The 72,089-nt window shown below is 39.2% G+C and overlaps 2 protein-coding genes across 6 annotated transcripts; both read right to left on the reverse strand.

The window, feature by feature from the left end:
- Positions 1-208: 208 nt before the first annotated feature.
- On the reverse strand, positions 209-12,875 carry LOC307145381 (NLR family CARD domain-containing protein 3-like). Its single transcript, XM_079848460.1, has 11 exons — positions 12,776-12,875; positions 12,459-12,576; positions 8,755-8,899; positions 8,437-8,547; positions 6,413-6,517; positions 6,258-6,321; positions 5,954-6,158; positions 4,071-5,865; positions 3,824-3,997; positions 3,568-3,735; positions 209-1,495 (listed from the first exon to the last, which is right to left on the reverse strand). The coding sequence occupies exons 3-11, from the start codon at positions 8,859-8,861 to the stop codon at positions 1,318-1,320; spliced, it is 2,907 nt and encodes a 968-aa protein (XP_079704586.1). The 5' UTR covers positions 8,862-8,899; positions 12,459-12,576; positions 12,776-12,875; the 3' UTR covers positions 209-1,317.
- Positions 12,876-13,301: 426 nt separating this feature from the next.
- cpeb2 (cytoplasmic polyadenylation element binding protein 2) lies at positions 13,302-52,108 on the reverse strand. 5 transcript variants are annotated; one of them, XR_013818947.1, is made up of 12 exons: positions 50,729-52,108; positions 44,250-44,519; positions 37,577-37,667; positions 30,993-31,043; positions 25,372-25,395; positions 24,657-24,830; positions 23,284-23,373; positions 22,993-23,111; positions 19,716-19,830; positions 19,390-19,571; positions 15,425-17,865; positions 15,369-15,387 (listed from the first exon to the last, which is right to left on the reverse strand). XR_013818947.1 is itself a non-coding variant. In XM_079848469.1 (11 exons), the coding sequence occupies exons 1-11, from the start codon at positions 51,557-51,559 to the stop codon at positions 17,638-17,640; spliced, it is 2,175 nt and encodes a 724-aa protein (XP_079704595.1). In that variant the 5' UTR covers positions 51,560-52,108; the 3' UTR covers positions 13,302-17,637. The 5 variants fall into 5 exon arrangements, 4 of the variants coding, with proteins under 4 accessions (XP_079704595.1, XP_079704597.1, XP_079704596.1 ...); XM_079848469.1 differs by having other exon boundaries at positions 13,302-17,865; XM_079848471.1 differs by lacking the exon at positions 30,993-31,043 and having other exon boundaries at positions 13,302-17,865.
- Between the last annotated feature and the right edge of the window lie 19,981 nt (positions 52,109-72,089).

Below are 72,089 nucleotides of genomic sequence, written 5' to 3' on the forward strand. Positions count from 1 at the left end.
GTGAAACGTTCCAACCCAAAGCACTCCACAGATACAGCCTCACTGCCCGTTTGGCATCCTCACTTGTGAATTGGTTGTATGACATAAATGAACAATTTGGCATATCAAAAACGTTTGACCACTGTCTCAGTGACTATGCAATGCAATTTTTAGGGATGATTAGCATTCTATGATGGTTTCATGATTTTTTTTTTTTTTTTTTTTCTTTAAAAAGATGTAAAATCGAGTTGGGCATAATTTTAAACAACTGACCCAAGATATCAAATTTACAAAACCTTATGGTTATTATATGTTCTAAAGATATTCAAAAGAAGCATAAGTGCAATTTTGAGATGCTGTTTGCATTATAGGGTTACAGACTCTCCCTTACGAGAGTACCGATTTTAAAGGTTTGCTTCACCACTGGAAAAATGGGCTTTCAATAAAACTTGACTAGAAAACACCTGACTAGAGAAAACATGTTGCCATCCAAGGCCACTCCCACCATTCTGTTATGGATACGCTTGAAGAGTCAAATATCACCTCACTTTAGTAGGAAATACTTCATAGCAAACTTTTAGTCATTATGGTGTCGACTTGTTTTGTTCTCTGGTGCAAAAATTCAAAGAGTAAACATTCAGCGGGGGTGAAGACAGAAAATCTGTGTTTGTAGTCAACATTGGCAACATTGTTTACATGCACAACTTTTGTTTTAATCGGACTGAATTCATTTCGATTGACGAATCTGAATGTAGTGTTTACATGAACGCTAAACAAGTGATTGGGTTAATGTGCGTGTATATATGTCACAAGCTTCAAATCAGAACAAATTTTTCGACATGCGCACACTGCACAAATATACAGAGTTTCCTGCTGTTTGCGCACAATAACCATTCTCCTACATTGGTTCTTTATTTGTTTTAAACAGCAGACTTAATATTTATCCATTTCTGGTCATAATTTGGAGACAATGAACATATGAACCGTTGTTCCATACGTGCTGCTTATATTTATCATGCAGTAAAAATCGTCGTCTGTGGATGAGAATCCGAAACAAGAACTGGTGGGACATTGTCCTGCTCCACTTCACAGACGCTGAGGGAAAGGAGAATTTTATAATGACGGGACACTCATTTATATGAAACTTTATTCAACAGGAAGAATCGCCGTTGCATACAGGAAAAAAAAGCTGTTTCCATAGTGCTCCATTTTTACCACAATACTGTTTATACAAATGAACAAATACAACAGTTGACGACATACCTTCTGTTCCTGGCTCCTAAACAGTACAAAAACTTAAAAGAAAAGAAATTTTACAGAGATAATATTATAACACACCTACCTCAACTCTTCGATGTTACAGTTCGGGTTTGCAAGTAAACCAGAAAACAGCCCGACTCCCAAGTCCCAAAGTTTGTTATCACTCAGATCCAGTTTCTTAAGTTGGCATGGTTTTGAACTCAGAGCAGATGTGAGGAAAGCACAGGCCTCCTTTGTGATCCCACAGCTTGAAAGTCTGCAAGTGACATTGAAAAGCTCTTGAAAGATGCAAACATTAGTCAGGGGTCATCAACTCTTTCTACTAGTTCTTGTGGTTTTTAGCAATTTGGGTAGCCAAATAGTTAAGTGCTGCTTTGTGCCATGTTACCACTGGGTTGTAGTAATTCTGCATCATTTAGTGCACAAACAATTCGCTCCGTGCACAAAATGGCGACCGTTGACGTTTCGAACTTGAGTGTGTGGGCCAGTACTTCCGGTGAAAACTTCCGGTGATCTGACAGCGAGAGCGGGAGACTGCGAGAGCGAGAGACAACAGCGACCGAGGTCCATTACCACAGCGATATTTTTCACAATGAGTGTTTTTAGGATTCAAGAGAGGTGACTTGCCTTTCAGAGGGTGACAGCCTCAGCACTTCATCGCTGTGTGCCGTTATGTACCATGTCGTCACGTTATAACAGAGAAGTCAGCTTTCATGCATTCCCCGTTGACGCTGCGGTACGGGCTGAGTGGATACAGAAGATCCGGAGGGATGACTTCAACCCGACCAAATTTTTAAATGGATATCTTTTTCAGTGTATTTCACCTGTGCGTTTCTATGCTTTCTATTACTGCATTTATTTTGTGCAAGTGAGATGAAGACCATCTGTTTAATAAATCATTATCTGTCTGGTGTTTATGCAGCACATACAGTATTGTACTAAGTCTAAAATATACACAAACTTGCCCATATTAAATTGTTTGTGGTACCTATAGTTAAAAATGTAAATGTAAAATATGTGATAATATTGATCGAGCAATTGATGTAAGTAAGTAAAAAATATATGCGCAGAGAAAATAGTATTTATGGAGATAAATTGTAGGCAGCCTATCACAGGGCAAACATGTGAATGTTCACGGTGCATTTTATGCAAACAACTCTAATCGGAGTTATAACTCTATATTTACAGTAGTCATAATTGTTATTGCGTATATGTATGCAGCATGAGTCAAATACAATCTTCTGTTCGTGAACAGTTGTATTTCATTCATTAATCTGACTACGTACGTCATGTACGTACGTATTAATCTTCACGAAGAGTATTTGACTCATGCTGCATACACAATAACAATTATGCACAATTATGCCTACTGTAAATATAGAGTTATAACTACGATTAGAGTTGTTTGCATAAAATGCACCGTGAACATTCACATGTTTGCCCTGTGATAGGCTGCCTACAATTTATCTCCATAAATACTATTTTCTCTGCGCATATATTTTTACTTACTTGCATCAATTGCTCGATCAATATTATCATCACATATTTTACATTTACATTTTTAACTATAGGTACCACAAAAAAATTAATATCAGTTTGTGTATATTTTAGACTTAGTACAATACTGTATGTGCTGCATAAACACCAGACAGATAATGATTTATTAAACAGATGGTCTTCATCTCACTTGCACAAAATAAATGCAGTAATAGAAAGCATAGAAACGCACAGGTGAAATACACTGAAAAAGATATGCATTTAAAAATTTGGTCGGGTTGAAGTCATCCCTCCGGATCTTCTGTATCCACTCAGCCCGTACCGCAGCGTCAACGGGGAATGCATGAAAGCTGACTTCTCTGTTATAACGTGACGACATGGTACATAACGGCACACAGCGATGAAGTGCTGAGGCTGTCACCCTCTGAAAGGCAAGTCACCTCTCTTGAATCCTAAAAACACTCATTGTGAAAAATATCGCTGTGGTAATGGAACTCGGTCGCTGTTGTCTCTCGCTCTCGCAGTCTCCCGCTCTCGCTGTCAGATCACCGGAAGTTTTCACCGGAAGTACTGGCCCACACACTCAAGTTCGAAACGTCAACGGTCGCCATTTTGTGCACGGAGCGAATTGGTCTGCACTGCATGGTTTGGTTGGAAAGAGAAAATTTGTTACATTTTCCAACCCATTCAAAGACAAGTTTACTTCACGAAAGGATTACGGAAAGAGTGAATTTGGCCAAAGGATTTCGACCCCTGAACTAAGTTGTTAACTGCCATATCAATATTCATCAAAACGTCACTGAAAAAAATGTATAAATAAATAAAAAAGACCTGAGAGTCTCCAGCCCACAGTCAGGCAATAAACCCACAAGCCAGGTTGCGGCCTCATTTCCGATGTTATTGCAGCTCAGGTCCAGCTCCTTAAGATGTGATGGGTTTGACTTAAGAGCAGCAACAAGGGCTGAACAGCTGTCTCTTCTGAGTCCACAAAACTCCAATCTAGAAAAAAAATACAGGTTAGAGGGACAGCCATATACCAATTGTATTGATTTTTAATACTGTTAATAGAATAGAGGCATAAAAGTACTTTAGTGTCTCTAGTTTGCAATGTGGACTCCTCAGCCCAGAGCAGAGACTTTTCACCCCTCTGTCTTCAAGGTCATTGAAACTCAGGTCCAGTTCTCTCAGAACACTGGGATTGGACTCGAGAACAGAAGCCAGAGCTGGACAGCTTTTCTTCGTCAGTTTACACGAGGACAATCTAAGAATTATGAAATACATTTCTTAAAACGTGTTCAATACTGAACCTTTATTTAAAAGTCGATGACACTTACATGGCAGTCTGGCAGACTTTGACAACGGGATGAAGCTTCAAAAGACAATCATCTGATTTGAAGAATTTTCTCAAGTCAAAAATCTCCAGTCCCTCGTCACTGGTGAGCAGCACAAAGACCAGAGCCGACCACTGCGCATTTGAAAGCACCTCCATTGAAAGTCTTCCAGAGTGAAGGAAGGTTTGGATTTCCTTGACAAGAGAATGGTCGTTCAGTTCATTAAGGCAGTGGAATAGATTGATGGACCTCTCTGAGCTAAGACTTGTCCCGAGCTTATCCTTTATGTACTTGACTGTGTCCTCACTGCTGTGTTCGGTGTGTCCAATTTGTACTGAAAGGTGTCGAAACAAGGTCTCATTGCGCTCCTGTGAAAGGCCGAGGAGGAAGCGGAGGAAAAGGTCAAAGTGCCCATTCCTCGACTCTAGAGCCTGATTTACAGCACTCTTGTGTAGGTCAAACAGAGATGAATCCATGCAGAGCTTTCCGAAGTCTGTGTCTTGGAATGGTATATTGAATTCATCGCTGCTGGGCTTTTGAGTTGTAAACCATTGAAGGTGAACAAACAAAGCTGCAAGATACTCTTGGAAACTCAGATGCACGAAACAATAGACTTTCCTTTGGTATAAGCCAAACTCCTCTCTGAAGATCTGCGTGCACAGTCCTGAGTATAGTGAGGCATCCTTGACATCAATGCCACACTCTGCCAGGTCTTCTTCATAAAATATCACAAATCCTTTCCTCAATTGCTGGAAGGCCAATTTTCCAAGGGACAGAATGTTGTCTCTGGTCAAGTGTGGATCCGAGAGATCCCTGTACTTATCCTTCATCTGTAATGTCTGGAAAATCAGGAAGTGTGTGTACATTTCAGTCAGAGACTTGGGAATGTGGGAAATCTCTTTGTCACCGAACATTTTCTCTAGAACAGTGGCTGAAATCCAGCAGAACACTGGGATGTGACACATAATGTACAGACTTCTTGATGATTTGATGTGTGTGATGATTTGGTTGGCCAGACTCTGATCAGGTATTCTTTTCCTGAAATACTCTGCCTTCTGAGGATCATTGAACCCTCGGACTTCTGTGACCTGGTCGACACACTCGGGAGGGATCTGACTGGTTGCTGCTGGTCGAGAGGTGATCCAGATGAGAGCAGAAGGAAGCAGATTCCCCTTGATGAGGTTGGTCAACAGCACGTCCACTGAGACGGCTTCAGTTATATCAGAGCACCTTACGTTAGCCCTAAAATCAAGAGGTAGTCGACACTCATCCAAACCATCAAAGATGAATATGACTTTGTATTTCTCAAAGTTTGAAAGTTTGAATCCCTCAATTTCTCTGAAGAACAAATGAACAAGTTTCTCCAAAGTGTACTCTTCTTTGCCAATCAAATTAAGCTCCCGAAAAAGCAATGGGAACACGAAATGAACATCCTGATTGGCTTTTCCTTCCGCCCAGTCCAGAACAAACTTCTGCACAGAGACTGTTTTTCCGATTCCAGCAACTCCTTTAGTCAGCACAGTTCTGAGGGGTTTGTTTTGCCCAGGTAGGACTTTAAAGATGTCATTACATTTGATCTGTGTTTCCTGTGTCTCTGGTTTCCAGGATGTTGTCTCAATCTGCCTCACCTCATGCTCATTGTTGACCTCTCCACTCCCTCCTTCTGTGATGTAGAGCTCTGTGTAGATCTTCTTGAGTAGGGATGGATTTCCTTGCTTAGCAATACCTTCAAATACACACTGGCTCCTGTTCTTCAAACTGGATTTAAGCTTTTTCTGATATGCGTCAATCTGATGAACTAAATACAATAAGGAAGATAACAATCAAATTGTTTCTTTGTCTGTATTTAATGGATAACTATGTCCTACTCATATACACATACTAACATTTAAGTAGCTTGTCAAAGAGGCTTTGCTCCTTCATAGACTTCAATATGTGCAATGTGATTTTGACTGCTGCTTCTTTGGCTTCAAGACCATCTTCTTCTCCTTCTGGTTGACTCTCTGTACACTCAGTGAGATCAGAGTCCAAAACGCTGTTGATTTTTCTGAGCTCCTTCTTTACAAAAGTGATCACATTGCGTTGAAGTTGCTAAGGCAAAACGCACAAAAATATATTCAGACAATATTTTATACAATAATATACTGTTCTTTTGAATGTGAATGATGTAAATAATGAAAAAAGGCTAACCCTCAAAATAGCAGCCATTTGTGTCTTTCGGGGTGACTGAGTGTGCAATTCCACTGGCTGCTCTCTGCGAACAAAACAATGTATTCAACTTTTTGATTCAGAAAAATTATGATTGAATATTTATGACAAAAGAATACAAACAAGACCAGACATACAATACAGAATCAGCCATATGGAAATTAGTTGGTGGATCCATTGACCAGTTACTCTGAACGGACACACGGGTGTTGGCGGTCGAACCAATCCAGTCTGCTGGGAGACTTTGGCAGAACAAAACACAGTGATTTAATGGCTGAAAAACCTTTTTCATAAGTAAAGAGAAGAACGTCATCATACGTACATGGTGTGAAGGGAGCTCAAATGGTGGAGCATAGTGCAAACAACACTATGACTGAAAGTCGTTCTATTTAAAAGCATCTTGCAAATTCTTATTTTTCTGTCATTGAGTAATTATTACATGTTCTCTTGATCCGTGTTTCTTGGTTTTGATACATAGACTTGTGTATTTTCTGTTCCCCTTGTTCCAGTGTTTAACTTACTGTGTTTAATTCCTGTTTGCCTTTATTTCCGTAGCTGCCTTTTTTTGTTTCCATAGGGCGAATTCCAAACTGCTTTTTTGCACCCTTGAAGGGCATTTCAGGAAGGGGACGTCATTTGTAGTGCCGTTCCTAATGTAAGTGAACAACTGAATCCCTTCACAAAGGGCCCTTACACAAGTTTGTGAGCGAAAGAAATGTGCTATGGTCACTACAAGGAAGTAATTTAATCGTTTATGGTCATGTGACCCAGGGTGTCAAGTCCTGGCGGTTCATTTTAAATCTAGATATGGCGGGAGAGTTGGAGTTAATGTATAAACACAATAATTCACAGAATAAGTTGTTTTGTTGTGATACTGGCTATAATAACCCACTTCGTCATGCATTTCATATTAAGTTTAAAAAAAGTTTCATTGGTAAAAAACATTGTTTAATGCTTAGTGTGTTTAATGCTTAACTTATAATTTAAGAGCTGATCGGTAACACACACATGTAAAGCATATTTTAAAAGCTCCATTATAAATGTACATTTATTTGTATCATATTAAAAGCAATACTAAGATCTTCCTGTTATCACTGCCTAGCTTTGTAGTGGTAACATTCGAGGTGAAACTAATGAGGAAATGATGTGGTCTTTTATGAATTGCTCCCTTTGCCATGTGCGTTCCAAACGTCTTAATTTTGGCTACGTTCACACTGTCAGTCCAAATCCAATTATTTATGATTGTGATTTATTTGATTGGAATCTTATCTAAAATTATTGACTGTCCACACTGTATCGCAACCATTCAGATCCAATGTGTGTGTCCCATGCTGATGTGAGCGGCTTTATTCTGTTCTGTCATCTCCATTATATTGTCATTTTCTGCTCATCCGGCACTTTGCAACAACACAACCTTGTTTCTGCAGCGACTTTCAGCATACTTCCTATAACATTTACGTTTTACATGTGTGAGAAAGTCATATAAACCACGCAAAATCCAATCAGAGGGATCAGACTGAAACGCATTTCATGTGATTTTTAGCTGTTCACACTTGATAAATCTGATCGGATTTCCGATTTCCGATTGGAATTTGCCCATAGTTACCCTCATTAGTTTCCATAGTGATTAATTGTTCACACCTGTTCCTTGTTAGCCCCTTCCGTGTATGTATACCCATGTGTTTCAGTAGTTGTCTTTGCAACTTGTCTTGTTCCTTTAAAAATGTTCTTATTACTGGTTTGGATTATCTTTCATTTCTTTTGTTTGTGTTTTTGAATAAACTTTGCCGCACTTGGATCCACGCCTCTCCTTTTTCCTGTGCACAGTAACAGTAATATTTACATTATGTAAATATTACTCAGTGACAAAAATAAGAAAAATTTGAATTTGCAACAATAATGTAGGTTTAAAATCGAGTTACTATTAGAAAATATTACACTTCATCTGAACTGGATCTTCAAAATTTTCACCTACAACTAAAAATGAGCATCGACAATGGTGCTTTTGAATAACCATCTATATTTTCTGCTCTAAGTACAGACATTCAGCAAACTAAACTAGGAAAGAAATATTTTGAATGTTGGCTCATGATGAGAAAGTTGTCAGTCAAATCAGCAAGGCATGGCGCCGCTATAGTCTCACTGAGTAAATGTGTTTTACCTTGGATCTTCCTGCTGGAATTTAATTGGAGGATCCATTGACGCACCACTCTTCATAGAAACACAGCTAAGCACTGGAGATGCAACTCTCTTCTGCTGATGAACCTCAACACTAGAAAACACAAGTCAATACCAGGAACTGAATAAGGCTCATTTTAATAACTGTTCTAATCAAAATACTTTAGTATAAAGCAATCAAATTGACAAATTATATTAAAGACATGCTGAGAAGATGGAAAACATTATTCTTTTTCTTTCTAGTTGAAAATGCAGTAATAAGCAAGTACAAAAAAAAAAAAAAAAAAAAAAAACCCCTTACCTTTCGGATTCTTTGAACATGTGAGGTTCAGTAGGAGAGAAGCTGCCGTCAGCTTTGTCCTCATGGCTGGTTGTGACATTATCTTTGATTTCACTAGACTCACTCATGCTGCCGTTTTTCAGCCCACCTTACTCTGTCCTAAAGTCTACAGTGGCACAAGACACCCAAAGTGCTTTCTGTCAGTTGAGCATCAATTGCGCACTTCCTATATTTGCTTGCCTGAACCAGTATGTGTATGATTGCCACCAGTGTTCAAATTTTTAAATGTGTACGAGTTTTTGAAAAAAAATAAAAAAAATAAATTGGCTTCTATGTAGTGCATAAAGTACATAATAATAATACTACAATAATAAAATTACATTAGAACTTCCTAATCATGTCTAGTGCAGATGACTAGAATGACCAGGGGCCTGTACCATGAAGGTAGCTGAACAAACTCGGGGTTACAGGATAAGTTTTGAGTTGACAAAACCAAACCGATGCAATCAGGCTTTATTGGTACCATGATGCAGCTCATCAACTTTCTCTGTCAACTCAGGCTTTGATCCTCAAGCTATGATTACTCCACGCGCGCGTGCACATAAAAGAGTGACGTCGACACTGAACAACCAATCGCGGGTCGCGATTTTTCCGCGGATGAGCAAGAGATAATCATTCATAATTACGATGAATTTAAATATGTATTTCAAGCTCGAAACAATACGGTCTCTGCTGCCAAAGCAAGAGAAGACTGTTGGAGAAAGATTGCTGATTGTTAATGTGTAAGTTAAACAAATACGTTCTATATTTATGTAAAATGATGTATGTATGTGTAGCCTATACGTGTAATATAGCCTATAGCCTATTTTCATAATATATAAAAATGTGCATGTAGCCTACCGGTACTAAGAAAAATTAATATTCATTGATTTTTAGATGCAACCCCAACTCCAAATGTTCTTGGCAGCAGATAAAGACAAAATATAAAAAATATAATTCAAAGTGGTGAGTATTTACCACAACCTTTTATTATTTTTGTGAACATTTTATCACAAACACTTGTTTGCAGAAAACAGAAATAAAGAATTAAATTCAGAAAACCAGAATACACTGTGGCAGAGTAGTTGGCTCTGAGTAGGCAATAAGGGACGGCCGATTATGGATGGGATTACAGGTGCTGTACAATCTGACCCTGGTGCTGGCTCCTCTAAGCAAGTAACACTGGGTACGTGTGCAATACATTACTTCTTTTTTAAGTTTTAAATATGGCTGACTGTATGTTCTGCAGTAGAGGGAAATACAGTGTCGCTGTTGAAGCCAGCACACATACACACAGTCTCCAACACCGAGGTCAGTATGCAGCAGACAGAACACCAAACATAACCTGCTTTACAACAGTTATGCTTTACATTGGCCTATTTTTATTTATTAGGGTGGAGGAAATGATGAAGACACTCTGTCTGTGTGTTCTCAGACAGTTGCTGATGTGAATGCACTGGGCTTTTTATTATGGAAAACATTTGAATGTGTGGCATAAAGGGACTGGCCCTTACACATCTCTTTTATTGTAGGATTTTTCACAACCTGCCCCAGAAACTGAGGCCTCTACCTCAATGGGCTTCAGAAGAAATGTGTAAGGATTTAAAACCCTTGACATAAATTACAGTCAGTCCTGTGTTTGTAGGAAGTCAAGGAACTTTTTGTGATTTTGATGAGCCTCCAGAAAACTTGTAATGATCATGTTTGTGGTGGAATTATGTTTCAGGTGGAAACAGACTCATCCAGGGCCCTGTACAAAAGGAGACTCGAACTAGACTGCACACTAAAGGAGCTGACTGTGAGCTGAGGAGGCTCCAAACAAAATCAAACAGCTGGATAAAACTGATCTCAGTATGTATATATATATTAGTATAACTTATTTAACCAAGTAACACTTTAGTATGAATATTTATTAATGCAACTTTCTCTTGCTCTCTTTCTCCCTCCCATCCCACAAAACCAATAAAACTTTTATTAAGTGTAATATTGTATGGTGATTGCATCTACATCTGCACCAGCTGGGTGGTCAAGTGTGATCGGGTCAGTGTCATCGGGGAGAAGCTGGTTTTGTGGTGTTTCTCGCTCCTTTCTACTGGTGGCTATATTGTGCAGAATGGCACATGCAGCCACTATCTGTGATGCCCGCTCTGGTGACTCTTAAGCGCCGAACACAGTTGAAACTTGCCTTTAGGAGGCCAAAGGTCATCTCTATCTTCACTCTGGTTTTACTGACGGCAACATTGAAGCGGTGCTGTGGCCCTGTCTGAGGGTCATGAATCATGATAGGGGGTTATTGTGTAGGTTTTTCTAGCTCAGTTCAAATTAACAGTGTTTTGTACTGAACCAAATTTAACTTGCTTTCCTCAAAGTGCTGACACAACACAGACTCACGGAAAATTCGTGAGACAAGCACTGGAGCCAGGCCATTTGGCATCCAAACTTGATCATATATGTTCATGACCACAAGTCATCTGCAGACGAAATGTTTAGTAAATCATTGTTATATCTGTTAATGTTACTATTAATTTAAAGATTCATCTCACAGAAAATAATCATCTCACATATTCACATCATCTCTGAACATTATGGCTGTGATAGGACTTCCTATTAACATAATCTGCCTCATGTTCCCCTAGCAGTGGAGATTGGAGCAATAGACTGCATACATGCAATGACTTGGGAATCCTATCAAAAGATTAACAGAAGAAGAATAAAAAAAAAAATTCAAAATAATTCTTAACATGTATTATATTGTATACACTTGTGAAATTTGCTAAAAATATATATATATATATCAATATATCTTACTGGCAATTTTATAAAAGCCCTCTTTTATGGACATGCATGTCAATAAATGTCCGGGGAGCACTATTAATGAAACTTTTCATGTACTCCTGCAGAGCGAGGACCACCTTACGAATGGTTTGACAAACCGTGTTTTCCCATAGCTTCTGTGCGTCACCCACCGTGCAAGAATGTACCACTTGCAAAAAAAAAAAAAAAAAAAAAAACGCAACGCAATATTTGCGGAACAGTAAGTGCATGAATTCGACGTGTTAAATTCTTTATGCGGCTCAAGAGGTTCTCAAAGATAAGACATTCCTTCCGCGGAAAATCTGTATCTTTCATACAAGTAACTTTTAGGAAAGGCAAGGGGATTTTGTCTGGCTAAAAATTCTTTCTCTACGAAGTGCTCGTCAAACAATTTGCGCTGAGATGTCCACCGGATTTGGAAGAAAAGGTGAAGTCATTGCAACAGACACTTGGAATAAGTTACGTCACCTATATGTTTCTTTGCTCTCAGCTGATTGGTCAAACTTCAGTCTGAGATCTCGAATCCAGAACATAACCTGCCCCGGAGCAGGTTAGCCGTGCAGCGTAAGATACCATGGCAACGAACACAGATTAAAGCCGAGCTACTTTCATAGTACCTAAAACCCAGGGTTGGCGGAAACTAAACTGAAACATAGCTGGCTAGCCACCTAATCCGGCTTCATGGTACAGGCCCCAGACGTGTTTAATTCTCATTCTGGAATAAATGTTTTATTTATTTATTTGTTTTTCCAAATTATGAGACATAGAGAGGGTGATAGAGATTTTTTCTCTCTCCTTTTTCCTTCTTCCATTCAATTTGAACACTGAAGGAAACTGAATTTCACATGGCATTTTTAAAGAAGTAAATAAACCTGAATTTGATCTTCACGGTGATGGTCATCTTGGTTCGTATTCACTTGGCCATTCGACAGCTTCTGAAACGCCTTTTACAGAATTCCACATGACCGATTTGAATGGCCTTTACACCATCTTTAACACAAACACACAATTTCACAGAGTTCCCACAACTTTTCGACGAATGAATAACATGCCCTGTCATATTTTTACTCTTTTTAAGACGGGAAAAGCTTAATGCAAAACTATTATCTTCGCCATCGGGGAATCTGTTATATTATTTTACAGGTTCGGAGGGGAATTACAACTAAGTTATCTGCACAAGTGTAATTACCTTGTTTGTGTTTGTGCGTCGGATTAGCTGCGGATATACAGGCCTATACCTGTGAAAAAACGCTTTGACTGAAGTTTCGGTTTCTGTTCTCATTCTGAATGACATTATATGATTAATGGGCGGAGCCAGGCACAGTAACGTCAAATATATCAGGTCATTCATCAGAAGTTATGTTGTGAACTTGTCTTGGCCTATATACATGATATATATTGTATTGCAGGTAATTTTCAACTTACCAAGGCGGATAATATATTTTTAATTAATGAATTTACCATTGTTAAAAACAAAAACAAAAGAATCTCCCGGGTTGGACACAGTGTTTTGTCCTCCAGGGGGCGCCTAAGGGCTCGTGAATTCAATTCCTCTCGTGAGCTGCGTGTGGAAATCTTTACAAAACGACTTTATAAAAAGTGCTTTGTACAATAATCACAACCACTGCCATATTTCTTCCTAAATGTCAAACAACATGGCAAAAACCAGACCAAACCACAAATATTTCAGCCAAAGAATGCAGCTGAGACGTGGCTTGTGTCTGAACAGAATGGGTCTTTATTCAGGAAATCAAAGAAAAAGATTGTAATCAACACCCCATTTAAATACAAAACAAATCAAAAAATAAGGAACAACATGATATTCAGTTTGCATATCAAAGAGCCATTCAGTAATAATTACAGTCTGAACACTTCATAAACCACTTGTGTGAATCTATACACAAACTTGATTTAGAAACTAGAACATTAACATTATTACAAAGATTTTAGCTTTAAAAATAATCCAAATTGAAATAATATCTTAGCAGTTAGCATCATAAAATTATATATTCATATCTTTCCACATAAAAATACAAAATAATATTAATGACATATAATATGAAAAATTATCCCAAATATTTCGCTACTATTAGAGTAAAATAAAAAAACAAGAAACAAAAACAAACCAACAAACAAAAAAGAAATAGAAATATGCATGAAAAAGTTTCTCCTTTTGTTAGCAAAACACTATCCAAAATAACTACAATCATTTACATCAGTACAAAGATATCTGGATTTAAAAATAGTTGCAATGAAAAAAAGGGGTTTCATCTTTTCTGACAGTAAAAAATGACACTGTGAATCAGAAATTTGCAAAATATGCAATGAAAAAAATAAATCTGCATTTAAAAAGGTATACACTGCAATTCTCACTTTTTTTATACAAACATTAGAAACAGTATTGCACGTCACAACACAGATTCGAGGTTAGTAAGCCTTTCAAAATGTGTTATATTCAAGTTTCTGAGTATCAGTGAGGGGAGGGCTGATACCCCTCCATCTAACCAGGGAGAGTCTCAAGTGTTTTCCATGAACATAGTAGAACCCTCAATGCTTCCTTCCTTCAAATAAACTACACCACCAACTTAAATAGTAATCAAATCCATGTGTGCTAAGCAATAATACATAAATAGATTCATACACACACACGCACACACACACACAACTGCACGGATGAGGATGATGATTCAAGAAACAGCCTTTTGCGTGTGAACCTAACCATAAATACGTGGGCAAATCAAGTGACAGTCAGAGGTCTACAGAAATAGAAAAATACAATTTAAATCAAATAGTTATCTGTCTACAAAAATAGTCAAATAAATATGATTTTTTCAAAACGACAACAACGAAAACCCACACATTCACGTACGAAGCAACAGTGTTGAACACGGAAAAAGGACTGCGGGTTTAAGTTCCCAGAAACACCTTCGCTACTCACTCAGAGCGGATGACCATAATCTGGGTCCAGCGTTTTACACAAATACATCAAATAAGTTACTATGCAAAAATAAAGATATTTAAATTATCCAATAGACTTAAAATAGGTCGCAATTCTTCTAGAATGAAATAGTACACACATATACAAAAACAAAAAAAAGTGACGTGATTCAAAATAAAATAAAGACTGTTTTGCGTTCGACTCCAAACATCAGGGAAAGAGGGATTGGTTCTCTCAGAGGAGAAAGGAGAGGAGAGAAATCGAAAAAGGTAGTGCATCACGTGTCCTCCAGAGTCTGGGACACGCCAACAAATAAATATACACATATATACGCAATAAATAAAACACACTGTTGACACTTGAAAGGTTAAATCACATACACGACAGTACGACGAGGGCACTGAATTCTTCACCAAACCCGCCAACACAAGGATATATAGAGTGCAAAAAAGAACGACAGAAAGAACAGTACAGAAAGAACAGTACAGTACCAAACGGACGGCCGGTCCACTGCTTCTGTAGAGATTGTCCACAAGACTGACCCGATCGAACGCAGAGAATCACCTGATCGCTACACAAATACAATCGCCGTAACGTCTCTCTCCTCTCTTTTCTCCATGTCTGTTCTTCTAACCGATAGCTTTTGTATGGAAGCTTTTTCCGCCACGTAATAAACTATTTAAAAGATAATTGTGATGACTTATCTCACAATTCTGACTTAATTTTTTGCAATTGCAACTAGGCTATATCTTGCAATTCCGACTTTATATCTTGCAATTCCGACTTTATTTCTTGCAATTCTAGGAATTTTTTTCTTTTTTTTTTAATAATTCATAATTAGTTTATCCGGTGGCAACGGTGCCCTGGGAGGGTCGATTCTCAAGGAAGTTGAAGAAAAACTGCATTTAAACAAAACAGACCAGAACGAGCGCTAGCTACAGCGACAATGGGGGTCTACATAGACGAGAGATCGTGCCAAGAGTTAGAAAGTACCCTCATTTGTACAATTCTAGCTTGAAAGAATACAAAGATATTTACATGGGTTGTAACTCTAGCATGATAGATTGCGCAAAACTGCATGAGAAAGAGAGCGCACATGCAGGGCTCGTTGACAGAACTGTCACCGTCCCAATCGGACCAGTGCTGTGTCGTTAGCCTTGCTAATTTAAACATTCAAGCGCAAGAAGACATGAAAGATAACTCGCGCACACTGTGTGAGAAGTTTTGTCTGCACATCCGAAGCACGCTCTCAGAAAGCCACGTGAATACTGAATTAAGCTCTCTTTCACATCTTCTTGCGCTTGAACGGACAATTTCACCGAAAAAAAATCAAAATGTCCGTCTTGGGAGTATCCTAGTAAATTTCGACTTTATATCTCGCAATTGCGAGTTTATGTCGCGCAATTCAGAAAAAAAAAAAGTCAGAATTGCACAATGTAAAAAAAAGGTCAGATTTGTGAGATAACAAGTCGCAATTACCTATTTTATTCTGTAGCGGAAACAAGCTTCCATACTTTTTGTCCAGAGAATAAACTAGGAAACGCGGAGATAGGCTCCGCCCACACACAGACAACGAACGACCACAGGTACAATTCCTTCGCCAGTTCCTACCAACTACATCAGAGCTACCACAGAAAAAAGCTCTTGTCCTGCGCTCCAGCGACTACTGCAATACGAGGGGTGGAATTCAGGGGTGTTCAGGAAGGGCAAAGGTTAAATGTCGATCCTCTAGATCGTAGAGTTTAAATCGAACTGAAACCTCAATTCATAACTAGACTCACACTGCACGAAGACAAGACACGAAAACCACAGGACAGCACACCGTCTCTTGACTAATTATCGAGTTACAAAATGGCAGAACTCACTACTCTAAAAACTAACGTCAGTTCTCTCGTAATAAGTTCGTAAAGGAATCATCACAACAACGCATGCAAAGGTTTACGAAGAATTTTACACTGTTTTTTTTTTCCTTTCGTTATTAGTATTGATTATCTAAGAGTCTGACCTTTTTTTTTCCGCCTCATGCTACATAAATTCCTCTGTTTATCGTTAATATGCATCTTTTTTTTTCTTTCTTATATGTGCTGGTAACCTTTACACTGCATGCAAATGATGTACAGCCACAAACATGCACGAAAGATTTCACATTCTGTGTTTTCATGGCGCCGATCGGCCATGTCGTGCGAGAGGGAACGGACTGCATTTCTGTGTGCGACATCGCCAGTGACGTCACAATGGCATTTCATAGAACACCGACACTATCTATTCGTTACATCCTATATAGCAGCAAAGCTTCTTCTATAGCTTGTGATTAAATTGCAAGAGTAGAGCAACAACAAGCCAGATTAATATTCTGAGGTATTGTCTTTTCTTTTTTCTTTTTTTGCCAGTGGAAAATGGAAAGTCTCAGTAATTCATTATTGAATCATTCCTATTCCTGCTAAGAGCACATTGGAGTGAAAACAATGGGGAGGGGGGAAATATTACTCCTTTTTTTGTATTCGGCGGCAAACGTCTCGTTTTCAGGCCGCGCGTTTTGCTACCTTTGGTTCGAGATCCAGGGCAGGCATTAGAGATTACGTCATCAAGAGACAATTGCGCACTTTGCCCACTAGGGGGGGATTTAGCAGCAGACTGACACGCGACGGACAGAACGAATGAACAGAACGGACAGGCTGCCCCCCCAAGCGAAAAACATTCTCGTTTCTACTTTTTTTTTTAAATCTCACATATAAAAATAATTTGAAAAAACTACAAAAAATCAATCTCTTTTTTTTTTTCTTAATCTCCTTTTTAAAAAACACGAAGGTACCACAAAAAAACTCTGTTCCGAGCCTGAGATGTGCAGGGAGGGAGGGAGGAGAAAGAAGTGGTTTGGTGAAATAAACTGAGGCTTGTAGTGTTTCTGGCTGCTACAAAAGATAAAGATATATTTATATATTTATAGACATATATATATATTCTCTATATACTGTATACGGTTAATTACTCTACTGACAGCTTGGGTTCGGGGGTCAAATAAGCATCTTTTTTTTTTTTCTCCCCGTAGCAGACGCGATGTTTCCGCTTCGTCTTGCATGCTGCCGTTCCCGGCTCTCCAGGAACTCCCATCTTTAGTTCCAGCGGAAGTGGATCTGGCGGGGACGGTCGGCCCCCTCTTTGACCAGCGGCTTGTGAAACTCGCGTCCGGCGCGGGAGTGTATGTTCGCCCAGCAGAACTCGCAGTAATACTGAAGGCAGGTGACGTTGGCGCAAAAGAACGGGGCGAACTTCCCTCCGCAACGCGCTCCCTGGCACTCGTCACACAGCTGGTCGTCCAGCACGTACGGCTTCACCTCCACCTGTGTGAAAAACACGGTTGATTTCTCCTCTGATGAAGTGCAACAGCTGATGTAGTCATCAATAAACAGTGCTGTGATATAGTTAGTCTGGACTGTGAAATAATGATACGTTTATAGCCTTGAATTTCTCAAGATCAGTATATCATTCAAATGTTGTAATACTTTGAGGAAATAGGGAATTATGATTTCTAAAAATATGATTACATGTAGTTAATGCTGTATACCACAAGGCAATCCCTTGTGAAAATGAAGTGCTCTTAATTGTATCGATTGTGCATTTGTAGTGTGCTTCAAATCTTAAAAGTTGCAGAATAATGATATTGAATACACTTACATTACTATGTCTCCCTGTGGTGAAACTCCAGCTTTTAATGTAGTTTATATGTCTATGTGGGGTTTTTAATGTGCTTTAAGACAAACCATGTGCAAATTCATAAGTCGACACCATTGCTGAGTATTTCCTCCTTAAAACTGCAGTGAACCAAAGACAGTCTCAAAAACACACTTTGAAATCGCTGGTGTTTCTGACGTCACAAACTACCTAACCAATCAGATCAACGTGTGATCGTCAACCAGTGGATCTCTGAGCTGAGTGAGTGAGTGGAGGCGGGGCTCATTTGCATATTCATAAAACCACGCATACTAAATGAGGCAAGGGTGTCGAGTTACATTCAAGATATTTTAAGGCATGATGAATTCTTTTTTAAATGTCATTTTGGTGATCAAAGATGAGTTTTAAGGGATACAATTATTAACTACAGGGGGACTTTAAAACACTAAAGTAAACTTTTGTGCACATTATAATGTCAAATTAAGTACATGCTAAATAGTGCTTTAAAGAAGTACATTTACTTTGCTGTGCTGACTAACATACTAAAGCATAATGTAAAGTACTTGATTATAATTTTACCTGTAGTGTGTTATTTGATATTACATTTAAATTTAATTTATTTGAAAAATTTACTTAATTCATTCCAAATGTGTAACTACAAAAACATGACATACAAGTTTCAATAGAAATTACATTAAAGTATATTTTAGTTAACCATAAATACTGGTCAGTGCATTCAGCAGTTCACTTTAACCATATTTCAAACATAAATTACATATAAAGGACTGAAGTCCTGATTATGGGTCAAAATAAGCTCTAAACTGTACTTAATATGAAATTAAATTATAATGCATTTTCATTTATTGTGTCAGAAAACATTACATTCAGTTCACACTTAAGTATATTATTTCTGTAAAAAGTACTGTTTTAAAAATAAGCTGAAGTGCACTTCTTTTTCACATAAGATGCACTCATTTTGACCATGTATAAGAACTGGAAGAAATACCAATTGCACTGTGGTTTGTTGTTCTTTGTTATAATGCACCTTTTGCCAAATCTAGCACTTGGGTATTCTATGTATACAGAACATGAAAGCACAGAATGAATACTATACACTACTGAAATAGCAAGTGTAAGTGTGCTATTCTGGATGTAGCTAGTCTCAAAGAATGGCGTAAGTGGCCTCTGGTTACCCGTTTGTCGATGTCTCCGTGCTGCAGCTGGACGAATCGGGCGCTGATGGCAGCGATGTAGCTCTGCTGATTGGAGAAGGCCACACGCCCCGCCCCCTTTGGGTACTTCAGCTCGGGATCCGTGTCGATGCCCGCGTAACACACGCCACCATACAAGCGGTCCATGATCATGGCCAGCTCCACTGCAGAGCACACACACACACACACACACACACACACACACACACAAAGAAAACTCATAAAAACAATATATAGATGGAGAACATGATTTGAATTTGTCACATTGTTTGAAATAAATTGTGATTATTGGCACAGGTTAGGTGTACCAGCTCTCAGTGGACGTGGCACTCCTCCCACAAAGATGGTTTTGCGAGGGTCCAGCGGCTGAGATCCGTCCATCACAAAATCACTGTCACTCAGGTTCCACGGACGAATCTGGACCTGAAACAAACACCACACACAGATTGTGCATGTCAAACACAGAGACACCGCGAAAAAGAAGTTTGCACTTGTAGTGTACTTTAAAAGTGTATACTTGAGGCAGATTATGTAATATTAATTCAAATAAGTGCACTTAAATAGAGTACACTTTCACGACTGTTTCTTAACACACTTCGCAATAATGTCAAATTAAAATTGTTACTTTAAAATGCATTTTAAAATCATTATGTTTTAATAATCTTTTGTCATGCTTTAAAGAAGTACACAATTACGCAATTATAATATTAACAAGTGTGTTATTTAGTATTACATTTAACATTTAGATATTTGATATTTTAAGTGAACTAAATGGCTAATTTATTATTAAAAATGTGTAATATATTTAAATGCATAACACAATAGAAATAACATTAAAGTATATCTTAGTTCACCATAAATGCTTTTCAGTACATTTAGCAGTACACTTTAACCATACTTCAATAGAAGTAAATACGAAATTACATTTAAAGATGTTCTAAAGTCCTACTTAAGTGGATCAAAAAACACTCAGCTGCATGAATTTAATAGACATTACATTCAGTTTGCACTTAAATATATTATTTCTGTAACAAGTATGCTGAAGTGTACTTCTATTTCACAGTCAGAGCATATTCAAGATCAGAGCTGTTCCAAAGCAACACAAAACACTTCTTTAAAACCCAATGGCATGTGTTCATTCTCTGTTCAGAAGAACTGAAGTTCTCTTTACACAAACTGATGTTTTGTTGTGTCACATTCAGTGTAAATAGATCTTAAGGGTGTTTTCACACTTGAGTCCTCTTAAACAAGAACCGAACTCACACTCCTTTAAGTGGACCAAGAGGTGAACCAAGTGAAAAAGGACCCATACACAAAAGAAATATATTTGAAATATATTTTCAGAGTATATTTTGGAATATATGCAAATATTTGAAATTGGCCCAACATATATTTCACACTTAACATCATATATTTTTGTTATATTTCAGAATATATTTCAATGTATTTGGAATATATGCCACATATATTTTTGACACTTTATATATATATATACACATCAGGGTTTCTCCTGGCCCCCCAGAAGAAAATTTTGTACATTTTAAAGATAAATTCATTAATCTGGTGCACTTTGAGTCTCCCAAATCCACTGTTAAACATAAATAATCCACACGCAAAACCGCCCATATTCTTTGATTTAGATATCTGCATCTGATCATCACAAAAATTATTCAAATTCTCAGTGTTAAGCATGATAATATGGTAACATATCACACTGAAGTAGGCTGATTTAAAATGAACATTTATTTAAAATAAAAGTTCTTCTTTTGGCAAAATTACATTTCCTTTTTTTACATTTTTTTGTTTCTTTATAAAGGGGATTTTCCCCTAATTTTATTAAATGATTGCTCCATCTTTCATTTCAAATTCTTAAATTTGATCAATATATTCAATTAAAATAAGACACTAGGCTGTTACCAATCAAATTAAATAATTTACATAGAAAAATTATAACTGTATTAAATGAGATTATTTTAAATATTTTTGAATATACAAATAAGGAATGTTGAAAAGATGATACTTTGAAACTAAACCGCCAGTAGGAGGCGCAGGCGACCGTCTTAATGAGCAAGTCATTGAGTCATTCATTCAAACGATTCGTTCAAAAGGCTGATTTATTCAGAATGAGGCAGTTTATAAATGGGTACTTGAATCTTAGACTCAGTAGATTCGTTCAAAACGCTGAATCATTCAGTAATGAAACACGGCTGAGTGTTGCTGTGAGATGCGCGATGGTTCTGCTGTGATCTTTGTTTGGAACTATTTTCGCTGCTGAAACAGAACAAAAACAGTCATTGCGTCTCAAATGTAAGTGACTTAATTGTAACTGTTTGTTTATTGAACTGTTATGAAATCAGTCTCGGTTTCAATCTTGATGGCATTCAGGAAAACATCACTGATCGTGTGTAGCCTAGGCTATATATTGTTTCTTAACTATAATATGTTATAAATAACAGCACGAGCCTCAACAGCGCAACTTTGTTACCGTCAGAACATTAGGTAGGCCTATATTATTATCAACTATAGGCTATCAATCGCCACTTACATTAAATGAAATAAAACAGAATCATCCTCACGTTTTTCGGTGATTCCCTAGTTTTATTTTTAAATAAAAAATTGTTTTAATCAGGGCATATGTTCGGTTGGGCAAGTAGTAGGCCTACAATTCTCTCTCACTTTTCCCTTCAAAAAAAGAAAAAAACACACGTGTCCCAGACAAGCGTTATTGTCGAGCCCTGATATGTTTTCCTTGATTGGTTTTCCCTGAAGAGAATTACGTTGTTGAAAACGAAAGTAAAAGAGTCACGCACGTTCGTTGCGTTTACCGTGATGAGAGTTCCGTGTCTTTATTAAACTCAACACATTATAATGATTCATCTGTCATCCACCCTCGGTTAATTGGAATGGAATGTTTTTATTACTTGGCTCGCCCGACCCGCGGATTATCCGCGCAGCGCTATCGGCAAACTATATGGTTTGAGAATGGACACAAGCGGCTAACAGCAACAGAACCGTCACGGTTGGAAAAGTGTATCTGACCATGTGACTGTCTGTCCGAGTTTTGTCGAGAGCCGGAGGCGGCACGAAATTTGACGGAGGCGGCCGCCTCATAATTCTCTATGCAGGAAAAACCCTGTACATATTATATTTCTTTTGTGTATGGGGACCCAGTTCTCTTTACGTTCACACTGTCCCTGAAAGAGGACACTGATCCTTTTTTGGTCCACTTAAGTAGGAATGTGGTCTCAGACCTCTTTGTGTTCATACTGTTGCTCAGTTCGGTTCGCTTTTAAGAGGTCTGAGATTGTTCACATACAAATCCGCCATGGCGTGAGCGCAACTGGCTTTTAAAGGGAATGGGAGATGAGACTCTGATTGGTTTATTGCACATTACGCCCAAAACACACCCATTAATCATTAAGAGAATAGGGACAACCCTTTTAGACCGTGCACCGGGAGCGCTGACCATTTTCCCCATCGTCAAACTAGCAAAAGTGGATTCGGACACGTCATAAGTGCACTTGCACCTTGCACTTTAGACCATGAGCTTAGATCCTTAACATAGGGCCCAGTATGTGGACTCACAGGCTTGTCTTTGATGGTGGGGCTGGACACACACAGGTAGAGTTTGCCGTCCTCCTCCAGACAGGCTTCGATCAGGGCCTGCACTGAGCTCTCCTCTTGAAACAGGAGGAAGGCGTAACCTAGACAAAAAGCCCATCACACAGTCCGTCCGTCAATCAAAGGATGGCGAATTTGATGAAGATAAAGTATAGCAGGGTTTTGATGTCTCAGAGTTTACAGTTATTTTACAAAACAGCAATAATCACAGTGCAGTATGTACATGCATTAATGCAGTGATTTTTATAGACATACCTTTAGGAGGGAAGTAAGACTTGCTCTCTGCTTTGTGCGGCCAATCAACAACCAGGTGACCAAAGCGCCGAAAACTGCTTGTGATTTCATCTGTGTGAAAGATGAGAAACTGAGAATCAGAGAGAGCTGCGGGAACGGTTGCAGAAACTTTTGCATACAGGAAACATAATGATTTTAATCTGCACGAGTACAGGAGAATTAAAAGTCTTTTGCATTATGATTCGGTGTGGCCCTGATCAATATATCTGCAAGGTGAGGAGGGATCAGTATTTGAATCAGGTCAAATTCTCTTCAGACTGACAGTAAATCAACATCTCTCATCAGTGGCAGCCATTTTGTTTGCTGATCTGCTTTGGGTTTTATGTGTCTCAGTGCTGTTATCGAGTAATCTGCCACCAGAGAGATGTCAGAAAGATTTCAGTGGCGTCAGGGCAAGACTGAAACAGGTTTGCAAAGTCTTTTGTACGTCTGAAAGACTGTGGATCAGAGCTCGATAGTAAAGAAGACGAAACCAGAGAGTGTAAGAACAGCTGACGAGGAGTGAAGAGGTTCCTGCTTTCTAAAACATTAATTAAGAGTTAATATTATATTATATTATATTATATTATATTATATTATATTATATTATATTATATTATATTATATTATATTATATTAATCAATTTTAGAATTAGTTATTATATTAAATTGTTTTAATTAATCCAATTAATTGGACTGCCAGGCAGAGAGGAGGTGTACAAACAAAAACTGCTTTCAAAAACATCTAGACAAAGTGAAATACAATATTACAAAAAAAAATTAAATACATTTTTAAGAATCCATTATTGTAAATTCTATAATAATAATGAATATATAATATAAGGGAAATGTAATATTATAAAACAATATTTTTTTTTAATCCATTATAACACATTCTATTGATTCTGTAATAGAATAGAATATAATTTTATAATTATTATAATATTATATTAAATAGAGAGGAGGTATTCAAACAAAAGCTGCCTTCAAAAACATCTAGACGGAGTGAAATATCATATAATCATATTATTATTATTATTATTATTATATAATAAAATAACATAACATTTTCAGAATCCATTATTATAAATTATTTAATATAAATATAATATAATATCATTTTAGAATTAATTATTGTATTTTTTTTTATTAATTGGACTGCCATACAAATTGGTGTACAAATATAAAATACTTTCAAAAACCTCTAGACTGAATTAAATAAAATAAATAAATACATTAATTAACTAATTAAAATGTTTCAAATATAATACTGTTGATTTTAAACATCACATACAATTACATGCGTGTACGTTACAAATATCTCCCATGAATGCAAGCGTGAGAGTTTGCCGAACCTTCATCGATGTCAGGGGGCAGGCCGCCCACAAACACTTTGCGGGAGAACCTCTCGATGCGCTCCCCGTTCTGATGGGGGTAACAGTGAGGAGACCCCAGGACCCCCGGGACACCCTGGTTGCCATGGCCGTCGTCCAGGAGACCGTCGTCAATGGGGAAGAGGGAGGAGCGTCCTGTTAAAGAGTGAATGACAGGTGAGACACCCATGCTATCAACATCCATCTTGGGTGATCTGATCAGCATTATGCATCTCAAACGGCACCTTCTGACACGGAATGTGTCAAAACAAAGTGTCAAATCAATATACATCATGTTAGTAAGTGGTTATTCATGTGCAATAGGACACAAACTCGTTTATCGTAGCACATTTGTCTCTGACTAACTCTAGATGTGGTTTGAGAGATCAGATCAATCTGAACCCGGTTCACACGCTGTTCAGTTGTGATCAGACCACCTGAGATCAATATAATGCTGGTATAATTCTTGTGTGTGTGTCAATAATGCCTGTTTGCATCATGAACTGCGCAGTTCTCAGTCATCATAAGCCTCAAAAACACACGTAAGACTTGTGATTATACCGATAAACTGATCAAGTTATTTCTAGTGGTCAATGAAGATAGAAATGTCACAGCGTACACACATATACACCGTACACAGACACATAAATTGTTGCCATGCTAACACAGATAGCGTAATGAACAGAGTTGATTTTACCTCGTCGTCTCCCATAGCTCCTGGCTGCATGTGGACAGAAACAACACATAACACTATGAAACAGCTGACTGAACGCTTAACTTCATGACTGTGTAAATACAGAGAAACGTTTATTGATGCAATGTTCAGTACAGCGGGTCATCATGGCTAGACCTATAGGGACGGGCGATGTGCTCAAAATCGAATATACAGTGATATTTATCATGATGGAAATAAGGCTGTTAAGACACCAAGCTTTTTGACACCAGTAAAATGTCACAAGACGAAACCAATTTTAATACCACAGTAAAAACTATACTAGCCTAATTAATGTTAGGGTGTGTTCACACTTGTAGTTCGGTTCGCTTGATCCTGACCAAAAAAAACAACAACAACATTTAGGCCCCGTTTACACGATGGGAAAGTGCAGATATTTCCCTGCGTTTTGGCCTGTCATTTACACAAAAACACCGTTTTTATCCCAGAAAACGATTATTTCTAAAAACTCCGGCCAAAGTGGAGATTTCTGAAAACGCCGGTTATGTGTTGCCGTGTCAACTGGGAGAAACGGGGTTTTAGGTTCTCAAACGTCACATTATGCACCAGAAAACGCTTATGTCATGTGAGCGCCCAATGTTTAGAGTTTGTTTGGCTACTGTTTGATCATGGATGCTGTTAAGGTGATACCAGAGAATGTCTAATATGGCGAGAAGTTTCACTCTCACTACACTTCCGCCTTCTGAACTGGTTGCAGTTCCACTCTGGCTCCACATGAGGGCGCTCACAGGACGAGTGCAGAATGAATGGAGGTCAATGGCGGTACCGGTATACCCCGTTATTCTCAGGATATAATTTTTTGTCTAGTAATTTGAATGTTGTATTCGAAAGGAGATACAAAGAAATTACACATTGCTGGGTGTTAGATTTTTTAGAGTCACTTATTTGCTTTAAAAAGTCTTTCAAAATGTCAATGAGAATGCTGACGTCATTAGCAGAATGCTAGCGTGTTATGGGCAACAACAACTCAACCTGTAAGAAATCGAAAGGACATAAGTACTCGTTCATTCAACTTTCGACCTAAACCCCATGTTTAACTTGCAAAATCTACAATCAGATCTGAGATTTCTCAACGGCAATCGGGTGAAAGAGACAAATTTAGCCGTCTAGCCCCATTGACTCCCATTCATTTTGCACTCATGGCGATCGCCCCCAGTGGAACTCTGGTGGAACTACAACCAAAATTCGGTACAATAGGACTTAATAGGGAGTGGGCAGGCTCTCCGTAGACGGGCTCTGGTGATACTCATTTTTACTTTTGTGCAAATGCTTTTGGCCTGTTTGCATTTGCTTCGCTGTCTGTCCACACAAACGAACCTCGCTCTGTTGTTTTGAAAGGAACAGGAAGTCGCTCGTGCTATTCGTTGTTGTCGATTTTGAGGATTCTGATTGGCTTGCATGGCTTTATCCTTCTCCCTACACTGCCACCCATAGGTTTGGCATAGTTATGATGTTGCTCGATGGCGTATTTATGCGGGTTGATGTGATGTAAACGACAACTTTTTTGAAAATGATGTTGTGTGCACAATGTTATTTTAATATTCGTTTCTCTAAATACCCGGCTCTGTGTAAATGTGGCCTTAGTTCTCGTCCGCTTAGCATTCACATTGGCATTTTAACACTGAACCTAAAGATACCAAACCTTAAAGGCACAGGGATACTGTGTGTTCACAACCTGATTGGTCGGCTTTTATGGCGTATATTTCGTCACGTAACTTACCGAACATCCAGACCAACGCTGTATTCTGGGATAAATGCGCTCGTTGTATGTGTGTAGCTTCATATGATGGTATTTTGACCAGCTGAGAACTCGTGAAGAGCTTATAAAAATGTATTTAATCCAACCAAACATGCCACGTGTGAACACACCTTCAGGTAAGAAATACTACAGAAGTTGAATCAAGTAATTGAAAGTAAAATAGTCTTCACTGTATTAAACTAAAAATGAAAGCTACAAAGTTAATTTTTTCTATTAGGCCACTGTCACTTTAAGACCTAATGACCCGATCCAATATACTGACACACATCAGCTGTTTACGATAAAGACACTGACTGTGTTTATGTGTATTCTTGCCAAGACAAGCATTTTTACAAATGTTTGTGTGTATTTGACCATTTAGGCACCAGCTGATTTTACTCCAAATTCGTACAATGTGATTTATAGAAAAACGTATGAATTGTATATAAAAAAAAAGTTAGCATCAACCTCAAGCCCTAAACCTAACCTTCCGAAAATGTAAGAATGAAGTCATACAACTTCATATGAATTTTCCGAAACATAAAATAGTTGTGAATTGTCACGAGACAGAACTGCGGCGTACTGTATTTCTCAACAATCACGACTGTTTAACCGGTTACACCGCCCACCCCTAGCTAGACCAGCATCAAAACTGGTAAATAAAGTAAAACTGGTAAGTAAACTGGTCTTTTCAGATGACTGAAGGTTCAATGTAAAGGTTGTGCTCAAGATTTTAACTGTGATAGTTTTTCTTAAGAGGAGTGTTTTTTTTTTCATACCAAGTGAAGATACAAGAATGAAGCCTCACTGCTGTCATTCCTCAAAGCACAATATTCCAGAAAACCTCTTCCCACTGTGTCACATGACAGACGGCACATGTTCCAGTGGATGGATCAACTGACTAACATTAGTGAATGCTCTTAGAAATCATGTGATCTATACTAGCACACGTCCTTCTCGCTCATGTGACCCAAACTAGCCGCAAAACCAGTTCAACCGCACATATAAGTCTGTCAGAGCTGTGGTGCAGAGGCCTGTGAACATGCTCAGGTCGGTCCCAGTCCCATTACCCCTCTTTTGCCCCAAATATTTTTGTCTACACTTCACTTTGATATAAAATAAGTGTTCAAGCCTTTCAAAGTACATTCCATTGACTGTGAGTGCAGATGGACACAGTCTATAGAGGACCTTTCTTTTTAAACTGTCAAACCACGTGCATATGCGCTGTTGAAAATCGTCAGACACGTCGACAGACGTGAAAATCTGGCTGCACACGGACTGTGCACTCTTAAAAATTAAAGTTACAAAAAGGTTTTTTTTGCAGTGATGCAATAGAAGAACCATTTTTGGTTCCCAAAATAACCTTTAGGTGAACAGTTCTTAGAGTGAAGAATAAGAATCTAAAGAACCTTTATCCACTAGAACCTTTTGTGCACTGGAAAGTTTCCTTGGATATTGAAAGGTTCTATATGGAACCATCGATGGAACCATACTTTTATCTATTTGTAACCTATGTGTATATCTAGTACATTATATAAATAATATAATAATTATCAAGGGAAGAAATGACAGAAGGCATTTTGAATAATGATCTCGAACCTCGTAGTCTGTTTTTGTGTATTTATGTTTACAAGGTGAAACCCAGTTGTGTCGTATAGTTCTACCATAATATATTGTTTAAGAGCGTACATGGACATTAGCTTAATATGTCACGCGAGCAGCGGAAAGTGGACAGGATACAAGTGTTAAGTGTTCTTTTCAGTGTGTTGCTGTGTGGGTTGCTGACTAACAAAAGTTATTTTGTTGACCTTACTTAGATTTTCAAGTTTTTGTCCAAAACCAAATTGAGTTATCTGAACAATTTTACATTGAACAATGTTGCGACTTTTGGAGTTTTAATAAATAGAAACTCCAAATATTATGCTATCTGAACCACATTATCTAAGTTTGGTAAAAATAAAAGTTGTGATAACAAATCAAGAAAATATATTTTTTTAACAGTGTAGTATTAAGAGGCAAATCATGTTCATGTCATGAAGTTAGCTTTGAATATCAAACATGGAGATGAAAAAACAAGGATTGTGGCTGCTAGCATTGCTAAATGCAAAACATTCTGTAGTTGCCTTGACAAAAAAAAAAAAAAAAAAAAAAAAATTAAGTTCAAAAGACTAACTGTTACTTAGATGAACAAAGGTATTTAAGTTGACTTTAATTGGAGCGAATTAGTAGAGCTAACTTTAAAAGTTGAGTGTAAAATGTTGCCTTATTTTTTTAAGTTGGCTCAACTTGTTTTTTGCTTTTTTTTAGTTACCATGACAGGAATTTTTAAGTTCAAAACACTACCTGTAACTCATATGAATAAAAAAGACTTTAATTGGAGCGAATTAGTTTAGTTAACTTAAAAAAGTTTTTTTTTTTTACAGTGTAGTGGTCGAATGATATATTGCCAAGGTCGATATATGAGTTGATATTTTGAATTATCGCCATTGGCCGTTGCGTATTTAGGCGACATTTTGATTTTTACAGAAAAACACTTATCCGTTATATTGTCATTTTCTGCTCGTCCGGCACTTTGCAACAACACGACTTTCGGCATGTTTCCTATAACAGAGTCTGATGTTTACGTTTTGCATAAATGTCAAAATGAACCACGGGAAACAGATTTCCAGAAATGCAATTTGAATAGGATTTCAAACCACATGAATGTAGTTCAAAAAGGATTTGCAAATCTTTTTTTATATATATATGTCGACGACTGGACCGATTCCAACTCCATTCCCAAATGGATAGATATGGCTCAGGTCAATCCATCAGTGTAAATCTGTGGGGGGTCCATTAGACTAATATCGTATGTGTAATGCTTCTGGTTAGGAGTTAGTTCAGATTACTAACCCTAAATATGTGCCATAGTAATAGTGATGCTTGTCTTGGTAAACACCACTGATTAAAGACACAAAGCAAACAAAACGAAGCCTTTTGGCTACAATCACAGTTATTTTTAGAGTATAATCTGATGATCCAATTATCCAAAAAAGAAAAGCAACAGCTGTTTCTGAAATATGGCATCACAAGAAAGCAAACCACACTTTTGCAAGGCTTCAGAGACTGTGATCTAAACAGAGCGTAGCCAAACACAATGAGCAAGAGTTCAGTCACGCTGGCTAAAAATGGACGGAGCCCTCTGGATACAGCGAGCTGATTGGTCAGCCAAGACTGCAATACACTATGAATAAAATGCAAAATTGTTGAAATTCCATTACGACATGATTCAAATGCAAAAGTATCTGTAACATAACATTTCGACAGCAATATGACACAAACGTAAATGAGTTGAACGAGAACATTTGAGAGTGGCAAAGTGAGCCAACTGTGAAAATATGACTAACAAGTATGAAAGACTTTAAACCTAAGAACATGCAGAGTCTTTCAGACTGACAGATGAAGACATCAAGCCTCAAACTACATTGGGGCCTCAATTATAAAACACAAAACCCTTCCTTAAAATCTTCCTTAAAATAATTTCGTGTGGTCCAAAGGTATACAGTCAGTGACCTTCAATGTTCTTCAGACTATGCAGAACGTTTAAAGGTTTAGCAGCATTTCTCTAACAATTAAATAGCATTATAACTACTATAATAACAACAGTTGAGGTCTGGATGCTAACAGACATCCAGTCATGCTAAAACACGTACGTCACATCATCAGTGGGAATAGTAACTTCATAGTAATTCATCAAACACATCTAGATTCCCAGATTCCCATCTTTTTCTCAAGATGGCCTCTGCTACACACAGCCATATTACAGATAGAAGAAAAACAAAAAACTGTAGCTCACTGTCATAATTACCATTGAGCATGAGTAGGCCATCAGCGCCGGGGTGGGGACATCCCACACGGCCTGAACATGAGAGAGGAGACAGAGAGAGAGAGAGCAGTATGAAACATGTGTCAATCTTACAACACCTGAGAGATGCCTATGTAGGGAGCAGTGTTAGACATCTAGAGAAGGCAAACCCAGATTGCACTGTTACGAACTCGTGGAACAGACCAGAACAACCTTTGCATTTTTATGCTTAGAAAATGATATCATTAGCTTAGCATTATGCTAAAAACAGAGAATGAATACACTTTCAGAAAATAAAGTACATAATTGTACCGTTAGGGGTACAATGGCTTGTCACTGGGGCTGTACCCTTAAGGGTACAACATTGTACCTTAACCTTTAAAAGAAACGGTACTTTTAATGCTTTTTGACCCTAAAAAAGTACATATATGTACCTTGAGGTCCAATAATAAGAGATATGGGGTACGTTAGTGTAGATTGTTCCATGGGGGACAGAAATGGACTCCTACTGTACCCCTATTTCTGCCAGTGTATGGAGTTGGTTCTCTCATTGCGCTTTACATAAAGAGTGATGCTTTCCCTGACGTTTTGAAGCTAGCATCCAAATCAGCCATAGAGCGCAACAGTCGGGTTCCTGAAGTAAAACTCCTTTCCTTTTTTAACTTTATTAAAGGCCCATTCACACAATGTATGATAACTTTATCAATAACTACAAAGTTTTAATAATCGTTTTAATTTTTAAGGATCATTTAAGGAACGGCATCTAGGTATTTTTCTAGCTGATTAACGATAAAAACATTGACAGCCAATCTGAACTTGGTGCATTTAAAGTGGCAGACGACAAAACTGCAGCGTGCGCATATAATACACAGAACATTATGGTTTGCTGGTGTGGAGCTAATATCGTTATCACTATAGTTATCACTCTTTGTGTGAACGAGGCTCAATAGGTTTTTAAACAGAGCCCCTGTCTCTCATGAGGAATGTTTCTAGCATTGCTGAACTAGCTTTGCTGTGTTATTAAGGTCATCCTTAAGTTTGACCCCAGTCACATGACAGAACATACATAGAGAATCCGAAGATCTGTCACATGACACATCCCAGTTTAACATGTGAGCACTTACGACACAGAAAAATTCCCTTTGAATGTGTGGCTGTCGGGGACTATTGTTGTAGCAAAATCTGCAAATTCCCAGGTAATGTTATCTAGCCTAACATAGACAAGGTGTTGCTGAAATTGCAAAAATCATCTTGAAAGCATCAGTAAAAACAATTAGAATTTCTAGATTTCTAGATGCAAATGTTCTCTTTTCCAAAGAAAAAAAATATATTTTTCTTTCTTTTTAAATAAAAAGAACTATTTAAAGCAAAAAACTATAAATATGGACAAATAATATTGCAGTTGGAAAAGTAGTCTTTTTCTGCAGGGCTTCATTTTCTTTATGCAAAATGTATTCAAAATATTTTTCCGCTTGATTTTGGGGGTCAAATGTGACCTGGGCATGATGTCCTGAGATTTATCCCTAATCTAGTCTGATAGATTTTATTTAGAAAACGTCCAGGTACACAGACAATAAGCTGTAATTCTTCCAAGTCCTCACACACTCTCACACACACACCCACACACACCATCTGTTGTCCAATTATTAAACGCAGAAGCTCCTAGAGACAATTACAATGTTTCACAGAGCTCTCATCGTCCTTCCACGGTCAATCAAACTATTGTTTCGTTTCATCTGCTTTGTGATTACATACAATAACATCACAAGACAAACCAATCCTGGAAGTGGTCCGGTGTCTCTGCCAAGTGTTTAATATTTCAACAGCGGTGTGTTGTTTTGAGTGCTTCAGCTAGTGTCAGCGCATTCCCTGATGCTGGCGAACACTCGTGACGACCCGTTAACTGAGCCATCGTTTACTGAGCGGGTTTCTCAGGAGTGGTTCGCTCAGCACATCTCCCACGATCGGTTCGATTAAGCCAAAGTCGGCATGTTAGAAAAGCTAAAGCACAGGTAGCTTAGCAACACCACAACTACTAAAACATTTAGATCATAATTTGGTGGTTTCCTACTGTTAACCCCGCAATTCCCATATTAAAGTCAACTTGAAAACTGTAACACTTCCATGATGAGATATTCCTGACTGAAACAGAGCATCTCAGGGAATCCAAATTATAATATTTCTACATCATATTGTTATTTGCTTTTATTCTTTATTCAAAATTCTTTTTTTTTTTTTTTTTTTAAGAATATTGCATTATCTATCCATGCGATGACGTTAGCCAATCATAACAGTGGCCATTTCCTGACAAGCCTTAAAGGAGCAACGCCTTAAAAACGGATAATTTCAGAGTGAGGGTTGAAAATAATCATTTTTCCTCACATATATTTGTTTTTTTTGTGCACAAAAACTTTAATAACATTAGAAGTTAATCTCAAGGAACATATTAAAATAATAAAAATATCCTTTAAAAGAGGGCCTGTGGAAGCTGTAGAGAGCCCCATTCACTCTCCTGTCCTTTATCTGTCACACACAGGGTGGCGTGAGCTAAATATAGAGCATATACCCACGCCCTTCCCTCTCTCTCGGTCTCTGCAGTGAGTGCCGCCCCATGTGTCTGGTCCATCTGCTCCAGCAGGCTGAGCGAGAAGCTCCAGTGAGAGACACTCGGAGTGACTGTAGCGAGAGCCACACCCAGATCCACAGTGCCACACACACCGTGAGGCTGGGACTCAACACACAAACTATCATCCATCCATTCATTAACCACTTCAGTCCTATCTGACTCTTGGTGATTCTATGGGCCATGTCTCCTGCCATCCGCGAGAGACTGTACGTGGATTTCCGTGGAGGTCACCGGGTCTTTCCCCAACCCTCCCAATTAAATGTCTTGGGGACTCACACACACACGCATTCACACCTACGGACAATTTAGCGTCTATACTGAAGGAAGGAAGACTTGAAGAGTCTTCAGCCAGGACTCGAACCGAGGACCTCATTTCTCTGAGCCACTGGGCCCAAATAAAGCAAAAGGCTGTGATAGGCAGTGCCACGATTCTTACCCTGATTAGGTGCTATTAAACTTTAAACTTTATGAGAACTTTAAGTTAGTGCTTGAAAGTACCGACATAAAATGCTTTAACAACCTATTTTACAATAAGATATTCTATGTGGAGAAAAAAAAAAGGGAACTTGTCCGTCAGGAATAGTCTGGATTGTAAAAAATGTCCGTAAGATACCAGAACGGACAGAGGTGGTTGAAGGGGACGGGTTGAAAACTAAGAGGGGTTTGTGATGTCATGCAAAAGGGAAAGTCGTTTCAGAGGCAGAGAAGTGCACTTAATTTTATTGAATGTTCACTTGTAGTGTACTTCAAATCTTAAAAGTATATATATTTTTTAAAACTGTGCTTACAGATATTTCAATTCTAATAAGGCCTTAAAGACTTAAAGAGAGCACACATCCATGACTTTCACAAAACAGAACTAAATTAAAAGTAACTGACTGAACTTAAACAGGGGAACAAATTAATAATCATGACATATCAATCAATAGACCTGGCCACAATATCTATTTCTCTTCCACATGTCATGTGCGAGAAATAGAAGTAATTATGAAAAATGTCCTACTTAAGAGTGTTTTTGACCCACTTACTGTAAGTTTAGATTACTGCATTTAATATAAATTTAAACTATAAGAATTTGTATTTCATTGCAGAAAACATTAAATTATTTTTTATGTGTATTCTTTTAAAGTATATTATTTTCATAACAAGAAGGCTACTCTTTAAAAGTGTATTCTTTTTCACAAGGGGAGTTGCTCTTGATGAAATATACACTCACCTAAAGGATTATTAGGAACACCTGTTCAATTTATCATTAATGCAATTATCTAATCAACCAATCACATGGCAGTTGCTTCAATGCATTTAGGGGTGTGGTCCTGGTCAAGACAATCTCCTGAACTCCAAACTGAATGTCAGAATGGGAAAGAAAGGTGATTTAAGCAATTTTGAGCGTGGCATGGTTGTTGGTGCCAGACGGGCCGGTCAGAGTATTTCACAATCTGCTCAGTTACTGGGATTTTCACGCACAACCATTTCTAGGGTTTACAAAGAATGGTGTGAAAAGGGAAAAACATCCAGTATGCGGCAGTCCTGTGGGCGAAAATGCCTTGTTGATGCTAGAGGTCAGAGGAGAATGGGCCTACTGATTCAAGCTGATAGAAGAGCAACTTTGACTGAAATAACCACTCGTTACAACCGAGGTATGCAGCAAAGCATTTGTGAAGCCACAACACGCACAACCTTGAGGCGGATGGGCTACAACAGCAGAAGACCCCACCGGGTACCACTCATCTCCACTACAAATAGGAAAAAGAGGCTACAATTTGCACGAGCTCACCAAAATTGGACAGTTGAAGACTGGAAAAATGTTGCCTGGTCTGATGAGTCTCGATTTCTGTTGAGACATTCAGATGGTAGAGTCAGAATTTGGCGTAAACAGAATGAGAACATGGATCCATCATGCAATTGTTACCACTGTGCAGGCTGGTGGTGGTGGTGTAATGGTGTGGGGGATGTTTTCTTGGCACACTTTAGGCCCCTTAGTGCCAATTGGGCATCGTTTAAATGCCACGGCCTACCTGAGCATTGTTTCTGACCATGTCCATCCCTTTATGACCACCATGTACCCATCCTCTGATGGCTACTTCCAGCAGGATAATGCACCATGTCACAAAGCTCGAATCATTTCAAATTGGTTTCTTGAACATGACAATGAGTTCACTGTACTAAAATGGCCCCCACAGTCACCAGATCTCAACCCAATAGAGCATCTTTGGGATGTGGTGGAACCATAGACAGTAAAAGAAGTGGACAGAGCCATCTCATTGGAACTCAATTGAGGCAAGTGAAGCCCATTTTTAGCGATTTTTTAGCACTTCCGTTCCTGACGCGCAGACTCAAACCGACTCAAACTAAGCTTGATGACGTGAGCAACCTGTCTGACAGATGTAAATCTTCTAGTAGCTGTGCATGTAAACTGCCAACGTTAATCTTGCAGAGACGGCGAGCTTAGAGCAAAGAGTTCTTTGGCGTGAGTAAGCAGGAGTAAGTATTCTGATTAATTATTTTGTATAGTATTTATTTTAAAATGTAACGCCAGGGCTTCTCCGTCGACGTCCCCGCGATTGCCTGCGAGCTTCTCCTCCTGTCTGTACGGTAATCTCTCTACTGTGCGACAGAGAGTCGAGTGGTTATGACGCAATCGTTAGCCTATTTTTATAAAAACTGTTTCTACAGGGCCATAATGTAACATAGAAGGTAATGGAGCCCATTATACATTGTCGTGTTTCTTTAGAAATAAATAATGGACAAATGGAGTCTTTAAACGCCTCAGATGTAAAGTTATTCGCTGTCAAAGTGACACCAAAATGAATGGGAGTCAATGGGAATGCTAACGCAAGTGAAGTTCTGCTACAAGATGGCGGCACGCGGCCGGCTTCAACTTCCGGTCGATGGATTACCCGCCTGGGTGGAACGGGAGCTTCGTGCCCTGGATGTGCATCCCACAAATCTCCATCAACTGCAAGATGCTATCCTATCAATATGGGCCAACATTTCTAAAGAATGCTTTCAGCACCTTGTTGAATCAATGCCACGTAGAATTAAGGCAGTTCTGAAGGCGAAAGGGGGTCAAACACAGTATTAGTATGGTGTTCCTAATAATCCTTTAGGTGAGTGTAATAACGATACTTTTTGGAGTAACATGCACGGTTGAATATTGCAAAATATTTTCTTTTACCATGGTAAAAGCCACTATTTCACCATGCTAAAATAGCTTATTTATTATCAGAATAATTTATTAACAAAAAACTGTTGCAAGACACTGTCCAAAAAAAGTACATTTAACTGTTGTGTGTCCATAGGTGTGCGTATATGGCTATTTTACAACCCCTTTGAGCATCATCTAATCAGATTTAAGAGACAAAATTATCAATTTTATAAGCTCACTTTTTGATATTAAGAAACATTTATCTGAGAATCAAAAGTGGCTAGAATCACAAAGCTCAATGCAACCCTCTCAATTACATGAATGCATCAAAAGTACAGAAAATAAGCTAAATCAGTACAAAATGCTGGTTCTTCTAAGACCTTGATGAAGACAGACCTTATATGAACCATGTTTAACATGTGAAATCTTCCATGTAGTCTGTCCTCCAAAGCCTTATAGACCTATAGAAACGAGGGCGCCGCCATTTTTCGAATATTGTCTTTGCGGTCGATCTGTATATTTCTATGGCATTGCTGTCCAGGAGTAATTAGCTTTTGAAGTGGATTTACTTAATGTAAAGTTAACGAAAGTTATCATGAGGATTGTAATGTTTAAAGCAGATGACTAAACAAATGTCAGTCGACCTGGAAGATTTTAAAACGAGCCATTCATTCATAAATACGTAAGATCGCCGTGAAAATACAGACCGGAAGTCAAAAGACAACGAGCGCAGCGCTGAAAAGGGGCGGGGCTACATAAGGTCTATAAGACTCCCATGACACCAGCAAACCATGATAAGGAAATATATCTTACCCTTCAAAGGGTCCTGCTCTGCCCTCATGATGTCGATCAGGGAGCTCTCCAACGAATGCATGTTCAAGCTGTCATACATCCTGGACCGATCCTGAGGAACAGAGTTGAGGGATGTGTCAATATGTGCATTACAGATGGAAGCAGGTAGTGTTGTGAAATTATGGGATTACATGCACACAGTCAGGAGCAAACCGGCTCCCTCGGACGCAGGGAACGGCATTCTTTCCGAGCTGATCGCTCTAAGCAGGAATAGAGCATGTTTGTGTAGGTCAAGCACCCCTGAGTCCCAGGAATACTGCGGCAGACCCGGATTCTGGGACACAGAATTCCGACCCCCTGGAATGTTGTTTGTAGAGCTGTCACGAGTGGAATTAACCAGACAGGTTTGTAGCTTTAGTGTATTTTGGACTGAAAGTTCAGCCAAACTGGTCGCGATGCGTGGCTGTTTTAAGGAAGAATGTGTGTGTCGCTTGTTTTTGATATTCGGCTGCTTTACGAGAATATCCTTCTTCCCTTTTGTGGGGGCATCCCGTCTCCCTATCACAACACCTGCGTAACAACATGCCACAGATGTCTGTGTCATTACCGCAATGAGACTAAGAAGGAATGTGAACATAAACACAGTTATATCCGCCACTAGACCTGTGTGTGCAGGAAACACTTTCACGACTGACACAAACAGCACAAGTCCAGGGGACCCTCATTATCTCCAGCCTTGTGGAAAAGAAGTGCACTTAGTTGTGGTGAATATCCACTTTATTTCTGTATGTGTACTGGCAGATAACATTAATAAAATAAAAGTCCACTTTAGTGCACTTAAAGAGAGTACACTTTCATATAGGGATGTACGATATATCGGCCACCATATCGGTATCGACCGATATATGTTCATTTTTAATGTTATCGTTATCGGCCTGATAAGAAAATTTGGTTGATATATTAAAGCCGATAAATTATGTATTGTTTCCTTCAGCTGAGACACTTCAGATGCGCACTGATCGACATGATGGTTTTGAAATGTTTGAGACATGATTGGAATCACTTAAAAAAAAAAAAAAAAAAACAATGTAAAGTGCAACATGTGTAACACAAGTCTGTCATAATAAAGGCATCATTATATATGTGTGCTTGGGACATGGGTTTTGATGGTGAAACTTTTGTTTTTGTAATCAGGCTTCATAAAGTTGAGTCGCTGTAGTTGTACATTATGGTGCAGTATGAAGTGTTTTAGTATGTGGTCCATCATGGTGAATCTTCAGCAAACACACACACACACACACACCCATTAACCAACAGCAGCTGCTGTGTGGCAGGATAATGCCAGATTACTGCCGCCCGCATCACTTCCTGTCACCACTTTCAGCCCAGCGCTACAGTTATTCTAATGGAAAATATATATAAAACAATCTGTGCTGTGTTTTATGGCACGCTGTACTTATTCGTTTTGTTGTTTAAGTTAAATCTTGGCCACATTGTACAGTTTTTTTTGTTTGTTTTGTTTAAGTTAAACCGTGGCCGCATTGTACTAATTAGTTTCGATATTTAAGTTACTTCGTGGCCATATCGTACTAATTAGTTTCGATATTTAAGTTACTTCGTGGCCATATCGTACTAATTAGTTTCGTTGTTTAAGTTACTTCGTGGCCATATCGTACTAATTAGTTTCGATATTTAAATTACTTCGTGGCCATATCGTACTAATTAGTTTCGTTGTTTAAGTTACTTCGTGGCCATATCATACTAATTAGTTTCGATATTTAAGTTACTTCGTGGCCATATCGTACTAATTAGTTTCGTTGTTTAAGTTACTTCGTGGCCATATCGTACTAATTAGTTTCGATATTTAAGTTACTTCGTGGCCATATCGTACTAATTATTTTCGATATTTAAGTTACTTCGTGGCCATATCGTACTAATTAGTTTCGTTATTTAAGTTACTTCGTGGCCATATCGTACTAATTAGTTTAGTTGTTTAAGTTACTTCGTGGCCATATCGTACTAATTAGTTTCGATATTTAAGTTACTTCGTGGCCATATCGTACTAATTAGTTTCGTTGTTTAAGTTACTTCGTGGCCATATCGTACTAATTAGTTTAGTTATTTAAGTTACTTCGTGGCCATATCGTACTAATTAGTTTCGTTGTTTAAGTTACTTCGTGGCCATATCGTACTAATTAGTTTCGATATTTAAGTTACTTCGTGGCCATATCGTACTAATTAGTTTCGTTATTTAAGTTACTTCGTGGCCATATCATACTAATTAGTTTCGATATTTAAGTTACTTCGTGGCCATACCGTACTAATTAGTTTCGTTGTTTAAGTTACTTCGTGGCCATATCGTACTAATTAGTTTCGATATTTAAGTTACTTCGTGGCCATATCGTACTAATTAGTTTCGATATTTAAGTTACTTCGTGGCCATATCATACTAATTAGTTGCGTTGTTTAAGTTACTTCGTGGCCATATCGTACTAATTAGTTTCGATATTTAAGTTACTTCGTGGCCATATCGTACTAATTAGTTTCGTTGTTTAAGTTACTTCGTGGCCATATCATACTAATTAGTTGCGTTGTTTAAGTTAAATCGTGGCCATATCGTACTAATTAGTTTCGATATTTAAGTTACTTCGTGGCCATATCGTACTAATTAGTTTCGATATTTAAGTTACTTCGTGGCCATATCGTACTAATTAGTTTCGATATTTAAGTTACTTCGTGGCCATATCGTACTAATTAGTTTCGATATTTAAGTTACTTCGTGGCCATATCATACTAATTAGTTGCGTTGTTTAAGTTACTTCGTGGCCATATCGTACTAATTAGTTTCGATATTTAAGTTACTTCGTGGCCATATCGTACTAATTAGTTTCGATATTTAAATTACTTCGTGGCCATATCGTACTAATTAGTTTCGATATTTAAGTTACTTCGTGGCCATATCATACTAATTAGTTGCGTTGTTTAAGTTACTTCGTGGCCATATCGTACTAATTAGTTTCGTTGTTTAAGTTACTTCGTGGCCATATCATACTAATTAGTTTCGATATTTAAGTTACTTCGTGGCCATATCGTACTAATTAGTTTCGATATTTAAGTTACTTCGTGGCCATATCGTACTAATTAGTTTCGATATTTAAGTTACTTCGTGGCCATATCATACTAATTAGTTGCGTTGTTTAAGTTACTTCGTGGCCATATCGTACTAATTAGTTTCGATATTTAAGTTACTTCGTGGCCATATCGTACTAATTAGTTTCGTTGTTTAAGTTACTTCGTGGCCATATCATACTAATTAGTTGCGTTGTTTAAGTTAAATCGTGGCCATATCGTACTAATTCGTTCAGGTGTTTAAGTTAAATCTTGGCCACATTGTACAGTTTTTTTGTTTTGTTTTGTTTAAGTTAAACCGTGGCCATATCGTACTAATTAGTTTCATGGTTTACGTTAAATCGTGGCCATATCGTACTAATTAGTTTCGTTGCTTAAGTTACTTCGTGGCCATATCATACTAATTTGTTTCATTGTTTAAGTTAAATCGTGGCCATATTGTATTAATTTGTTTTGTTGTTTACGTTAAATCGTGGCCATATCGTACTAATTCGTTTTGTTGTTTAATTTAATTTGTGGCCACATTGAATTTAACTGACTGAACTTAAAACAAGGGAACAAATTAATAAAGCTGGCCACAATATCTATTTTTTCTTCCACATGTCATGTATGAGGCTCCGTAGTGAATATGTAAAGATACCCTGACTGACACATAAATGTATGATGGACATTGTTTGGAAAGCACACAGGGAGCGAGTGCTGACTGCGTCAAGCGCAGATGCTTCTAACTGGATGTGTCTCGGCCATCTGCCTCCCACAGGTAGAGCAGGTTTTAAAAAGCAAGCTCTTTTATCAGTCCTGTGCTGTCTCCAGTCTCCAGTCCTATTCGCAGGCCCTCACACCGGAGCTTACAGACAGCCCGAGGCTGGAAGGGGCTAAATATAGTTTTAGCAACATTGCCAGAAATAGTGTCTGAAAAGCAGCTCAGTTCTCCAGTGAAGAACACGAGGCCTGAAGACTCATGCTGATCTGAGACTTTGGGTTATTATGCCACCGTTCAATATCATTCAAATTCTAAATGTTTGCGAAGAAATATTTATTTTTATACCGTTGTAGTCGAGACCAGCTCATTCGAGTCTGATTGAAGACTGAGACCACATTCTCAGTTTATGACAAGACAAACACCATGAAATATGAAGACTGATGCTGCGTTCACACCATGACGTAATTACAAGATGACGTGTAGAATTACAACACGTGACATTCTACTCTAAACGTTCCTCGGAATTATGCATTTCTATGGCAACACTATCAATGGCAAAATGAATCTGCAACTGTCAGGTGGTACAAGTCGGATCTCTCAGAAAATTCCAAGTTCTACGAGGACAAGAACGCTTATGGTAATTACAATATGACGTAAGCGCACCTCGAGTCCAAGACCACATTACATGTGGATTCAGACTCGGCCCTGTCTTGATTCAAACACATTTCGACTACGACACTGTCATTAAAATTCAAATTTAAACATTCAAAGTTAAAAGTTCAAAGAAAATCTTGAGAAATTGAATGAAATCTCTATAGCCGCATTTTATCTCTGTCCTTTCCTCCTCCTTCCGTTTCTATCTTTTTTGTTTCTCTTTTCAGCACATGACGCATTTGATCTCTGGAACGCAGAGCAAACATGAAGGAAGGAGAGGACAGGAGGAGAGAGGAGAGGCTTGTGGAATGCGAGGAATCCCAAACGGCAATGTGTTTATGGAAATGAACAATACCGCAGATGCTCCTAGAGTCGGACCTGTTTCCTGAGAGAGGAGGAAAGAAAGTGATGAAGGCCAGACCACACTCATCTCAGGTCCCTCATTTCAGTTCTGTTAGGCCCCGCTTTAACAGAATTAGCTGTGACGCGCCAAACACTGATCTGGTCCGAAATAAAGTACAAACTAACAATGAGTTATTCTGTGCCAGACCATAACAACAGCTCTTAATGACAGAACGGCATGTTAAATATGTCAAAACTAAAACTGGTTTAATTCAAGAGCACATCTATAGCCATTAGCACACAAGGCCTGAATAAGATAAGCCAACTGTAGAGAGTAAGGATGGCAAGAATACCAGTAGTCATGTGATACTAAGTCGATACTAAAATGAAAAGTAACAATAGCAGTTTGTATCAGCAGAGGTTTAAACATGGGGTGTTTCCACATACACTTCAGTGATTCACATGTAAATGACCTGCTGTTTCAGCTCATCATCAAAACAATGGGGCAACACGACAAAAATGCCTTTTTCCCCTTTAGCCTCTCACATACTCACAGTTTCTCACTTTTAGCTCAAAAGTGAGAAACTTTCAGACTCTCACTAAAATTTGCATTAAGCATAAAGCAGGGCTGGACAATATATTGAATATTTACTATATGTTTGCAATAATTTTCCTGGTATTATAAAACGTGAATATTACAAAATCACAAGCTTTTTTTTTTTTTTTTGACCATCATTTTGCGACTTAAGTGTGGGAGCATTGAAGTATTTAAGCATCAGCTATTTTTATTTCAATTTAATTTAAATTTCAGTTTATTTTTTACATTTTTTAAAAAAAAAATTTTCATGTATTGGTTGTTTCAATGAATTAATTCAAACAAATTCAATGATTCGTTTGCACCATCACTCAGAAATGTTCATGGAAGTATCTGTGTGGCAATTTACATGTTTCTTGTATTTTACTTTGTGCATTAAACTTTCTAAATCTACATTGCTACAGTAGTTTGGTTGAAATAGTGGTTCCTCCTATATATGTGTGTTTTTGAGATAAGTCTCTTATGCCTACTACAGACTGTGTGATCTGCATTTTTACCGGTTAGTCAGTAGACGTAGATCGTAGCATCAAACACACTGAGATGATCATGATAAATCTACGACACTGTCAGAAAATGATCGCGGGTTATATTTGGTCTCAAGACCAATGACCGTCTTTGAATCTCTCTCACTGTACGACGTCGAGCCACAGCCACAGAAATCAACACGATTGCTCATCTTTCCTATGGGACAGCCCAAAATCATGCAGTGTGTACCGGGCATTATGGTCACCAAGGCTGAATTTATATGATCAAATATATACACACACACACACACATATATATATAAGCTATTTCAGAACAAATATATACCTCCCAGCCCCAGTGGTATGACACCGTAGAAAGTCAACCTCATAAATAAAGGTCAATGGTCATACGAACATATGATTGCACTTGAGATTCATGAGATTCATGGACATTTCATAGTCCCATGTGTCCCATCTAACAGCAAACTGGAGATCAAATAGGTTGAATTGATTTTTCCAAAAAGCACACAGACACAGATTTCCAGAACCGAGTTCAGACTGCCACAATAATGAAGGGAGAGGACAGGTTCCTTCAGGATGAAACCGGCAAAACCTCGATGACCTCACCGTGAGTCATCAATGATCCTGTAGAAGGTCGTTGAACGTCCTATTGAACTCAACAGTCACACACAGGGCGTACCGGGCGTACACACAGACGGCGTCTGATGCTTATGCATATTGAGCAATAATTTAAAAAATAACTGGCTCCCATCCCAGCCCGAGAACCTGAAGCTCACACACACATACCTGGGGGGGCAGCAGCGTGTTGCTGTTGTTGTCGGTGCGGAACATATTTTCTTCAATCCAGGATTTAGGTCCCATGGAGCCGGCGGAGCGGGGGAACTTCGGTGGAGCGATGACGTTACTGGAGAAGGGCTTCTTCATGGGAGAGATCTGGTTGACGGAGCCTGGCACACCCATGCCGCCTCCACGCCGATGGTCCCGGCCCCAGGACATCCCGCCAGAGTTCCAGCCGCCGCCCTGATGGGAGCCCCACGGGGACTGCTTCATCATGGGCTACAGACACACAGAACCATTAGTTAGGGACGAAACGCAAGTACTTCAGTGCAAACGTTAGACTTGAAGTTCAAGTCCATTTCAAGGCAATCACTTCACTCTGCGGCCATCTTGGGGACGCATCGCGTCTATTGTTAGTCATGCAAGTACAGCTCCTCTCTAGTTGAATAGGGAAATATCTACATTTTACAAAAGTACTCACACTTCTATAACATATTTTAAATCAGCAATACAATCTGACATTAATTGTATAGTAAATGTTGTTTATTATCCTCAAATAGCACGGAAAACTGTATATTTCAGGTTGATCTAGCCAGTGAGCATGTGGCATTCGTGGTCTTAGAGGAAGGAGACATTCTCAATCTAAAAGAGCATTTCACTGGACAACAATATGGGTGTACTTGCAAATAATGTAATATTAATTAAATGAATACACTTTAAAGAGAGCGCACTTTCACGACACACTGAATTACACTTTTAAAAAGTGCCTTTTGCTGTGCTTTAAAGTACTCTTATTTTGATGTGTTGACTAACATACTAAAGCACATGTAAAGTACTTGACTATAATTTTAGTGTTATTTGATATTACATTTATAGTTAATATTTTAAATGTACTTAAACTGCATCTTCATCATTACTAATGTGTAATGCATTATTAAATACATGAAAGCATATTTTAGTTTGCCATAAATGCTTATTAGTAAATTCCCCAGTACACTCGGACCATTTTTCAAACACGAAATAATTACGAAATTCCTTCAAGTCCAAGAATCAAGTCCTTCTTGAGAGGGCAAAAAAGCACTAAGCTCAAATAGTTGCATTTAATATAAATTTAAACTATAATACATTTTAAGTTTTTGCAATTAACATGCAAATAAGTGTCTAAAAACAACATTACATTCACTTCACAATTAAGTATATTCTTTTAAAGTATATTATTTGCGCTCTTATTTAAGTACTCTTTTTAAACAGTATACTTTTTCTCAAGGGATACGCCTGTGAGTACAAGATGATGTCATCGATACTTTTGTTCTGTTTTCCAAAAAGAGAAAGACGGACATTTTTATTGTATATTTCTGTAAAGGTTGAACTGCATCAAGGAGTAGCACTAGCATAATGACCTCAAAGCCAACAGAAATAGAGTGAAAGCTACAAATTTAACGCGTGTGTGGGAATCTGAATGAGAGTGACTGGTGTAATCGCCCGTATGCGTGTGTGTGTGTGTGTGTGTGTGTGTGTGTGTGTGTGTGTGTGTGTGTGTTACTTTGAGCATGGCCAGGCTTTGCCTTGCAGTACATGTAAGAAGATTTAAAGCTTTACATCTCTCACTCCACATCTCGTGAAGAAAGTGGCGACAACACACACTCACTTTATCCTAGAAAATAATGTAGAAACACACATGAATGCACTCCTTCGTAAAGCGTCCACTCCAAACAATGACAAAAAGAAACAAATTTTCATTTCCAGCAGGTGTTGTCATTGCATTGTGTGCACAACTCTCCCCAAATGAGAGTCCCACCCATCTCCGTAATGTCTTTGTGTGTAATTGGGTAATGGCCTGAGTGTGTGTGTGTGTGTGTGGGTGGGTGTGCGAGACTGCGTGCACATACAATCTGGTTGAGTGTTTAAGGGATAGTGAGAGATAATTACCACTGATGGCGTCTAGACACTGGAAAGATGTTGAGAGCTATGCAGCAAGTAGTGAACCACATCCCAGAGCCTGCGTTGGCAGTCTGACGTGTGTGTGCGACAGCAGAAATGTATCAGCCAGTAGAGCTGAAGCTGTACTGCTTTACGTTATTCAAACATACAAAAGATCAAAGAATCAAAATGTGAAGTGTCCCAAACAAGCGAGTTGTGGCATTTCAACTTGCGGCAATAATACGGGTTACATCCAAGAGTTTAGGCAGTCGACTTACTGACATTCTGCCCTATCATACTGACTTCACTGGCAGCATCTGTGTACAAACGTGCGCTGCAAAAACGATCTAATGAGCCGGAACAAAACAGTAGAAATTGTGGTGCTAATCTAACATATACTGTATTTACTATGTTTTACTACAGTGACCGCCAACTACGGCTCATGCCTGCTACAGACTGTGTGATTTCGGCCATCCTATAAGATCATTACAAATCACACTGTGGATCTAATAAACGTATGTACGACATGTACACTCACCTAAAGGATTATTAGGAACACCTGTTCAATTTCTCATTAATGCAATTATCTAATCAACCAATCACATGGCAGTTGCTTCAATGCATTTAGGGGTGTGGTCCTGGTCAAGATAATCTCCTGAACTCCAAACTGAATGTCAGAATGGGAAAGAAAGGTGATTTAAGCAATTTTGAGCGTGGCATGGTTGTTGGTGCCAGACGGGCCGGTCTGAGTATTTCACAATCTGCTCAGTTACTGGGATTTTCACGCACAACCATTTCTAGGGTTTACAAAGAATGGTGTGAAAAGGGAAAAACATCCAGTATGCGGCAGTCCTGTGGGTTAAAATGCCTTGTTGATGCTAGAGGTCAGAGGAGAATGGGCCGACTGATTCAAGCTGATAGAAGAGCAACTTTGACTGAAATAACCACTCGTTACAACCGAGGTATGCAGCAAAGCATTTGTGAAGCCACAACACGCACAACCTTGAGACGGATGGGCTACAACAGCAGAAGACCCCACCGGGTACCACTCATCTCCACTACAAATAGGAAAAAGAGGCTACAATTTGCACAAGCTCACCAAAATTGGACAGTTGAAGACTGGAAAAATGTTGCCTGGTCTGATGAGTCTCGATTTCTGTTGAGACATTCAGATGGTAGAGTCAGAATTTGGCGTAAACAGAATGAGAACATGGATCCATCATGCCTTGTTACCACTGTGCAGGCTGGTGGTGGTGGTGTAATGGTGTGGGGGATGTTTTCTTGGCACACTTTAGGCCCCTTAGTGCCAATTGGGCATCGTTTAAATGCCACGGCCTACCTGAGCATTGTTTCTGACCATGTCCATCCCTTTATGACCACCATGTACCCATCCTCTGATGGCTACTTCCAGCAGGATAATGCACCATGTCACAAAGCTCGAATCATTTCAAATTGGTTTCTTGAACATGACAATGAGTTCACTGTACTAAAATGGCCCCCACAGTCACCAGATCTCAACCCAATAGAGCATCTTTGGGATGTGGTGGAACGGGAGCTTCGTGCCCTGGATGTGCATCCCACAAATCTCCATCAACTGCAAGATGCTATCGTATCAATATGGGTCAACATTTCTAAAGAATGCTTTCAGCACCTTGTTGAATCAATGCCACGTAGAATTAAGGCAGTTCTGAAGGCGAAAGGGGTCAAACACAGTATTAGTATGGTGTTCCTAATAATCCTTTAGGTGAGTGTATGTAGACTGTACGATGATGACACCTATTGAATCGAAGGCTACGACGCAAGTTGGTGTAGAAGAATAAAACGTCATCAGCATGTGCTAGTGGTGAACAAATAGAGCAAGATGAATCGCAGTTGTGGTTTTTATGTGCATTGAAAAAAAGAGTGAAAGGGGAGAATATGGCAAGGGAAAAGAGGCCAACTTGGGATGCTAATTTTGAAAATGGAGCTTGAGGAAAGTAGTTTTAGCGCCATGTCGCGTTGATCAATACGGCATTTCATGTTGCACTTTTATTGGCTAGTCAGTAGACGTCTGTCATAGGACTCTATTCATATGCAATCACAGGTGAGCATTTATTGGCTGTTTAACTACAGCTTTAAATATGGCCCATCCAATCATAATTTAGAATCAGATCTATTTATTTTATAATATAAGGTTTACTGTATACAGAATGTTTGATTTTGAACTCAAGTGTTACATAATGCAATGCCATTTTTATCATTAATTTGTTATGATTATGAATTATCTCATCTGTTGGTTTATGTCCATCAAATTCCAACTAAAATGTGCAAATAATGAATTGAGATGAAGTATCTTTAATTTTTAAGTACTTAATTGTCAAAAAAATAAAAATAAAACGTGTATCACCACATAATCCATATGTTTTGTTTAATTCATGTGAATTTATTGTAAAATGTCATTTATTCCTGTGATCAAAGCTGAATTTTCAGCATCATTACTCCAGTCTTCAGTGTCACATGATCCTCTAATATGAGGATTTGATGCTCAAGAAACATTTCTGATTATTATCATTGTTTAAAAAACAGTCGTGCTGCTTCACATTTTAATATATTTTGTGGAAAAAGTGACACAATTATTTCAGGATTCTCTCATTTCATTTATTTGAAATAGAAATCATTTGTAAAATTATAATAGTTTAGTGTCACTTCAATTTAATGCATCCTTAATGCTCTTCCTGACCACTTCCCATGACTCAGATGGTGTTATAAGATTATGGTCATACCTCTCACACCTAATAAATACATACATACAAAATTCTCGACTCCTGAAAAAGGGCGTCTCCAGCTTAGCTGCGATATCATGCTAAAAGACATTTACTCTTAACAGCTGTTAGACCAGCATGACTTCAGATGTACAAATATCCCAGTGACAGATATAGGGCCACTCCTAAACCATGTGACCATCTCTACCCCACCCCCACAAGACCAAACCCACACAGGCCTAGAATACTTCACCGCCAGATACCCAGATATCAGATCTGCGGCGACGCAACCAGCTTTTGTAAATGGCATAATGCCTCCAAAGCGCTGTTCGTTGCATGTGAGTGTACTAACAGATGATCGAGTCTTTTTACCAACACAATAAAAGATATGCTGCAGTGCGTATTTATTGTTTTTGTATTTTTGCGGTACTTCATCTCACATCTCATCAAGCTCAGTTCAGGTTGCAAATGCACAATACGGATATAATAGAATATCATTTATTCGGTGCTGTTGCAGATTCAGTAGCGACGCAGCACAGCAAACACTGTCATAAACGTGGAATATCTAATATAATAGCAAAGAAATGCTGAGATGTAAAGGAATAGTCACATTCACCAAAATGGCCACCATGCCATATTAGTGAAATGCCAGTGCAGAGTGAAGCTCGGACTGCAGATTACTGTAATAACAGCTTTCTCAGACAGCGCTGCAGTTCAGCAGGGTGTTGACATCTCGAAGCTCTCGATGGGAGATTTCGCTGAGTGCCCCACAGGTCAAGACATCCCTGGAATGTCACGTGAAGCCCTTCAACATTGTTACCAGGACTCGTGCTCGATGAGCCGCTGTCCCCCTCCAGAGAACAAGTGGAAAAACACACTACTGTTTTCTCTATCACTGCATTATGCAGAGTGCAAATCAACTACTTTTGCCAAAAACGTGCAGTATAAACCCAGAGCAAGCTGTTTTCAGTGTCCCACAATGCACTGAACTAGGCCTGACCTTGCATTTCCACTGCGACTCATTATTTGATTGCACTACCACAAGTTATTTTGACATTACACCAAACTGCATTAAGAAGCACAAAATGACAGTTGTTATTTTGGAGATTATAACTGAATGCCATTCTCAATGTTTCATACTGCAACGTAGGATACTAAACATTTACTGTTGCATAACGGGATCGCTAAGATTCTGGAGCCGTATTGGATTACTTTTATGATAGATGGATGCGCTTTCTGGGCGTCAAAATCTAAGGTACCGTTCACTCCCATTATAAAGCTTGGATGAGCCAGGACATTAAATATAACTCAGATTGTGTTCGGCTGAAAGAAGAAAGTCATATACACCTAGGATGCTTGAGGGTGGGTAAATTATGGGATACTTTTTTATTTCTGGGTGAACTAAACCTTTAATGTTTTTTATTTTTATAAGTCTCTTCTGCTCACCATGGCTGCATCGATCAAAAATACAGTAAAATTGTTAAGTATTACTATTATGTTTTATTATTACAACTTTATAAACATGCTAATACTAATTACAATACTAATTTTTATCCTGCAATCCTACTAAGCAGGACACAGTGCTTTAGTAAGATAGTAGCATTTGTATTCAACGCGCACACGTCACAATGGCTTCACTCACTGAGCGCTGCATTATGACGCAAGAGCAGACGTTCCGAGGCCGCGATTGCGTCACAATGACAGTTTAACAGCCTTTAGAATTCTGTGAATTCTATAATTTACTACGTATGTACGCGTTTTCTACGCCATATACAGTACGTGTGTAGTTGAACTGAACGGGCGATGAATCGAGGCCGGTGCGCTCACCTGGTGGTGGTGGTTGTAGTTGTTCCTCTGCTGCAGAAAGGCGCCCTGCTGCGGGGGAATCTGCGGGCTGACCGGGGACCGGCGGCTCTGCGGAGGCTGCGGGGGGACGTTGATCTGCGGGGGAAAGGGGCTGCTAAACCCCTGCACCGGGCACGGGTTGGCCGAGAAGCTCTGGAAGAAGCCGGGGTTAATAGAGGAGGGGATGCCCGGGTAGAAGTTGTCAGGCTCGGTGGTGGGGATCGGGTTTATTGCGTTCGCGGAACTGGAGACGGGCGGTGGAGGGGAGCTCGTCTGAACGGACCACGGCGTCCCGAAAGCGGGCAGGGTTGGGGAAGCTGAGCCGCCGCCACCCCCGGGGTTCTGCATCTCCGGGAAAGCGGCCGCGAGCATGTTATTGCCGCCGGTGCCGTTGTTGATGTGGTGCGCGCTGGGGGACTCCATCGGGATCTTCACCTTAGACGATGGCGCATCGGTGTCCAGGCCCGTGGAAGAAGAAGAGGAGGAGGAGGAGGAGGAGGAGGAGGAGTACGGCTGCTGCTGCGGAGGATCACCCTGCTGATGTATGTTCCGGTCGTGCTGAAGGTCACCGGCTGTCTGTGCGTGACCTACAGCGGAGAAACTGGACTGAGAGGCTGTCAACCCCGCAGGCTCATCCTGCATGTTGCGCTGATGTGACGGGAAAAGAGGGGACACCAGAGGCGAGCTGCTGGCGCGCACCGGAGACGGGCTGGAGTAGGGTGTGAACGCGCCTCCGCCGAACAGTGTCGAGCTGCTGCTGCTGCTGCTGCTGATGTTCGCTGTCTGCAACAAGCCGAACCCGTAATCACCCATTTAATTGCGTCAAAAACAGCGCAGCTTTCCTATTCCCAGGCCTGGTCTGGAACAATAAGAGACGCGCAGTGTCCTATAACTTCCTAAAGCCTGATTGGGAGCGAGAGAGGAGGAGCTTTCGGTCGAGTCGGTCACCTTTTTTGCACACTATAAATATTGTTCGCGGATTTAATTGTCTGCGGCTTTTTTTAGCCGTTCTAGCCGTCCGTCCGTCCGACCGACCGCGCATCCCCCTCCTCGCGTTACCGGCTGATCTGATGCTGCGGCACAGGATTAAAACTCCTGCATGCGCGTCACAGCCGCGTCACAATGCGTGCGCGACCCCGCCTCCCTCCCAGCCGCAGAGTAGAGAGAGCCGCAATGTGCGCGTCACTCATTCATTATTCAGGAGGTGCAGCAGAGCAGAGCTGAGAGCAGTCCGCCCGGTGTCCTGGACGCTGCTGAGCTTTGACACGGACTGTCGGAAATATGGCAGCTGTTTGGCCAACTGCTCATGCGGGTGTCTTCCAGTCTTCTCTCACCTTTAGCCTTTATAATCTGCCGCCGAGGCCACTCAGCCTATGCGCATGGCTATAATAAACTGCTTACTGTGCATAATGAACATTCACATCTCATATTACAGGGCGGGCCTTCCTGATCCTTGATACAACATTTGGATAATGTTAGCGCATGGCAGTATAGCATAGAGCTAGGCTACATATGTGTATTCTACAGTGTTGCTATATTATAGGCTACTATTTAGCTAGGTAGGCCTATTTAGTAGCCTATTGTATATATAGCCCTAGTGTAGGTTAGTGTATTCTATATAATGTACTATAGAATATACATTATACATTTGGTATTTAGTACATAGTCAGTACTGTAGTGCCCTATATATTATGCAGTTGTTTATTATTTAATAATATTGTGTAGTGTATAATTATGTGCTATAGATTACACCATAGTATTCAGTACATATTATGTAGTATTGTATATTATATGTAGTGTAATAGTATGCAGTCGTTTAAGTATTTCGTATATTGTGTAGTGTACAGTCTATACATTGTATAGTGTACACTACAACGCCATAGTATAGTGTATTCTATAGGCTATAATGTACTATACAATATAGATTATATGATAACACTTTATTTTACTGTGTCATTGTTACATTGTTACATGAACTTACTGTAGTAATAACAGTAAATTGTGCATAATTACATGCAACTAAACCTAACCCTAACCCTAACCTTCATGTTGTTACACAGTACTTAAATGTATAGTTACACTGTAACACGGACACCATAAAATAATGGGTTACACTTTATTTGAAGGTGTCATTGTTACAGTGTAATTATATATTTAAGTACTGAGTAATATTAAGCAACCACATGTACTTACTATAGGGTTAGGGTAGGATTAGGGTTTGGTTGAGGGTTAGTTGCATGTAAGTATGCATAATTTGCTATGGTAAGTATATGTAACGTGTAACAAGCACACTGTAAAAGTGTTACCAAATAATGTGTAACCCATTATACATTTAGTATTCAGTACATAGTAAGTACTGTAGTATGCTCTATGTAGTGCTCTATATAGTATGCAGTTGTTTATTATTTAATATATTGTGTATATAATGTACTATACAGTAGATTACACCATAGTAGGCTATTCAGTACATACAGTATAATGCAGTGCACTATATTCTATGCAGGTTTTTTAATAGCAATTGTGTATACTATATAGTGTAGCATATTCTATACCCTAATATATTGTGTAGTATACAATGTAGATTACACCGCAGAATTCAGTAAATATTATGTAGTCTTGTATATTCTATGTAGTGCATTACATAGTATGCAGTTGTTTATTACGTATTTAGTATATTGTGTAGTGTACAGTACATAGTGTAGAATATTCTATACAGTAAATCTAGATTATACTGAAGTATTCAGAATATTGTGGTGTAGTGTATATTTTGAATACTGTATATTCTGTGTTATTCATACTGTGGTATTTAGTATGTTACGTAGGGTAAAATACATATCTACTACATAGGTTGTAATGTCCTCTACTATAGTATACTAACTAGTTTATATTGAAGCATTTAGTTTTTTATTTATATTGTAAAGAATAGTGTATATAATAAGATATTTATTCTATATGGTGTACATATACAGTTTAGATTGTACTGTATACAGTTACTGTGGTTGTGCACTATATAGTGTACAGTCTAGTTTATACTGAAGTATTGCATAGGGTCTAATATAATGAAGCACACAATGAAGTGTGTATTGTAAGTATCCTGTTAAGTGTACTCTATTTAGTAAATGTAAAATGTAAATGTAAATGTACTTTATTTATATAGCACCTTACATCAGCCGATAGGTGAACCAAGGTGCTTTACAACAGATTAAACAACAATTTAAAACAACACACCGAAAAACCAGTAATAAATGAAGAAATAAAAAGTAAAGAAAAAATAGAATAAAGATAAATATAAAATATAAAAGTGCCACCACACTACTGGGTACTAAAAGCCATTTTGAAAAGATACGTTTTAAGTCTTGATTTAAAAAGGCCCAGGTCAGTAACGATACGCATCTCACTGGGGAGCTTATTCCAGAGCTTAGGTCCAGAAACTGAAAAAGCACGGTCTCCCCAGTGTTTAAGTTTTGACCTGGGCACTTCCAACATGAGTTGATTGGACGACCTCAAAGTCCTTCCGCAATTCCGAATGGTCAGCATGTCTGATATGTAAGATGGGGCGAGGCCGTTAAGAGCTTTAAAAACAAACAATACAATTTTATAGTGAATTCTAAAATGTACCGGGAGCCAATGGAGGGAATAAAGAATCGGAGTTATGTGCTCTCGTTTTTTAGTGCTCGTTAACAAACGGGCAGCTGCATTTTGGACATAGTGTAGCATATTATATTGTAAAAAGAAGAATTCAATATACTGTTTAGTGTAATAGCCTACATAGTGAGTAGAATATTCGGTAACACTTTATTTTACAGTGTCCTTGTTACATGTTACATGTACTTGCTATAGTAATAACAGTAAATTATGCATAATTACAAGTAACTTCACCAAACCAAGCCCTAGCCCATTAGTAAGTACATGTAGTTAATATTACTCAGTACTTAAATGTATAATAACACTGTAACAAGGACACAAAAAATGTAACAGAATATTCGGTTACACTTTATTTGGTAACACTTTATTTTACAGTGTCCTTGTTACATGTACTTACCATAGTAATAACAGTAAATTATGCATAATTACATGCAACTAACCCTCAACCGAACCCTAATCCTACCCTAACCCTATAATAAGTACATGTGGTTACTTACTATTTCTCAGTACTTAGAAAGTGTTAGAAAGAAAATAAAGTGTAACCCTTTATTTTAAGGTGTCTTTGTTACACTGTAATTGTACATTTAAGTACTGAGTAATGATAAGGGTTAGGATCAGGGTTTGGTTTGATTTAGGGTTAGTTACTTGTAATTATGCATAATTTATTCATAGTTATTACTATAGTAACTACATGTAACCTATGTAACATTGACACCATAAAATAAAGTGTCTCAGAATATTATATACCTCACAGAAACAAAAAAGTAGGCTACGTATGCTGTTACCATGTTGTTGTTTTTTTTGTTTTTTTCAGAAATACTATAATGCCATGCTATTCATCATTTGTGTAACCATTCAGTACCATGGTATATATCAAAATACCACAGTATTTCATCTACAATCGCGGTACCATGTCATCACCAAGTTACTTCTTTTTAGCAATATAGATTTGTTTAGTACATACTGTAGTGCATACTTAAGTATATACAGCTGTGTATATCGTATGAGAGAAAGGAGATAAGTGAATATGCGATGTGCGTCCTGTCCTCACAGTGTGCAGTGACGACGGCGTCTAAAAATATCTCTTTAAAATGCACCCGGGTGTCAAGGAGATTAATTCCTTATGCATGCTTAAACAGCATCCTCATGCTTCTAACAAGGGGACATTATTCGGTCCCTCTAGTCTTTGTCCACCTTTTACAGCATCTGATCCCGTTTGACAGCTGGTCGTGTTTGTACCTCCCACGTCAAATGTGACATTTGTTTTAAGCACTTTCTCTCTCTCTCACTGCTGGGGTCTCCACAGCCCTGATCAATAATGGACGCTTGTATTGGAGGTGTATGAAGGCGGTCATTCTGTCACTAAGCACAGTTCATTATGGTTATTTTGACATCAATCCAAGGGCCAACGGATTCCCTTTCAAAATTCCCTGAAATATCTTACTTTCCATTGATGTAATCACACCTCTGAAATACTGAGGACAGATTAATCATATAATCATAGATCCAAGCCATCACAGCTTCACCTCTTGTGACAGTTACAAATTAACCAACACATCGCAATTGATCAAAGTCTGCTCACTTTTCCTATTTGCATGCCATCATTAATCCTGAGGTTTTGCATGCACCCATTAAGCTAAAAGACACATACTGGAATTTACGGGCTTCAATCCCTGTGTGTGCCATGTGAAAAATGCATTTGAGAAGAAGATGATGATAAGGTTGGTCCCGAAACAAGAGCATCAAACCCTGCAGGCTGCCTTTCTAATTGGTCATTACTGGCTGGTGAATGGTGGATGCGTTTGGAGATAAACTGGAATTACCAGGACTTGCAGCTGACGAGATGCAATTGGCCTTTTTGAAATTCATTTTCATCACACATACACAAAACGGTGTATAGTAACAGAGATGGATGATTGTGTTTAAATGTGGACACAGACAGATGAGATAAGGAAAACAGAGTTAGTCAGGAATGGGATTGTGGGATGCGGGGGTATAGAGAGTCAGAGATATGGCGAACAGACATTGTACACAATCTAATTTGCTGATTACCAGCGTATAGATTTCAACCTACAACTAAATACCAGCTGGCCTTCTGTGTGTGTGTGTGTGTGTGTGTGTGTGTGTGTGTGTGTGTGTGTGTGTGTGTGACACATCCACTTATGTTAGCAAACACTTACCTGGCTTCGTTAAATCCCTCTTTAAATCTTTCTTATAAAGTCTATATTAAAATCAGTTTTATATATGTCCAGGTCATAATCAAACTCTATGGACAGCACATGTGGCCTGCTGTTCTTAAATATATTTATATATAAAAAAAAATTCCCAGATAAACATACGATCATCTTCAAAACGCCTATTAGCAAGCACTTCATCTGGAAAACATCTGTTGCGTAAAAAAAAAAAAAAAAAAAATCTGATAAAGATCTTTTTAAAAAGCAGTTTTACATACATTCTTAAAAAAACATTGTCTAAATGTATATTAACATCTGACAGAAAATATTTTAGGGATTTATTAGAGATGACACCTCCAAAAATACATCTTGCAGACATCTACGTCATGTATATGTGCTATCAGGGTTCTTATCCTTTGGACAAAAAAGATTGAAAACTAGGGTGCGTCTCAATCAGTTCCCCAACTGTATATATTTAAATATATATAATTGTGCGCATGAATTCGGGCATTGGTAAGGACAGTAACAGTATGGACGACTCCCTGATTAGTGCCCTGACTACTGAACTAGGGAGCTGATTGAGACGCACCCAATATTTTAGTAGTGTTTGGTTAAAACTAAAGTTACAATGCTAGCTGTTCAGTGTTTTTAGCATGTAGCTATGTAATTCTGGTCTCTAAATATGGCCTTAACATTTTTTTTATAATAATAATTCATTGTTTTAAGATAAATGTTTAACATTTAACATGTAATAATTTAGGAGACGCTTTTATCCAAAGCTACTTACAAATGAGGAGAGCAATAGAAGCAATTAAACTAACAATAGGACAATAATATGCAAGTGCTGTGACCCTTCCCAGTTTAGTCTAATGCAGTATATGTAAACAAATAAAATCGAATAGATGTAGAATAGAAGAGAAAAAATAAAGTGTAGTATACAAGTGTTGCCGAAAAAGATGCGTCTTCAGCCGTTTCTTGAAAATGGCTACAGACTAGTAGCTCGGGTTGAGTTAGGCAGGTCATTCCACCAGCAGGGAATGGTCCAGGTAAAGGTCTGTGAAAGTGATTTTGTGCCTCTTTAAGATGCCTCACCACAATGTGACGTTCACTTGCAGAATGCAAGCTTATGGATGGCACGTAAGGAGTAATGAGTTTAGGTTAAAGGGAGCAGAGCCAGTGGTTGTTCTGTAGGCAAGCATCAGTGCCTTGAATTTGATGCGAGCGGCAATTGGCAACCACTGCAATTTTGTGAGGAGAGGTGTGATGTGCGTCTCTTTCGGCTCGTTAAAACCACTCTTGCTTCAGCATTCTGGATCAGTTGCAGAGGTTTGACAAGCTGGAAGACCTGCCAAGAGAGCATTACAATTGTCCTGTCTTGATAGAACAAGAGCTTGGATAAGGAGTTGTGTAGCATTCTCCTATAGGAAGTGCCTGATCCTCCTAATGTTGTATAAAGCAAATCTGCAGGACCGGGCAGTTCTAGCAATGTGGTCTGTGAAGTTCAACTGATCATCATTCACAACTCAAAGGTTCCTGGCTGACCTTGATGGAGTTATGGATGATGAACCTAGCTGAATGGAGAAGTTGTGGTGTAGTGTTGGGTTGGCCGGGACCACAAGCAGTTCTGTCTTCGCAAGGTTTAGTTGAAGGTGGTGGTCCTTCATCCAGCAAGAAATGTCTGTCAGGCTGAGATGCGAGCAGCAACCGTCAGATCATCTGGCTGGAATGAGAGGTAGGGTTGTGTGTCATCAGCATAGCAGTGATAGGAAAAAATATGTTTCTGAATGAGCCTAGTGATGACATGTAGATGGAGAAGAGCAGTGGTCCAAGCACTGAGCCCTGAGGCACCCCAGTAGCTAGATGTTGCGATATAGACACCTCACCCCTCCACTACACCCAGTAGGACCTACCTGAGAGATAAGACCTGAACCATTGGAGTGCAGTTCCTGAGATGCCCATCGTCCTAGGGATTGACAGGAGGATTAGGTGGTTAACTGTGTCAAACGCAGCAGACAGATCAATCAAGATGAGAACTGAGGATTTGGAAGCTGCTCTTGTTAGTCTCAAAGCTTCAATAACCGAGAGCAGGGCAGTCTCAGTTGAGTGACCACTTTTGAAACCAGACTGGTTGTTGTCTAGGAGGTTGTTCTGTGTAACAATAAGACCCTCATTATTGTTTTTGTGTTTTTATTTTATTTTTATTTTTTTTTATTTTTTTTACCCTGTTTTATTGTTTATCATGTTAATTCCTCTCCTCTATAAGTCACATAATGTGAAGCATAATTCATGTGAGTAGCACAAGCAGTGCGGGACCAACCAGTTATATACCAAGGTTTAATACTTAAAGTGCGGTCACATTATCAGGATTGCAGCAAAATTTCGTATCCAAAAAAAGGTCCATGTCTATGGTCAATAGTGTAGCAATGTATGAAGCTCAGCTCATGCAGAAGTCACATTCAAACAAAGCAGCTTTCTGTTGGTCAATATGGTGAATTCGAGAGACCAACCTGAACATGAACGAAATCGTGGGGGAATGTGGGGAAATCGTTCACCCTCATGCTAAAATCCCAACTGCACGGATTCCTATTGGAACTGGATTTTGCCTGCAAATTTTTTCCGAGCAACAATAAAAGTGACCGCTCCTTAAGATTTAGGGGGTTGTTTAAATATGGAATCATAGTAAGCAAAAGTAAAAGTAAAGGCTTGTTCACACCAAGAATGACAAATAATATAAGTATATATTGCGTGTGCTACAGTTTGGGCGTCTGCCACATTAAATGTGTTCTCATTTCTATAGTTGTGGTGTGGGTGTTTCTCATACAATTAGAATTATTATTAAAACTTTATAGCTATCATTATAGTTATCTTTCTTGTTGTGAACACAACTAGAAACAATGTTTTTGCATTTCTTCGCTTCACAATGTTTTGCTTAACAGTGAGAAAATGAAATGGGAAATTCATGCTGATTGCTACAAGGTAATAGATTAAAAAGAAGAAATTTCACCAGCTGATCACTGCAGAGATGACACTGAATATCCCTGAGGCCTGACACACACACAAACACATCTTCGCCATCACTTGTATCCTCTTGAGATCTCTGTTTTTCATCCCCCTTCCTCCATGTTCCTCTTCAGCTGTTGGGCCCATAAACTCCTCCTGCTCTTGTTGCCCAGATGGGGCAGTTCTACCAGTTTAAGGGCAGGTGTGGCGGCCCTGGGCGGCTCTGAGCAATCATTGGCTGTGATTAGTGTGTGTGATTTCTGGGTGAGGTTGAGTGTGTATCTGCGGTGGTGTTGGGGGGGGGGGGGGGGGTATAATAGGGCAAGCTGCCAGCTGCTGTCCCCTTCTCAATGTATAGCTTTCTTAAACAGGATGGGGGTTGCATTTGTGTGTGCCTTTCTTAGTGTGTCAGCTGCCACAAAACTGAATGTGACACCTCAATCTGATGATGAGCACATACTATGGCTGCGTTCCAAAACCTAGCGAGAGCGCCTTACTGTCGACTTTCTACTTAGGCGCCTACCTGGTAACCAAAATGTAACCTTATAAGTGACTGATTTGGAGCGCTCTTCAATGGCAGCTGCACTCAAAATAGCATGTTGCACGTAAGACAATTGATTCAATACAATCTGATGTTAGCATGTTGCTAAGCTAACAACACGTGCGGTCACGTTTACTGTTGTTTTGCGAATTTTCGTAGCCGAAATACAGTCACTTTTATTAGAATCCACAAGATTGGGAATTTTGCGTGAGGGTGAAAGATGTCCATGCACAGTTTGTCCGCCACGTTGAACCACAGACAGCTGCTTGTTTTGAAAGTGACTTTCTGTGTGATCTGTGATTTGAATATCACTACACTGTTGACAATAGAGCTGTTTTGCCGTGAAATTTCGCAGAAATTTAAATGCACCTTTATAATAGTCTTATAGCACATTTATTGATACTTATTTCACTTGACCCATCCTCCATCTTGGATGGATATTTTTTTATTCCACTAGGCTTGCTGCAGTGCATTCTGGGATTGCCTTATTCAGAAAGGATGCCTTAGAATTTGGTATCTTAAAAGGCAATAACTTCTGTTTGCTCAGTTAACTGGGGACACAGTTATGATACCTTAAAGTGCTTCCTAAGTAGGCATTTTTTTGGGCAGAGCTTCTCAGGAAGGGGGACAGTCAGTTGGCATGATTGTTGTGCGGAGAAAATCTATATTTAGATTGACGGTGGACTTGCTTACCAGACAGGCTATTTTCAGATTTCTGAGAAGACCTCTGTCTCACTCCCTGAAGCGTCTAACATGTAATTAAGACTGAACCAAATGTTTATAGTGATGTTGTTTATGATATTGAGATTTGAAAATATATGAGATTGAGATATGCATCTGGGATTATATGCATGAGTTCATATAATTAACTGAATGTAGTCAGGGTAGACGGCATATTTAATTCACAGTTTTATGGTCATAGGTCTCGTCCAATTTTCGCGACCAATGTATTCCAGAGTTTTCTGTCCAGTGGGATTTTTTTCAGCCAAATGATCAACACAACAGTATAACCCATTGAACACACACACACACACACACACACACACACACACACACACACACACACACACACACACACACCTCTTACACTAACCCTACCCCTAAATCTACCCATCACACAAAACTTTCTGGATTTTTACATTTTCAAAAAAACATAATTCTGTATGATTTATAACACAATGGTTTTGTCTTCTCCTTTAAATAATCATAGTAATTCTGAACAAAGAATATGGTCTTTTGTTTGAATCCTGGTCCTGTAAAATCAGCAAGGCCACCATATCTGTAGCTTTGAATCCACATCTTAACCTGACATGAATTTGTTAAAATAAAACTCTCAATTCAGGTTTTTAGTTTTGTATTGTCTTAATGGGGTGATGACAACAGCAATAAAATAATCACTGTCTTACCAGTATTATAGTTTTTTCCAATTGCTAACACACAATTTGGCAAACTAGGCTGGTTTTATCAAAATACTTAACACAATTCACAAAACCACACACCCAAACTGCAAAATACCTAATATATCCTGCAAAATGAAGCACTGCAACCAAAACTACATATAGCATTATCAAAATCAAACTTTTGCACGAAATGGCGCACACTTCATTTATATTAGCAGATTTTTGTCTTACCAACTACACACTGTTGGGCATAATGAAAAGCACTCTTATCTTTTGTATGCTTTGCCATAATACTAAAATAGTTCAAATTGTAGACAATTCTTCAGATTGTTCACATGCACAGAAATATTTGCAGATACACACACATGCTGTTGAAAAATTATTATTATTATTATTTTCACCAAACAAGTCAGTGCAACATTTGCACAGCAGATATATGTACATTGGACTGAACAAAAATATGCTAAAAAAAAACAAAATAAAAAAAAAACAGTAAACTGAAAAAGATTGAAGTGTTAACAATTAACCATTGAGGTGTTTGGTCAGGTGACACATGTATCGGCCAATCAGCTCATGTAGTGTCATTTTGAATGGCAGTGCTTTGAAATGGCAAACATGTGACTTTATGTCAGATAGTTGTGTCTTATGCAGAGAACTGTGTTCAGTGTGTTTAAAACGTGCCATTTTGAATTGCAAAATGTATGTAAAGCAGAAAATGTGTTAAGACTTTTGGAGACTTGAGAAGAGGTTTTGCTCTCTGTGTGTCAGTTTAAATAATTGTGCTGTGCGTGCCATTTTAATGTGTTAGCAATTGGAAAAAGCTGTAAGTGTTTATCACTATAAAGTAATGTTACATATGCACACTCAAATCATTAGTGGTGTTTGTAAAGGCAAGTATTGCTATTACTATTGCTCATAATTAGTGTTAAAGAGATTTTTGTCTATTTTTGGACCCAACACACATGCTGTTGCTGTATGAGGCCAAATGTGTTTAATTGGTTTAATCACCTGTATAACCCAGTAACAGAATTTAATGTACAATATGTCAGTACGTACACGTTTTGACTCTACGTGGACAATTCTCATTGCAATTTCATTGAACTTTGACTGTATAAATTTGACCAATTTGATCCCCTTTTTGGAAAGTTGTATTAGTTATGTTATTAGTTAAAAATAAAGTGTGTCCTTAGCTAAACTGAGCGAATGAATGATTGAAGGAATAAATGAATCAGTGAATGAATGAGTCTATTGAGACAGACACAGCTGTTGACACTCTATGGAGACTTCACAAGTGAACAGACATCTACTCAGAGAAGCAGAACAAAAGACATGACATCCTCCATGATATCCGTAATGGAGCCATAGATATGTTTTAATACGTTAAAAGCAGAAATAAAATCCCGGACGAGCCCCCATTAATGTTACAAACTCTTTTGGGTCGAGGGGAATTGGGTTGCGTCATTTGCCACAATTAAAACACTGTACAGAAAGGAAAATCACTCAACAAGAATTCAAATAATGTTAAGTATTAGGATTTATTTCAAAGTATAAAGGGAAAAAGATAACAACTGACAAGTGTATTTCCCTAAATTTCCAACATAATTCAACACAACAAACATACAGTGTCAAAACGATCCCGTTCACACTGATCCGCAATAACGACTAAAAATGCTGTATTATTAATTTTTGTTGAAAATGATGTTGTGTAAACAGGGTGGCATCACATAATACCTTACATGTCTTTTACCCTGCTCTTACTGTTACGGAGTGGCTGTGTCAGTGAAGCACACGACGAAGGATGATTCCAGGAAATAGTCTTTTAAAGGTGCTCTAAGCAATGTCACATGTTTTTTAGCCCAATTTTTTTTTGTCACATCCAGCAAACATCTCCTCACTATCCGCTAGCTGCCTGTCCCCTGAACATACTGTAAAGAAACGCGGTCTCTGTAGACACCCCAGGCTCCACAAACGGCAAGAAAAACAAACTGGCCCAGCCTGGACCACGAAACATAACAAACAGTGTTCCAGCCAATCACCGACAAGAATGATTTGGGGGTGGGGGGGGGTTAGTGCGCGTGCACACGCGTGAAGGGGGGTGTGTGGGGAGTGGAGGAGAGAGAAGCATGAAGAGGGAAGTTAGCTAGAGGAGAGATGTCCTAGACAACGACAACAACTAACGTTATAATTGTAAATTCTTGAGAATTTTGATATGGCCGACACACGACCAAAGAGACGACATTCCGATGAACAAATAACAAAGAATAGGGAAAAGGAGAAGGAACGCGCAAAGTCCCGAATTTACATCGGAAAAGCGTTCAAAAGGTGGCGAAAACTCCGCCGGCAGAAGGGCTTCCAATCCCACATTCAGGCGGCTCTGTTTTTGCTGGACAGGGTAAATCCAGTTTGGTTTTTCTAAATGGTTCATGACTGTTTCAGGAAGCACGGAAGGGAGGGGGAGGGGACGGGATGAGGAGGAGGAGGGAGGGTCGAGCTAGCCTCCATTTTGTTTGACCATACACCAAGAAGTGACGTCACCCAACATCGCTTAGAGCACCTTTAATCAAAACCCAAGGAACAGGAAGAGAAACTTAAAAACAACCATCCAACAAAGACGACGACAGACAACTAGACACTACAAGACTAAGACTTAAATACACAGGTGACAGGGAGGAACTGACTGACAAGATAAATGACACACAGCTGAACCAAAAGAACTAATGAGGAGGGTTACCATGGGAACAAATGAATGGCGGGAAACTGAACAGAAGAAAGAGGTCAGAAAGAGTCCAAAAACAAATATACATGTAACACTTACCTGTTCTTTTTCTTTTGTTTTGTTTTGTACAACACATTACCGACGACGGTAAATTAACCCAAATAAAAGGAACAAATGAGCCACCATACACTAGGTGTTATAAAACACAGATTTAACCAAAATAATACCAACAAAATCAATCAACACGTAATAACAACAAACATGTACATGGTAAGAATGATTCAAACGAACTCCATTCCTCACACTGTTTTATACACGCTCTCATTGCTGGAGACCCGGCGCTGTCATCAAGCGTCTCCATGATTGACAGATGAATGAGCCAATGGAAACTCACGCCAACCTGCTGAAAGCAAAACAAGGAAACTAACACGGCAAAAAACACACTTATAACAAGGGACGTAACATGTAACACACAACTAACGTGTAGTTATAGTTAACTAACTAAATATAGTTAAATGGAAAAAAAGTTTGAGAATTGTGCTTTTCAGGGCAACTCAATCGATTTTACGATCCAGTCAATTCACAATACATAAAGTCCATCATTCTTACTAATACTACAGACATGAATGATACCTCAAATCTCCCCAGTGATTTGCTTTAAAGGAGCAATATCTATAGACCAGAATATCATATATTCAGAACACCCAAACAAATGCATAGCAACAGACTTAAACCAATCAGAACTCCATAGCAACCACACAACAACACATTGCCAATCAGCCACAACACCTTACATGTAATCATAACACAGACAAACATCACACATTTTCCTTAGAAAGTGAAAACCTTGAGAAGTGTGTTGAATTGTATTGAATGTGCACTTGTAGTGTACTTCAAATCTTAAAAGTATATCTTAAATTATTGTAAAGCACTTAGTATAATATTAATGAAATAAAAGGTAATTTAAGTGCTCTTAAAGAGAGTGCACTTTCCTTTACACACTCAAGTACACTTTAAACAAAAATCTCAAATCGAATGTTTTATTTTAAAGTCCATTTTAAATCATTACGTTTTAATCTTTTGTCGTGCTTTATGAAGTACACTTATTTTGATGTGTTGAATGACATATTAAAGCACATGTAAATAACTTTATTATAAGTTTAACTGTTGTGTTATTTGATATTATATTGAAGTTAATATATTTTAATTGTACTAAATTGCAATTTCATCATTATGAATGTGTAATAACAAATATAATGTATTTAAATACTTGACATACAAGTTTTAATAGAAATGACATTAAAGTATGTTTTAGTTAATGTCAGTCCATTCAGCAGTACTTTAACCATATTTCAAAGACATCAGAAATCATGATGAAATTACATATAAAGATGTACTTAAGCCTTGCTTAAGAGGGTCAAAAAGCAAGTAATTGCATTTAACATACATTTAAAGCTCCAGTCCGTAACGTTTTTGGGTTAAAAATTATCCAAAATAAATGTTTGAGCAAGTACATAACCAGCCAGTGTTCAACACTCTCTGCTTGCCTTAACTCGACTCAAAACGGTAAGCTTGTAATAATGTTTTTAACTCCAGTGGTACTGGTGGATTTCCGGGAAATTGGAGCATGTCTTTGAGTCATTACGTCACATCTGTACACATAAAGAAGAGTCTCGGCTAGTAGGCTGTATTGAGTGTGAGGATGTTGGAGGTGGAGATTTATAGCCTTTTCTCACAGCTCTTGATATAATTAAACATCAATTTGATGGTGGATCCAGAAAGGTTCAAACGACAATCACCAGTGACAGCTGGAGATTCACCCGTAGTAAAATGTAAAAGACTTCGGACTTCGAAGTGGCTACAGACAAAAAGAGACTGCAACCGGGCCCATGCGAAAACAAGGATACATATCGGAAGGGCATTAAATGTAGTCACGCAATGCTGATATTATTAACATTAACAATTTGAGAACAAAGTATAATTTGCATGGTTTGACGTGATATTATAAGCGATTGTTAGATTTAATCAGTGCAATTTACTGCAATGCTTTTTTCCCCTTAGTTGATCAGAACAAAAGTGGATGTTACTTGTTCAGATGACATTTTCCGGTGAAAATTCTTATGTTGGTCATACTTCCAAAAAGTAGAATCTGTGATTGCGAATGCCAGGATCCACACCGGCTGGATCCACACTGACAGCCGCACATTCTCCTCAAAACATTGGATTCATCGGCGCTGAAGTTGATAATTCCTCGAATAACTGCAATTGCAGATTTCGAACAGAGATGGTGACAAAGAGGAAAAACTACGGACTGCAGCTTTAAACTATAATACATTTTAATTGAATTGTAAATAACATGCACTTATGTATATTATTAAAGTATTTCCATGGTAAGTATTGTTTTTAAAAGTATGCTAGGGTGTACTTAATTTTCACAAGCATTATGGAAGGAAATGGACTGTGATTTGTTGGTACTGTTTCGTGTGGACTTTAATTTTTAGAGTGTGAGTGCATGAGTGTGTGTGTGTCTGTGTGTCTCTGTGTGTGTTGAGGTGGTGGGGGGTTAGGGTTTGGCCTCATTATCACCCATTTTTAAACTTGTCAATGAAGCAATCTGTTCTGAGGATTAAGACTAAGACACACGTGAGCTTCCTGCTCACTCAGAGGAAGATGTGTGTACACATGAGAACACGTGTGTGTTGTTGTTTGAGGTGTGCTGCTCTCTGTTTGCATGTGCGTGGGGGTGTTTGACAGGGTTTGTTTATTTATTAGTGGTGTTTACTGAGGTTAGCCTGACTATTAGTATTGCACATACTTCAGATTAGTGATTTGAACAAACCCATAACCATTTAACTGTTCTGTAACTCGTCTTTCTTAATTTGGAACACACACACACACACACACACACACACACACACACACACACACACACACACACACACACACACACACACACACACACAGAAACACGCGCAAAAAACCCTACACTTAAAAAAAAAAAAAAGATTCCAAAAGGCTGCAGCGATGCCATAGAAGAACCATATTGGGTTCCCCAATTAACCTTTCCATTATCAATTCTTAACAGAACCTTTTTTTCTTGGTGTGAAGAACATTTTAGATAATCCAAAGAAAATTTTTCCACTATAAAGAACCTTTTGTGGAATAGAAAGATTCTATGGAAGTTAAAGATTCTTCATGGAATCATCGATGTCAATAAAGAACCTTCATTTTGAAGAGTAGCAAGTTTAGTATGGATCAGCACCACTGTACTGTCTGACATACAGTATGATCTAAAACTGTTTTTCAGATGACAGCATTCATTTGTCCTCTGTAGATCACAGCATGATTTGCAATATTTGAGGAGGGTGAAGGGAGGTCCGACCTGTGAGAGAGGAGAGGAAGCGTGAAGAAGAGGGGGATGGTAATAAGAGGAAGACATTTCTAACATGATCAGAATGAATGTGTCAGATGTTCAAGCAATTCAAACATTTCCTCATGTAGTTCTAAACATGTGTGACTTGCTTTACGAGGAAGACAAAGAGACATTCAGCAGAATTACATTTTAATATACATTATAATAGAAAGCAGTTCTATTTTATAGTTCACTATATTACTGTTTTTACTGTATTTTTGATCAAATATATGCAGCCCTGAAGAGCATAAGAGACTTCTTTCAAAAACATTCAAATATCTTACCGATCCCTAACCCTACCCCCAAACTTATGAGCAGTAGTGTTATTAATAAAATTCAATTATTAGTTAAGCCATACAGGTATGATACAGTTGTGAGAAAATTATGACAGAATGCTCAATTTCTATTCCTTTAAGAATCACACAAATGACTCCAGCAAAGATCATATCCTCACCATCAGGACCACAACCGCTACCACTCTTACATTTTTTGTTTGCTAAGTAATTATATGATTTTTGCCATCTCACATGTGTTGATTCAGTTTAACAGATCTGATAAGTGTGTGTTTGGCACATGACATGCACTCACTTTAACAGACTGGGGCTACTGGACACCTGTTTACACAGCATACATACAAACCATTATCTACAACTTACACAACAAACACAATCATCTGCTTCAAAGAGCACATTTAAAGGGACAGTTTACCCTAAACACAATTCTGACATTTACGTCAAGACACATTTATGTAATTCACTCTATGCTGTTCCAAACCTGTTATCGCTTTTTTTTTTTTTTTTTTTTACATCAAACGTCATTGATTCTTGCATGTCTTGTAAATGATCATATAGCAGTTTGTTTAAATTGAACATGCACAAATTAAATTTGAGACCTACAGTAGAAGGGAACATTTTCAGTGAATCATGACTTAGTAAAGAAGTCCACTAAAGGCAAGTAGTGCAATTAATTAAACAAAATACAGATAAAAACCACAACAACAACAACAACAACAACAACACGATTACTAGAACTTGGCTTGACTGAAAACATAATTTGAACATAAACTTGTCTAGACTCACCAAAAGCTGGTTACAGCAAACAAAGCTTGACAATAGACAATGGTAACATGAGGGCTATATACACACTTGAAAGCAACTAACAATGAACAAATGAGAATGTGACACATAGGCAAGGGAACCAATCAGAACATGACACATGAGAGAGGGTAATCACATGACAAACAGAAACAGGAACCATGACTGTGAAAACTTCAAAATAAAAGACATGACAACATAAACATGATACAAAACCCAAAACCAAACGTGACATATCCCCCCTCAAAGGACGGCTCCAGACGCCCTAACAGCACATCAACCCAAAACCTAAACAAAGTGTGACCCTGGTGTGACGAGGCCCTGACGTGATGAGGCCCTGACGTGACGAGGCCCTGACGTGACGTGGCCCTGACGTGACGAGGCCCTGACGTGACGAGGCCCTGACGTGACGTGGCCCTGACGTGACGAGGCCCTGACGTGACGAGGCCCTGACGTGACGAGGCCCTGACGTGACGAGGCCCTGACGTGACGAGGCCCTGAAGTGACGAGGCCCTGACGTGACGAGGCCCTGACGTGACGAGGCCCTGAAGTGACGAGGCCCTGACGTGACGAGGCCCTGACGTGACGAGGTCCTGACGTGACGAGGCCCTGACGTGACGAGGCCCTGACGTGACGTGGCCCTGACGTGACGAGGCCCTGACGTGACGAGGCCCTGAGGTGACGTGGTCCTGACGTGACGAGGCCCTGACGTGACGAGGCCCTGACGGGACGAGGCCCTGACGTGACGAGGCCCTGAAGTGACGAGGCCCTGACGTGACGAGGCCCTGACGTGACGAGGCCCTGACGTGAGGAGGCCCTGACGTGACGAGGCCCTGACGTGACGAGGCCCTGAAGTGACGAGGCCCTGACGTGACGAGGCCCTGACGTGACGAGGCCCTGAAGTGACGAGGCCCTGACGTGACGAGGCCCTGACGTGACGAGGCCCTGACGTGACGAGGCCCTGACGTTGACGAGGCCCTGACGTGACGAGGCCCTGACGTGACGAGGTCCTGAGGTGACGTGGTCCTGACGTGACGAGGCCCTGACGTGACGAGGTCCTGACGTGACGAGGTCCTGACGTGACGAGGTCCTGACGTGACGAGGCCCTGACGTGACGAGGCCCTGACGTGACGTGGCCCTGACGTGACGAGGCCCTGACGTGACGAGGCCCTGAGGTGACGTGGTCCTGACGTGACGAGGCCCTGACGTGACGAGGTCCTGACGTGACGAGGTCCTGACGTGACGAGGTCCTGACGTGACGAGGCCCTGACGTGACGAGGCCCTGACGTGACGAGGCCCTGACGTGACGAGGCCCTGACGTGACGTGGTCTTGACGTGACGAGGCCCTGACGTGACGAGGCCCTGACGTGACGAGGCCCTGACGTGACGAGGCCCTGACGTGACGAGGCCCTGACGTGACGAGGCCCTGACGTGACGTGGCCCTGACGTGACGTGGCCCTGACGTGACGAGGCCCTGACGTGACGAGGCCCTGACGTGACGTGGCCCTGACGTGACGAGGCCCTGACGTGACGTGGCCCTGACGTGACGAGGCCCTGACGTGACGAGGCCCTGACGTGACGTGGCCCTGACGTGACGAGGCCCTGACGTGACGAGGCCCTGACGTGACGTGGCCCTGACGTGACGAGGCCCTGACGTGACGTGGCCCTGACGTGACGTGGCCCTGACGTGACGAGGCCCTGACGTGACGAGGCCCTGACGTGACGTGGCCCTGACGTGACGAGGCCCTGACGTGACGTGGCCCTGACGTGACGAGGCCCTGACGTGACGAGGCCCTGACGTGACGTGGCCCTGACGTGACGAGGCCCTGACGTGACGAGGCCCTGACGTGACGTGGCCCTGACGTGACGAGGCCCTGACGTGACGTGGTCCTGACGTGACATTTGACCTTCCTAAGGCTGATGAACTTAGTGTGGTTAAAACTTAATTTAAACACTGTTTCTGAACATCATAAACCAAACGTTTATCTGTGCACTGCACATTTGATGGAGAACAGCTTGTTTTCTGTTGTTTTGTAAACTCTCGCTTTTGTAAGACTATTCATCGCTCCTTAGGACAATTAACAATGGTTTTGTGATCGAATACTGTTTGTATTACCTTGGTTTTCCGACAAATATCATGATTAAATGGTGGATAACATCATATCTATATGGTATAAGAATATAAAAAAAAATATACCACTCTGAAACGTCCTGCGAAATCCATGCTTGCATAGTCTGTGCATGAAATCCGTTCTGCACAATCCTCTTGTTCGTTAACAATAACATTGTCAGGGTCTGAATCAGGCTCAAACTGGTTTAAAATTGATGCCATCCTCAATATTTACACTAGAGAAGAGCTTGCGGTTATGGAGGGGCGGGACATTTCCCGAACACGTGCTAAGAGCTGCCAATCACAACACACTGGGCCAGCTGGCCAATCACAGCACATTTCATATTTCGGAAGGAGGGGCTTCATCGAAATCGGCGTGTTCGAGCCAGACTGGGGAGAGAGGAGCTGTAATAATGTACAATATTTGAAAAATAATGTGTTTTTTGAACAATCAAGCATGAAAACATATTCTACACCCCAAAAACAAAATCAAGACTTTGTAAAAGGGCATAATAGGACCCCTTTCATTTTGTGGCACATGAATGTGTCGTGACAGGACGCTGTAGAGCCTCAGTTCAAGCGGCATGCGAACCGATCATCTCTTTACCACTAGTAATGGCACAAACATGAATGATCATCAGAAGGTGTTTCAACCACAGAAAGATGTCATTACACATATCAAGTTGAAGTCCACCAACGTTAATCTACGTTTGTATGACAAAATGATTCGGCAGATTATGATTGGCATCTGATTCGGCAGATTCTGCATTATGATTGGTCAGATAACCTGTCAATAAAACGTATTTATTTTTCATTAGGTGGTGGAAACAAGCTTCCATACAAACCTACACACTGTGTGGAAAACAGCAGCGTAAATATTCTTCAAAATATCTCCTTTTTTATTTTTCAGAGGAAAGAAGGTTTTTTTTGGAGCAGGTTTTTGAATGACGAGGAAATTACGGCATTTCTTCAAATCCTTGTTACACACACATTTTATGCTTACCAAAATTCTCAAAGTTTATTCATACAGGAAGCGAGCAAGATTTGTGCAAGACACAGAAAAGACTCACATCCCCTAAACAAACACTGATACACAATAGAATTTGATTCAAAACCAGCTTTAATTTCTCCCCCAATTGTTGAATACTTGCCAAAAAAATCCCCTCAAAGCCTACTGACAGGTCTGTCTCTCTGTGTGTGTGAGTGTGTGTTAATTACACCTTTGCTCATGTGTCTGTTTGTAACCTCACA

The sequence above is a fragment of the Squalius cephalus genome, assembly GCF_949319135.1.
Source record: "Squalius cephalus genome assembly, chromosome: 18".
Classification (NCBI taxonomy): Eukaryota; Metazoa; Chordata; class Actinopteri; order Cypriniformes; family Leuciscidae; genus Squalius; species Squalius cephalus.

Excerpts from the sequence above, each read along its gene's own strand:
- cpeb2 (XM_079848469.1), bottom strand. The coding sequence starts at position 51,559 with ATGGGTGATTACGGGTTCGGCTTGTTGCAGACAGCGAACATCAGCAGC. Across the intron at positions 44,520-50,728 it reads ACTACAACCACCACCACCAG|CCCATGATGAAGCAGTCCCC; the intron begins GTGAGCGCACCG and ends GTGTGTCTGTAG. Across the intron at positions 24,831-25,371 it reads GAGCTATGGGAGACGACGAG|GACGCTCCTCCCTCTTCCCC; the intron begins GTAAAATCAACT and ends ACTCTTTAACAG.
- LOC307145381 (XM_079848460.1), bottom strand. The coding sequence starts at position 8,861 with ATGAGTGAGTCTAGTGAAATCAAAGATAATGTCACAACCAGCCATGAG. Across the intron at positions 6,159-6,257 it reads AAATGGCTGCTATTTTGAGG|CAACTTCAACGCAATGTGAT; the intron begins GTTAGCCTTTTT and ends GTTTTGCCTTAG. Across the intron at positions 3,736-3,823 it reads TGCAAACTAGAGACACTAAA|ATTGGAGTTTTGTGGACTCA; the intron begins GTACTTTTATGC and ends TTTTTTTTCTAG.